Source organism: Mustela erminea, chromosome 2, assembly GCF_009829155.1.
Source record: "Mustela erminea isolate mMusErm1 chromosome 2, mMusErm1.Pri, whole genome shotgun sequence".
Classification (NCBI taxonomy): domain Eukaryota; kingdom Metazoa; phylum Chordata; class Mammalia; order Carnivora; family Mustelidae; genus Mustela; species Mustela erminea.
Genome location: NC_045615.1, coordinates 132,376,609 through 132,437,556, shown reverse-complemented (window position 1 = coordinate 132,437,556; position 60,948 = coordinate 132,376,609). Strand labels below are relative to the sequence as shown.

At 38.6% G+C, this 60,948-nt stretch overlaps 2 protein-coding genes across 3 annotated transcripts; both read right to left on the bottom strand.

Annotated features, from left to right (window-relative positions):
• Positions 1-9,713: 9,713 nt before the first annotated feature.
• TMEM33 (transmembrane protein 33) lies at positions 9,714-37,498 on the bottom strand. 2 transcript variants are annotated; one of them, XM_032334188.1, is made up of 9 exons: positions 37,290-37,498; positions 37,108-37,180; positions 32,674-32,768; positions 32,056-32,243; positions 26,903-26,970; positions 25,866-25,999; positions 20,071-20,154; positions 15,654-15,774; positions 9,714-14,790 (listed from the first exon to the last, which is right to left on the bottom strand). In XM_032334188.1, the coding sequence occupies exons 2-9, from the start codon at positions 37,150-37,152 to the stop codon at positions 14,785-14,787; spliced, it is 741 nt and encodes a 246-aa protein (XP_032190079.1). In that variant the 5' UTR covers positions 37,153-37,180; positions 37,290-37,498; the 3' UTR covers positions 9,714-14,784. The 2 variants fall into 2 exon arrangements, with proteins under 2 accessions (XP_032190079.1, XP_032190078.1); XM_032334187.1 differs by having other exon boundaries at positions 9,714-15,774.
• A 3,103-nt stretch (positions 37,499-40,601) lies between these two features.
• On the bottom strand, positions 40,602-41,003 carry LOC116585026 (RNA polymerase II subunit A C-terminal domain phosphatase SSU72-like). The gene has a single exon (XM_032334189.1). The coding sequence runs from the start codon at positions 40,947-40,949 to the stop codon at positions 40,614-40,616; it is 336 nt and encodes a 111-aa protein (XP_032190080.1). The 5' UTR covers positions 40,950-41,003; the 3' UTR covers positions 40,602-40,613.
• Positions 41,004-60,948: the final 19,945 nt, after the last annotated feature.

The window sequence follows — 60,948 nt, the reverse complement described above, 5'->3', positions numbered from 1 at the left end:
CTGGAACTTTTTTTTAAAAATGCTAGAGTAGTCTGGTGCTAATGAAGGACATTGATCATATCTTCTGTCTGCCCAGCATATTTTAATGTAACACCAGTTGTCTGGGGAATCTCCCACCTTGTGGGTGTACTTCCCCAAGGTAAAGGCTGGGACTTGCTTCCCTAGGCCCCCTTGCAGCTTAGGGCTCACAGATGTGACAGACACTTCCATTGGAAAGAAACTAATGGGAAAAGTAAGGTATCTCATGGAATAAATGTGCGGCAAGGGAGGAGGTATGAAGCCAAGATACGTGCAGTTTCCAGAAAGAACAGGGACAGAAGTTCCGGTGAGTGCCCCCACATTAGTGATGACTGTCTCCAGTAAAAGCTGCATCACTCCATTCTATAGCTTCCAAGCTTGACTCTCTACTTCAGATTTGTTAGCTACCCAGTATGCTTTGAAAAGGGATCCTTTTCTGTGGTGGATTTTGTTTCAAACATTCAGTGCATATTTACTGAATGCAATCTGTGTTCTAGGAACTGACTTTAAGCAATGAAAAAAAACAGAAATAGATTCTTGTCCTAATAAAGCTTACACTCTGGTAGGGAAGACAGATGATAAATACATGATAATGGTACATGCCGTGTGATAAGCACTATAAGACAGTAAGTATTGTAGAGAAAAGCAAAGCATCTGAAGAAAAGAAATGCCAGGTTTGGAGTGTGGCATATTTAAGTAGGGTGGTCAGGAAAGGTATGACCAAGAATGGCTAAAATTAACAATTCAGGAAATGACAGATGTTGGTGAGGATTTGAGAAAGGGGAACCCTCCTACACTGTTGGTGGGAATGCAAGCTGGTGCTTCCACTCTGGAAAACAGTATGGCGGTTCCTCAGAAAGTTGAAAATAGAGCTACCCTACCACCCAGCAATTGCACTAGTAGGTATTTATCCCAGAGATACAATTGTAATGATCCAAAGGGGCATCTGTACCCCAATGTTTATAGCAGTCATGTCCACAGTAGTCAAACTATGGAAGGAGACCAGATGTCCATCATAAGATTAAAAAAAAAAAATGACACACACACACTGGAATACTACTCAGTCATCAAAAGAAACTGAAATCTTCCCATTTGCAATAACGTGGATGGAACGAGAGGGTATTATGCTAAGTGAAATCAGTTAGAAAAAGACAATTACCATATGATCTCACTCTTACGTGGAATTTAAGAAACAAAACAGGATCATAAGGGAAAGGAGGGAAAAATAAGACAAGATGAATTCAGAGAGGGAGACAAACGGTAAGAGACTCAATCACAGGAAACAAACTTAGGGTTGCCGGAGGGGTGGAGGGGTGTGGGGTGGCAGGATGGGGTAACTGGGTGATGGACATTGAGGCCATGGGATGTGATGAGCACTGGCCATTATATAGACTGATAAATCACTGAACTTTACCTGTAAAACTAATGATACACTCTATGTTAATTGAATTTAAATTTTTAAAAAGTGGGGAGGGAGCCCAGATGGCTCAGTCAGTTGAGCTTCCAACTCTTGTCTTTGGTCCAGATCATGATCTCAGGGTTGTGAGATCGAGCCCCACAAAGGACTCTTCACTCAGGGGAGAGTCTGCTTGTCTGCTTCTCCCTCTCCCTCTGCCCTCCCCCAAATAATTTTTTTTAAAAATAAATTTTTTAAAAAGAGGAAAAGTCTGACCAAGATGACATTTAAACAAAGATCTGAAGGATATAAAGGAATGAAGTGAAAGGGTAGCTAGGTCAGCATTCTAAGTAGAGGGGAAACGAGGACTTGTGTGTGTAAGCAGAAGTGTACTCGGCACATTCAAGGAAGAGCAAGGAAACCAGTGTGGCTGGAACACGGTGAACAAGGGGGAAAGTAGTAGATGATGAGGACCAAGAGGAGAGTGACCCAGCAGGTGCTGGTAGGTAGGTGCAGTAGCAGGGGCTTTGAGAGTGGAAACACTGAAGGGCTTTGAGCAGAGGAGACGTGATTTAACGGTATCACTGATTGCTGCACTGAAAACTGACATAGGGAAAGGGAATGGGCAAAAGCAGAAGAAAGAGAAAAGTGAAGAATTACTAAAACAAACCAGATGAGAGATGAAGATGGTTTGGTCCATGGTGGTAATTGAGGTGGGTGAAGAGAAATAGGCTGATTCTGGATATATTTTGAAGGTGTAACTGACACCATTTATTGAGAGGTTGCTTTGGGTACATTCTGATGACTTCATGCTTCTGACATACAGGATTAGCACATATGATTTAATGTGTTTTCTAAGAATCAAAAGGCAGAAATACATGTATTCTTGACATTAGTAGTATAAACCCTCTTACGTTCATAGAGACTTTAGCATTAACACTACCTGATATATATAATGACATACATCAATTATCCTTACTCTGCTGACGTCATTTAAAAAATATTTTCAGTGGGGGCATCTGGCTGGCTCAGCCTGTAGAGTATGCGACTCTTGATCTTGGGGTTGTAAGTTCAAGGCCTGCTTTGGGTGGAGAGATTACTTAAAAAGATCTTTGAAAAAACAAACAAAAAAACAAACCAACTTGTGTTTACTGTGTGCAGGACATGGTAATTTGATAACATCACCAAAAACTTAAATAGCACTAGAGTTCACAAAAGCACTTTAACATCCATTATTAAACTCACAACTGGCAGGTTTGTAAGAATAGGAGAAAGAGATCTTTCTCCTTCTACATGTACATGCATCTGAACATACAGTGAGATGGTAGCTATTTACAGGCCAAGAGAAAAGGCCTCAAAATGAAATCTACCTTGCAGGCACCTTGACCTTGGACTTCCCAGCCTCCACAACTCTGAGAAAATAAATTTTGCTATGTAAGTCACTCAGTCTATGGTATTTTGCTGTGGCAGCCTGAGTAGACCAATACACCATTATTGTGGAAGAGAAAGGTGGTTTATAACAATCTTAATTTGGCCAATTTAACATATACACAAAACCCCAAAGAAACGTTCAATCCTGACTTCATTTTCAGGCCACATAATCCAAACCACACAAAATTCACAAGGCAGTGGAGATTGGAATCATCATTTTACTCCATTTAGCTGGCCCCTAAGCTCCATTCACAGCCATGGAATCTGACTCCTAGCCTTTGGGGAAGCAACATGTGCTAAGGCCAAGTTCACCAAAGAATCTCTTACAATCTCCTTCATAACTTCAGTATTTCTGTTGTCCAATTAATTAGCCTCTAGTTATATGTGGAGAGTAAGTATTTGATGTATGAATTGAGCTGTGCGGTAAGAATAAAGTATATACCGGATTTCTGAAACTTAATATGAAAAAATATATAAAATATATTAATAATTAATAATTTGAATATTTTGGATACAGTGTGTTAAATAAAACATTAAAAAATTAATTTCACCTGTTTTTTTACTGTTTTTAATGTGCTCCTAGAAAATTTAAAATTATGTATGTGGTCTGCATTTGTGCTTTGCATTGTATTTCTTCTGTTGCTCCTTCATACACACACACACACACACACACACACGCACACACAGTCTCTTAGTCCTTTTGATTTAATTACACTTTCCTCAGAACCTCAGCTCCAGCTCTTCTTGGGTCTTGCCTCCAAAGGATCTTGCCAGTCTTTCTCTGCTCCAACTAGTTCTATTGTTGTGGGCAGATTTCAGAATTTGAATATGCATGAGGCAGAAGGGGGCAGACCTTAAGGGAGTCTAAACCCCCTTCCAATAAAATGTTGACTACAATTAGCTCTTTCCTCATTGCACTGATACTTTTTCTCCTTCACCATTTTAGGTAACATTCTTTTAAAAAACACCCTCTAATAGTGTAACCCTTAGACTATAACATTCTAGAAAAGTGAAGGGAGTGGCAGGGAAGAAAACTTTATGCTATCAGTATATAACGTTAATGATTTTGATCCTATATTACTCCCTATTTTTCAAGAGAGAAGCTGTCAAGAGTGATTAAATGCATTATGCAAGGTCACAGATCTGTATGAAGTAGATTTCTACTGAAATCAGGGCTCTAGCCAGATTCTGTGCTCTTACTGTTATACGACAGTATGTAATTGCCAAAATTCAAACTTTGACAATTCAAAATTTTATAGAACCTGGGTAAGGGAGAAAATGAGAGGTGGTCGTTGATATAAATATCAATTATTACTAAACACTATTTGGAAAATAATTATAGTTATTTTCTCTTTGGGATATAGGTAAGTGGGAAATTATGTTTACTCAAATTATTCAATAAAACTCCACAGAATTGTTTTAAATTACGGATGATGATGATGATGATGACAGCCAACATGTATGCCCTTATGTGTGAAGCACTGTGCTAAACACTCTGTTCTTAAGCTCATTTTATTATCTCACAGAGTACGGGGTCCTCTCAACCCCATTTTATAGGAGAAACCAATCACAGGGCTAAAAATTGAAACCAAGCCTGTCAGATTTCAGAACCCTAGAGCTGGGTCATGCTCTAGTGCCTTCCAATGATAATGGTCTCATCTCCACTTCTAGGTGTCTCACTTGGGATAAAGGAATGAAGTCACTCCCAATTTCTGGCAAATTCTCTAAAGAAGAAAGAATTGTAATTCTGGGGCTCATGCTCTACATATTACAGATAAATTTAGTTTTGAGCATTTCTTAGGCTATTTTTGCATCCCCCTTATGCACTCATTTGGGGTAGTTTAGAAAGAGCATGTTTTAGAGAGGACTTTTAATCATTTACTGATTTTGAAGATGTACTTCTGGAGAGAGCTCTCACAATTCCAGAAGCTGATCGGATATCTGCGCCAAGTAATAGCATTTTTGCTTTCCATACCTTGCCTGAGCCTCCATATCCCTGGAAAAATCCAACTGCCAACATAAGGCTTTATATTTTAAGGCAGGGGCAGGGATTCTCTTAACAGGTCCAGTTTCTTTTTTGCCCAGAAAGGTGTTGACTTTAAACATGATAACACAAGTTTTAACTAAATATTGACTCATCAAACAGGATCTCCAAAGTTGTTCTTTAAATTCCAGGAGTCCTAGAATCCCCTAAGATAAAGTGAGAAACAGAGTATAAAACATAGCTATTTGAACAAACCATTACAGTATATGAATATGTACACTTCAAACAATCCTCAAAATAATTCTTTATTGGCCATTAATAATAATTCTTTATTGAGGAAACTGAGGTCCAAGGAAACTAAAAGAATATCTAAAGATTGTAACTACCATTTATGGACTTTCTGACATTATACCTGATGGATGTTACATGTATTTGCAACACCTTCATCATTCTTAAGGTACAGCTGGTATGTCCATTTGAATCCATGAACCAGAAAGAAAACAGACATTCTGAATAAAGAGCTCAGAGAATATGGCAAAAACATTTATTTAATTTTCCGATGGAGTTTCTTATCAGACTGAATCAGAGTCTACTTCAGATAGACAGCAGTCCCTTTTCTAAGGCTCCTTGCCTCTCCACCTTCACTTTCCCTTCCCCGTCTTTTCCTGCCCCTTGCATCCCATTAGGTTCCCATGTCTATCTTGGACAGGCAGTAAAGGATCATTTAAGTTCCATCCATCTTGGAGGGGGGAGGCTTTGGATCCTTCGGATTATTCAGAATAAAACCCTACCAAAAGACCTTTCTTTTGACCAGTTTTGAAGTCTCAAAGCCTAAGTTTGTTAGGATTGATTTGTTTCTAGTTGTATGGTCAACACCCCAAATAATCTTTTCCCTAAAATACCCTAAATCTACTCAAATTGGAAAATAAAACCACCCCCCCCTACACATACACAAACACACACCTTAAAAACAACCCCACGATAACAAAATACAAAGAATTTTCAGAGTAAGTGAATACACACAGGTAATCTATCTAGTACCTCTCCAACCTGGAGGAAGAGGTGGGAAGCCAGTACCAGACAAGAAAGCAGGGGATAAAGAAGGCCACCCAGGAAGGGGAACAAACAACTGCATGAGAAGTTTAAAGAGGCAGCTAGAAAAGTTGCCTTTTCCTACTCTTGGTCTGTGGGTCTGCAGCCAAGCACCAGGGGGCCGACCCCGGACAGCATTCCAAAGGAAGAGCAGGATGAAGTACAAAGAGCAACTACACACCTGACCCTGCAGGGCACTGCTGAGCTATCCATCACCCCCGTCTACCAAATAACGGCCACGCCTTCATTTCCGGCCAGTCATTTCTCACACAAATTGGTCTTTGGGCCCACTCGAACCCAGGAAAGGGAATTCTGGGATAATGTCATTCCCAGCTTGACCAAGCTGATCACAGAATAATCCAGAGCAGCTGTTCATAAAGACACCTAGGGGTGCCTGGGTGGCTCAATGGAAACATCCAACTCTTAATTTCAGCTCAGGTCACGATGTCAGGGTTGTGAGATGGAGCCCCACATTGGGCTCCTGCTAGGCAAGGAGCCTGCTTAAGATTCTCTCTTTCTCCCTCTCCCCACCTCCTCCCTCCCTCTAAAAAATGACATACCCGAAGCATAAAGAATGGTAAGACACGTCAGGCAAAAAAACTAAGCAAAAGAAACCTGGGTATACTTATATTAAAATCAACAATAAAATTTAAAGCAAAAATTATTTTCAAGAGTTAGAGGGTCATTATAGAAAGTGTTCAACTAAAAAATAAACTTCTAAAATTGCATACATCTAATAATAGAACCTTAAAATAATACGTAAGGGGACTGAGATTACAAGAGGAACTGACAAATCTGTTATCACAGTGACAGACTTTGACATACCTGAGACTTAACTGAAACAGCAAATAAGGAATAAAAAGAAAGAAGAGTATACCAGATGTGAGTTAACACTATTAAGTGCAGAGAAAAAATAATGCTATGAGAAAGAAGGCCTAGGGAGGTATTATTTTAGATTGGAGATTGACGTTTTGGAGGGCAAATACAACAGAACAGAACAATGGGGCAAGTGTTGAGGACGCGGCCAAGAGATGTCTGGAGGTAGAGAAAAGCGGAAATAAAGGCAGGGTTACGTTCAGGAAAAAAAAGTAAACAATCTAAGCATTTGCAGAACATGTGTCCTCAATAGGTCTTCCAAGTGCTCACTTTATTTAGCTCAGTTCTAGGCCTCAGGGAGAAGTTGTTTCTCCTGGGTTGATCTTTCTGTACTTCAGAGATGTGGGAAAAATTACTTAGCCTTAGGCCACAGGGACCTGAGATACTCCCCAACTTGAGCAATGCCCACTCTCCTTTCCCTTTTCTCCTACCTCTGGTCAAAACTGAAAATTGTTGACAAGGGAGTTATAAGATTGAAGCCTTGCAGGGCTCAAACTTCAGGATTTTCTCCACCAAAAGGGATGGGGGTCAGGGACAGGGTCAGTAACAAGGATGGAGTACAGGGCAAAGGTGGGGAAGGATCTCAGCAAAAGGAATGAGTTCTTGAGGGTAATATAATCCAGCCCAACTTCCCACAGCAGGAAATCAAAGATCTGGGACAGAGCTCTTCCCTATTAAAGGGTATACTGGCCCAGGAACACCAGAGCTGGTAACCTATTGCTGAATTGGGTCCACGGTGAGACTGGAGTGTCAAAATGTCTTCATTTGTATTTCAATCCCATGTACCCTCCTGCTCAGTTCCGTCTTCCCACTGCTCACGGCAGTCCTTCACTGACAACTATTCTATTGTTCTATTGTTGGAACTCCTGTGGATGTTGGCCTGTGTGGCATTATCCTTTCAGTTTATTTTCTTTGGGTAATAATAAATAGTTGAAAACTTGGGTTCCTGGATATATGTTTCTTTCTAAGAGCCTTGTTCAACATTCAGGCAAAAAAAAACCTCAAAAGATTCTGTGTGACTTAGGTACCATGATTTACAACCAGATTTACTAGTAGCTAATTACAACCCAAACTTTCTTTGTATTTTCAAAGGGCTTTTTGTATATTCCATGTATGGTGGTAACAAAATGTGAAAATACAGGCCTTATCAATAAGATTATACAAAACGACACTAAAATACTTAACCAGTGGTAAGTTCTACTGATGTCTGAGAGTGAAAACATTATCTCAAGGGAAAAATTTTTTTAAGTATTTGGTGTAAATGGTTATATAATATTTTTCTTGGCATGGTAATTAGGAGGTCCACATATAGGAGAATCATTATTAATAATAAAAAAATGTTCATTTACTAGAGAAGTTATCTCCTCTTATCCTTCCTTGCTCAAAACTTTGAAGACATATGAGGTATCTAAGATGACCTTCTGAGGTGGGGCAAAGAGCAAATGCTTAAAAGCATCTCCTAAATATTGAATGATTTATCCTACAAATTTTGAAAAAGAATTGTACAAATACCCAAATTATGATGGTATCACAGAGAACAGCCATGGTCCGCTGTTTCCGAAGACTATCATTTAGACTATAAATATGTGCATTCAGTGAGCATGGTCTGAGGGAGAGCTGTACTCGGATTTCCTTCACAAATTATCAGTCAGGAATTCCCATGTGCTTATCTGGAATTCTGGTTTCACAGTCTTAAAACACAGACAAAAAGTCTACTTGTCTCATAAATATAATGAAAAAATTCATCAGCTCAATTCAGGCATCTTGAAATAGTTATTATTAACCAATGATAATGGTCTAAAAGCTCTTCATAACATTAAGAGGTTGAAATCATAAATAAAAATCCCTTCATGACCCAAATTAGCATTTAATGTAAAAACCAACTGGAAATAATTAAATCAGGAGTCAAGCTATGATTTTTATTACGTGCAAACTAAGCCATTAGAATTTTTCAGAAAATTTGCCAATAGGGGGCAGTGTGCTTGTAATTAAAATAAGATTCTAATATTTTAAAATTTGACGATCTGGTAACTCCTAGTATATAAACAATAGACTTAAGAATGATTTTACAACCCTGCTTCAAATTTGGGCACTTTACTGTCAAAGGGTTAAAAAATACCTATGTTACTGAAAGCTATTAGTGCTATATAAATATCAAGTATAACTGCCACAAAACCATTTTAGAGAAACTATAATGAATATAAAAACCCAAACAGTAATAAGCTTTACAGATCCTTTGACTTTATAATATTAAAAGGCAAAAACAAACTAACCCTCTGGTAGGTTCTATTTAGGGTAAATGTTTACTCCCTTCCAAATATATTTTATTCCCAGTAATATGCCCACATAAAATTCTAAAATAGTTTTCTAAAAGGTGTTCCCATTTTTAAGACTTTTTTTTTTTAAGTAATCTCTACAGCCAATGTGGGACTTGAACTTACAACCCCGAGATCAAGAGTCGCATGCTCTACCCTCTGAGCCAGCCAGGTGCCCCCTTGAGATATTTTTAAAGAATGTACTTCTGCCTTTTTTTTTTTTTTTTAAATTGAGGACTGTCTTTGGGAAAGAGAATATTAAGTTCATATATAAAACATTAATTCAAAATAAGCCCAATAATACTATAAGCCCCAAAAGGGAAGTTAGCTTTTTAGATAAAGGAATAAAATCCTATTTTCAAAACACTTTATAAGATGAACTATATGCTTTGGATATTAACAAAATGAACTGTAAAACATGAATCTGAGAGTTCACTGCATCAAGGACCATTATTTCAGATCAGAGAAACCTGCACATACAACTGTATCTTTTTTATTTTTTTTTTAACAACTGTATCTTTTAGGAGTTAATGACAAAAAGAAAAAATACATTCATATTATTCTGGATCACTGCAAGTTTCAATTCTTTGTCTTGAGGGTATTTGGTGATTTAAATGAAATGACCTGTTACTTATGGAACTCTTGGTCATAACGGTTGCAGAGGTCCAAATTCAAAGAATTCAACCAAAAAACAAAACAAAACAAAACAAAAACCATAAACTACTTACTTATACAGCATTTTGCTTAGTACAAGTTGTTAAAATTGCCACAGAAACTATCTGCCAATTCTGAACACCTAAGGAAAATACATTCCTCTGTTATTCTGTGTTGATTTAGTTATTATATAAATAAATCAACTGCATATTGTATATTGTAAATAGTTTGAGGGTTATAAATAACTTATCCACTAGGCAATAAATCTCACTAAAAAAAAATGGTACAGAAGTAAAGCACTCAAACAGCTCAGAGATCCACTATAACTTTTTTTTTTTTTTCAGTTTCACCTTAGACCACAAATTTACACCATTTCTATTATCTGTGATGGGCTGAGGACAACAGAAGTGTTCATATTCACCTTATTCTAACAATAAGGCAATGGAAGCACAATGGAAAGCTGAATTCTAACTGTAAATGTTTTTTTGCAACATAACATTTTCAAATCTGCTTAAATCCAGAGAGATTTTTATTACACAATTCGATTTTTACATCAATAAAATCTTAGATATATAACAATACAGATGAAGGAACAAGAATTTAATTTGTATTGAAATAAATATTAGATATACAAAGCACACAGAGTGAAAAAGGGTCACAATAAATTAAAGTGGAGACATCATTTTGTTCAATCACCAAAGAAAGCCCTTGACACTTTCAATTTCACACCATCAAATTTATCATTCTTGCTGATTTAAGCAGAACACAAAACAAATATGGATCCCAGGGCTTACTTTCACAGGTACCAGCATAGATAATTTACTACAGTGATCCAATTTGGAAATCAGTAGGGACCAGTAAATCGCTGCATAAAAGAAAGAGCGAATGAGGTCCTTTTTCCTTAGTGTCAGCAGGCTATGATTATTATGTTTATTAGATTTTCTTGAAAGGACTTAACATTTTCTCAAATATTCAGGAGAAATATATTTCCCCTCTGAGCCCTGCATTAGCATTTATGTGTGTTGGTCTTGAATATAGGAGAATGATGAATTTTTCAATTTATTTTATAAATTTATACAGTCTGGATAGTATTGGCCTGAAGAGTGTAACTCCCCAACCTGTACAATATTAGATATTAAAAATGGATTCAAGAGAAGTTACTAAGAAATGCTGACATACTATATATACAAATTTTTTAGTTCAATATATCCCATTATATGGAGCACCAGAACTAATGCATTTATAAATCAAGCAGTTTTTTATGGCTCTTTCCAATCTTTGTGACCCTTTTACATTTGTTCCAATATAGACACGTCACAAATGTTTCCTGCCCAAGACTTTGCCCATTTGGTCTCAACTTACAAATATATATTTATGATATAAGCAAAAATTCATGTCAAAAAGCAATTGTTCTGCTTTAAAGTTACAAAAGAAAATCTGGAATTCAACTGTCATGAACCAAGAAAAAAAATTAGTTTAAGAGGATTGAGCATATCAAAAAGTTAGTTTTAAGAACGCTATGAAGGACAATGTGAAATGACTCTGGAGACTTTCCTTCTCCTTTAGTAGGAGTTAATTTTTAGATTCCAGCAAAGGTATCTACCAATTTTTTCCTTATCACTTTCCTAAGAAACAGAATCTGCTTTAGATTTTAAAAAATACTGAACTTTATCTCCTGTCACATCAACTCAAACTCAAAGCAGTTTTCCTATTTGCCCTGCACAAGAGTGTTCTAGAGAGTTCACACCACACACAGAGAAAACCAGGTTCCTTCTAAGAACCCACCTGAACACCACCTTAGAAGGTACAAATGTCCTAGAATAATTACTACCAGGAATCCTTCCAAACTTTTAGCAGTTCCTTTCTTACCCTTAATACCAGATCCAGTAATACTTTTCCATTCTGCACATTAGAAGAGGGCTGCTCATTAAAACAAACCCTGGAAAAGACTCCTGGATTTATAAACACACATCTTTGGCACACTATCTATTGAACTACATGATCATATAGCCTCTGCAGAATTCTCCTGATCGTAAAGAAATTCCAATGAGGTGTGAAAGAGAAACTAGCTGTCACTGCAACTCAAACTGAATTTACAAGTCTAGATATTATTCTTGATACAATAACCAAAAATCTCAATATGCTTTTACATTATTACCATGAGAAGTCTAAATTTTAAGAGGTTGAACTGGTTTTATCTTGTGTACCTACAAAAGGACCATGAAAAAATTTTAAGTACCATTTTTCTATACACCTGAAAATTAAGGACAAAGAACAATTTTGTAATTCATGTATTTTTAGGTGATTTAGATATTTTATAAAGAAAAAAACAACAACACAGAGTCCATGATCTGAATAATGCTGCCCTAAACTGTGGCCTGTATTACCATTTGACTAGAACATTAATAATTAAACATTAATAGGGTAAACATTAATAGGGTACTCTTCCAGGTTTTCAACATTTCAATATTTTACTATGATTTCAATATAATTCAATACATAGTAATGTAGTTTCAATTCATTACTATGTACTCACCATAAATGTTCACTAAATATTTATTGAATTTTGAGTAATTACATATTAAAAAGGGTGAAATCAGATCCTTAGTTTTATGGCTGACTCCGCACTTTTGGTGGCATTTAACCTTCCAACTGGGCCTATGACCTGAGGAAAGAGTGCCATCTACTGATCACATCCGTAACTGACTGGGATTACTTTCTCCCTTGAGGTTTGTTTCCTTAGAGTCAGAATCAAAACTGATCTAAGTTTGGGTGGTAGCTTTGAGGCTAGCAGATCTTAGGGGGATCTGGGCAGGCATGAGTGGGGTTAGAGTTTCAGAATAACTATATGAATCAAAATAAACTCCTTAGGATTAGATAAGAGTCTTTAACCACAATCCCTCAAAATTAATTTCATTCACTCTGATCTCAAACTTTAAAAAAAAAACACACACACAATCTCAGTTCCACTTATCTTACTACATATACACTCATCTTCCTTTCCACATCGAATGATATTCATGTCCTAAACTTACAAACCTAATCAGAATTTTTGATCTTGATTTTTAGAAAGAAAAGGTATTGTAACAGCTTTATAATTCATAGTTATTAAAGAGACCTCCTAAGTCTTTCATAAAAACTTCTGGTTTAATATCAGCATGCCTTGATTTTTCTGTAAGGGAAATTCCTAAATATCTAAATTACTTGCTTACTTCCAGGAGCAAAATTACTATTTAAGAAATTTCAGTTTGGGACTGATATTAAATAGAGTTTATATTCACAAGGCATCAGGTATACAAAAGGAATACAGAATTCTTGTTATAATAAAAGTAGGTTTTATTTTAGGCTTCCACCTGTCCCAGAGGGTTTAATATCTAAAAGTCCTAGAATAGCATTACAGCACTTGTTGGATGCTGACATTTTTAAACTTGGAAGTAAAATGAAGTTCAGCTACGCTATAATTTCTTCTACTTCATTCATTCCATATACTGCTACTGTATTTCCTTAATTTTAATTTGATAGATGTACATATTAAACTAATTCCAGATGTACAATCAGCTGGTTGTACATACACATATCATGGGATTCCTAGGTACAAGCTCATGCAAACTAAACATCCAGTAACACTCAAATTGTAAAATTTACTTTTTCATGAATTGAGGAGTTTTTTATTTAAAAATCAAACCTTCCATTAAAGAATAGTCCAACAGGAGCATATGAGAAATATAATCCTGTTATGTGATAAAAAGCCTCAACTTTTAAAGCACAGGGTATTCTACATTTTTAAGTTTTAATATTAAGATTCTTTTCATCAAAACCAACATGAAATTATTCCCCCTAGGGAAATCTTTTTGACCAACAATAATTCCCAAACTAAAGAGGAAAAACTCAGAACAGAGGCACACTCATAGGTCATTAAAAGACAATCAGTAAAAACAGCTCACAAGAAGAAAATTAACGGAAAAAATGGTGAAATCTGAGTAAGTTCTATACTTTAATTAATAGTATTGTTCCAAGGCTAATTTCTTAGTTCTGATAAATGCTATATAGTTATGTAAAGTGTTAATATAAGGGGAAGCTGAGTAAAAGGTATACAAGAACTCTATTTTTGCAACTGTTCTATAAATCTAAAATTATCTCGATTTTTAAAAATTGTAGAAAACAAAAAAACACGTAACTTAAAAATAAATATGACTTCAGCTGCCAAGATTTCCTGATATAATTCAAGACTTAATTTTTAAAGACATCATTAGAAATCAGGAATATGTTTACTTAACATTATAGTCACTTTATTGCTCTAGAAAATTAGTTCTTAAAACCATCATATTACATATATAGTGATAATGAGGCTAGCCACACACCCACCCACCCACCCCAATCAACTGTATTGCATGAGGCTGCTTTTCTAACTTAGTAGATAAATATTAAAAAAATACAAAAAGAGTTGGCTACAGTTGAGCTATCAAGTAGACATCACATTTCCAAAGATGGGAAAGTTGAACAAAAAGAAAACTGATGTTACTGACAACTTACTAATAAATGTATGAGAAATCCAATTACATGCAGACAGAAGAAAACTGGTTACAAAAACCATTACATCACTGTGTACTAAAACTTCTGCAGTGTTTTAAACATTCCCAACCATGCAACGGTAATAAAAGATCAGAATGAATTTTATAAAGAAGTTGAGGGCAGCTCAACAAACAGGATTTAACATATTATACAACTCAAATCACAGCTGCATAATACACCCAAGACTCCCAAATCTACCTATGCATTAAGAAATTAAAATACACACTAATCCCCCACAATTCATCTTCCAGCCCCATTCCCCACCAATTATCTTACCTATCAATCTTTCCATTTAACCTTTTAAGTCATATTTGATGGGCAAGTATGTAATCTACAGGATAATCTTCATTATTATTTCAGAACAGACCCAAGCACAGGCATATGCTCAATCTTCAGTTACATTCCTTTCAAAAGACATCTGAACTGCTGCAACTGTCTATGAAAATTCAAGCCTAAGAAACCAAGAAAATTGGCAGTCAAGAATCTAATTCTATAAACTCCAATAATGCTAGTCATCTATGTGTCCACATTTGTAAAAGGGTTTCCAATTTGAGAAAGGTTACTTGATGGGTATCTAAAAGGAAAGCCATATAACCACTAAGGCTTTCTGACGTGGAACAGCAGTGACCCCAGATAGTGACCCAGTTGGCTAACACGCTTACAGTTCAGCCTTTTAAAAAATATTCAAAGCCACATTCAGTAGTTACGGAAATAAAAATTTGGAAGATCATAGCATAAGATACAAGATGCATGCAGAATTCCTCTTAAAATGATATATCCAAAATAAATCCTAACAAAGCAGCAGAACATGAATTTAATAACAATCTCAAATTAAATATAGTGGTAAATGTTTCATTTAAAATCATCAACCAAAATTACTGAATGGCAAAAGAATACTGTCTCAAAATATGATGAATTCATGTATGTTAATATTACTATAATGGAATCATGCCAGATATAAATTTAGGGTACCAATTAGGTTGAAAGAAATTTTAAAGCTACTTTTACAAGAGAAATAAACGTACTTCATGATAAAGGCACAGCAGCATTTAAAAAAATTTCTGATACACTGATCACAGGAAAGAAACTTCCTTAACCATTAATAACACAGCACAATAAAATTTTCTTGGGAACTTTTTAAAAGGCTTGATTTAACATGCCAGGAAAATGATGAACTTTCCATTGAGATGCGTTTATGTAAATTGGATTGAGGTCAGTTTTACACCTGGAATTAACAACCCTTAGCAGAAGTACCAACTGCTAAAAATGCTTATTTCTACTACATATAACTTAGCTGGATGTTAAACTACGCAACTGTTGGTGCCAGTCTGCTTATAAAAGCAATACTCTGGAGACAAAGTCTTCTCACAAACAGTGGGCAAGCAGGTTTCATTATTACGTGTTCAACAACAATCCTCAGTTCATTAAACAAGGTCCTGCAAGATAAAACAGTTTTTGTTCAGACACAAAAGGAAAAAGAATACAAAACAAATGCCGAGGAAGGATTTCCCACAGTCAGTAAAGAATCTGAAGTAAAAGGAATAACTACAATGCACTGTAGGAAACACACAAAATAAAATTCTCAAAATCAACATTTATGTGGTTTTTTGAGGGGAGGTGGGGGGGGAGTTCATTTAACAAAAGCATCTAATAAATGGTTATCTCCAAGGGCTGAGATAAAGGATGATTTTATCTTTCCAGTAGAGGCACATCATTTTCACATTTAACTTGGGTTTATTCAACTAGTTCTAAAAAAGAGAGTAACAGGGTGAAAACTATATACTATGGGCACTCCCACCTACTATTTTCCTTAAATTATTGCCTTAGGGAGGCTGGAGTCTGCTTCTCCATCTGACCCTCTCCCTTCTCATGCTCTCTCACACCATCGCAAATAAATCAATCAATCTTAAACAAACAACAACATCAACAAAAAAAACACTATTGCCTTAAACATAATGTCTCTTAGGGGCGCCTGGGTGGCTCAGTGGTTAAATCCTCTGCCTTCGGCTCAGGTCGTGATCTCAGGGTCCTGGGATCGAGCCCCGCATCGGGCTCTCTGCTCAGCAGGGAACCTGCTTCTTCCTCTCTCTCTGCCTGCCTGACTACTTGTGATCTCTGCCTGTCATATAAATAAATAAAATATTAAAAAACAAAACAAAACACATAATGTCTCTTAGAGCTTTCCTCATCTACAAAACAGGCATACGGACTTCATGGGAGTCAGCTGTAGAGTAATTTGAGTGAGACAGCACAGAAGTTACTCAAGAAAGGCCACTTCCCAGTTGGATCATCCCACTGATCAAACCAGTTCTTGTCTACCTTCAGACTTTAAGTCCAACTCTTTAACATCTAATGCCCTCCAGAATCTGGTCTTAATTGAATTTTCTGCTTCATCTCCTCTCCCACTCTCTGCCACGACCCCTATATTCCAGTTGTGTTGCAAATTTGTGCCCGAAACACATTGTGAACTTTTACTGTGCTTGCTGCCTCCAAAGGACTCTTTATTATACTGTACACACCACACATACATTGTATAGGCTCTAACAGACACAAAATCATGTATGTTGGTTGAACTGTAATTTACAAGAGATTTTGATATACCACCAGAAGTAATTTTCATTATTCACTTTTGAGTTTTCACTTTATCTGCTGACTCATCCTGCACACAGACAATTCCTGTTCTACCCTTCTGTATCCTGTGTTGGGCTTCCTTATCTTAGTCTTCCCCAAATCCTAAGCTCCAACCTGCTAAATCTTTCAAATTTATCTCTTTTATTTTACACAGAATTAGTTCAGGCTCTGAACTACTCTCGCGGTCTCCAAAGTGGTCCATTCTTCCTCTTGCTGAGGATGTAATGCATTTTCTGGAATACTTCTAAATCAGATCTCATCTTATTCTCAACCCCTCCATCTTATGAACTCCAAATGCTCTTCCTATCTTGAAATAAATTCCAAACCCTTTCATGATCTTGTCCGTCTTCCCTTTGAAGCACTGATCTTCGTAACTCCCCTATATATGTCAGTAACTCCAGCAACATGCACTTTTTCAGGCACCCACGTGCCAGAACTCAGACTTCACCAACACACAATCACTGTCTTCTGAATAAATGACTAATGAATAAAACTAGATGGCACCGTAAAAATACTCTAAGCAAACCCCACAGGTTACAGATGAGGCCTCAAGAGGCCAATGGCTTGCCTAAAATCACAGGGCCAGTTCTTTCATTCAAGGCTGTCCTTGGCATGATCTAAACCAAGTCACAGTGCTGGAGCAGTGGACAATAAACGGTCAGTGATGATCAAAGTGTCTCCATATGCTGTCAAGTAGGGTGACCATCAGCCAGATATTGCTTCTGAGTGCGTGAAACTGGTTAATGTGACTCAGGAACTGGGTTTTAAAGTTTACAAATTCTATTTTTTTTTTTTAAGATTTTATTTATTCATTTGACACAGAGAGAGCACTAGTAGGGGGAGAAGCAGAGGAAGAGGGAGAAGCAGACTCCCCACCAAGCAGGAGACTGACACAGGGCTCGATCCCATGACCTGGGATCACGACCAAAGCCAAAGGCAGATTCTCAACCATCTTAGCCGCCCAGATGCCCCTAAAGTTTATGAATTTTAGTTTTTATTTCAATGGTCAAATGTGGGGCACATGGGTGGCTCAATCAGTTAAGCATCTGACTCTTGATCTCAGCTCAGGTCTTGATCTCAGTCGTGAGTTCAAGCCCCAAGTTGGGCTCCACAATGGGTATGGAGCCTACTTAAAAAAAAAAAAAAAAAAAAAAAATCAAATGTGGCTGCCCATTGCCATACTGGACAGCGCAGTTCTGAACAATCTACCCTTGACATCTAAAAAGGACTGATACCTTTAACATGGGAATGGATACTGTAAGTAAAAATGGTAGAAGCTGGCAAAATCCCTAACAAAAAAGTGTAGCACAGAAAATGTAGTTTTATAGGCTGTTTATCAATATTTATAAGCTCAAATATTTCCCATTTCCTTTCCACTGTTTTCATGTGTTTTGTGTGTTTATGGGAGATCCTTGAAAATGCTTATTAGCACATACTTGTATTACCTGGATCCTGCTATTTCCTTTTTTATCCCATTGGACACTTCTAAATTTTTCTGCGTGCTAATCTGACTTAAGGGCAAGTGGGAAAAATGGGATTAGAGATAAAAAGGGTATAAAGAAGCAGAGAAAAACAAAGCTGCTGATGAAAAATTGATTACTAGGGCAGAAGACCAGAAGATATTGTCTGAAATGAATACATGAACCAGATACAAAACAAGGGCAAAAACTCATGGAATCAAGTAAAACCGAAAGTTTATTTCTGACTAGGGACTCTTTAAGAACCTGTGTCTGAAGCTAGCTCTATTTTAGGAAGTACTGTAAGAAAGACATTGTCTAACAGAACATAAAAGCTCCTCCAGGATAATTAGAATCACAGAAAAAGGAAAATAAACTATGTATTAGAAACACAACAGAATCTAAGCACGTTATTACTTCATTTCATCCCCAGGAGATTTTTCTCCTCTACCAATGAAAAAATTAAAATTTAAGTAACTTGCCTTAAGTTAAAAACTTGCCTAAATCTATAAAACGAAAACTATAAAACCTGCCTAATCTAAAAAACATGGACCAGCATTCGATTTCAGTTCTTTTTACTTTGCTCATGAAAATAAAGATCATGCTAAAACACTCACTGGATTTCTGACTGAATTCTACTATACAATGAATTTATTTTAAATTTGCAAACAAAAACTGTGTTAACATTAGTATTCTCAGTAACATATCCAGGAAGCTATTAAAAACAGCTATTCTTTTCAGTTTTACTCTAACTTCTGAGATCCACATGCATAACTTAGCTATCACTGAAGCCTCCATTCCTGAACATTATTGTAACTTATTAAAATATTACTGCTTCCTCATTTTTCCACTCCAAACTATTCTGCACAAGACTACCAGAAGAATATGATCATGTCCAAACCATGTCCAAACCATCATTCTCATACATCTAAAAGATAAGTTCCAAACTTTTTATCCTGAAATTCAAGAAATTTTATGATATGGCTCCAATATACACTTTTAGTCTTAAGTGTAACCACTTACCATTCAGAATCCCTGGTAGAGTCAAACAGGTCTATTCTGTGTGTCATAAATACAGCTTGTTACCTCTTGGCTCTGAACTTGTGTTCCTACTATTTTCCTAAAATGCTTTCACCTATTCTGTCTTATTCAAAGGCTTTAATCTTTCTTGAGCAAATTAAAACCTCTGATTTGTGAAACTTTCATGGAATCTTTTTATTTCCTGATCTCTCCTTCCTGTGGACTACAGTATTGATACGATAAAGCAAAACATAACAATGCATCATACGTGCGTTTGTGAACACTGCATCCTTATTATTTGACATACAGTTTTGTTTCTTCAATCAGGAGAGTGCCTTGAGTTTGGAACTAATGTCTTAGACATCTTTAAATTCCTTAAACTTAAATACTGCTTTACTGGTGTACTATTTTAGTGCAGATCAAGGTAAATCTGGTCTCAGTTTGTAAAAAGAAATACAACCACCTCCTCACCAATCCTACTAAGGCCCGGAATTTAAATTTACAAAAATATCACTTGCTTCTAAATTCTAACATAAAAGAAGCTAGACAACTCTTACAAATTATAAATATTGTATCTCACAATACTCTCAACAAACAAGACATTTAAACTAATCACCAGCTTACCGACAATATGGATTTCTTCTAGAGGAATATCGAAGAGTAAGAAATCTATAGTATATAAAAGGCTGGAGCAAACTTCCTTGGCCACTGAAATAAACAAATCAAGGGCAAGAAATACACATTATCAATTCTTATGTATACTCTCAAAACTTAAAGCAATTTAACCAGTGCCTGTGTGTGTCTTCATTCATTAATGGTCATGGTAGGGGCGACTGGGATGCTCAGTTCATTAAGCGTCCAATTCTTGAATTCGGCTCAGGTCATGATCTCAGGATCATTGAGACTGAGCCCTGTATCCAGCTCAGTGCTGGACATAGAACCTGTTTAAGATTCTCTATCTCCCTCTCTCTCCGCCCCTCTCGGCTCGCTTGGTGCACATGTGTGTACACCCTAAGTAAAATAAAATAAAATAAAAAATGGTCATGGTAATACCTATCAAGTCTTAATCAAAGTTACTCTTTTTTCTTTAAGATTTATTTATTTACTTTAGAGAGAGAACAAGAGTGCGAGCAAGGGAAGGGGCAGAGAGAGACGAGAGAGAGCAGCAGACTCCCTACTGAGTGCAGACCCCAACATGGGGCTTTGACTTCACAGCTCTCAGATCATAAACTGAGCAGAAATCAAGAGCTGGACACATAAGCCAGCCAGGCACCCCTAAATCAAAGTTATTCTTAAAAGAAGTAAAAGAGTGGCACCTGGTTAGCTCAGTTGGTAGAGTATGCAACCCTTCATCTTGGAGTTTTTAAGTTCAAGCCCCATGTTGAACAGAGAGCTTACTTTAAAAAAAAAAAAAGAAAGAAAGAAAGAAAAAGAAAAAGAAATAAAAGAATATATGTGATTGCTAACAAGTAAAATGTCATTGCTTAAATTTTTATAAACATGTATTTATGTATATATTACTTTTAAAAACTTTAAATGCTATTAAATGAACCAGAAAATGTATACAGGTGCCCGGGTGGCTCAGAAGGTTAAGCCTCTGACTTCAGCTCGGGTCATGATCTCAGGGTCCTGGGACTGGTCCCAACTCGTTGCACTCCCCACTCAGCAGGGAGTCTGCTTGTCCCTCTCCCTCTCCTTCTCCCTCCCCCATCTCTCTCTCAAATAAATAAAATCTTTCAAAAGAAGAAAATGTATAATGCTTCCATAATTACCACTAATAACTGATTATCAAATTTTGAAACTTTACAACATAGCAAATGAAAAGTGGTTCATTTTACTTATTTTTTTTTAAAGATTTTATTTATTTATTTGACAGAAAGCAGGCTCCCCACAGAGCAGGGAGTCTGATGCGGAACCTGATCTCAGGACCCTGGGATCATGACCCGAGCTGAAGGCAGAGGCTTTAACCCACTGAGCTACCCAGGTGCCCCAGTTCATTTTATATAAACAAAAGCTAAAAAAATCACACAGGTTCCCTAGTAAATTCACATAGCTTATTCTACTATTTTGCTTGGTTAAACATAATTTTAATACCTAAGAGCCATATATATATTTATGAAATTCTAAGTCAAGAATTTCTTCCTAGAAAGACCATCTGGATTAAGACATTCACCAGCAATAATTACAAATTAAATGCATCACTATTTGGATAGTTAATAGCAAGGCTATATATATTACCTTTATTTGATAGAGTTAATATGCAACTATGTAAAGTCTTGATTATGAAAACCACACAGCAACCTTGAAGAATGCAGAGCATAAAACTATACATATTATAATTCTATATTAAAACTTTTTGAAGAAATACATTAAAGATGCTAACGTGGTTTTTAAACTTAATTTTTACCTTTTCTTCTGAACTGAGATATTACTTTCATAATAAAAATTTGTGGTTACAAACTAATCACTAAACTAAATGTCACATCCACTTTCCCCAAAAACTCCTGTGACAAATCTTTAACTCTTCAAATTGAAAAATACACATACTAAAGAAAATACAGGAATGCCTGGGTGACTCAGTGGGTTAAGCCTCTGCCTTTGGCTCAGGTCATGGTCTCAGGGTCTTGGGATCGAGCCCTGTATCAGGATCTCTGCTCGGCGGGGAGCCTGTTTCCCCTTCTCTCTCTGCCTGACTCTCTGCCTAATTGTAATCTCTCTCTCTGTGTCAAATAAATAAATGATTTTTTTAATTTAAAAATTAAAAAATTTTAATTTAAAAATTAAAAAAAAAAAGAAAATACAGAAAGGAATATTCAATGAAAAATTTTCCATCATCCAAGTTAGCTCCTTCCTCAGAATTACAGCTCAGTCTCTAATATTAATCCTTCCAGAAATTCACACGCACAAGGGCATATAATGACTGACACTGATACAGTGCTCACTATACAATGCACTGAATCCATTTAACAATTCCAAGAGGAAATGGCATTATCACTCCCATTTCAAAGATGAAGAAACTGAAGCAGAAAAAAACATTCATATGCCCTTAAATATACAAACACATCCCAAAATATAAGGGAACACCCTACAGAGTTCTTAATAAAAAAAAATTTTTTTTAAAGATTTTATTTATTTATTTGAGAGAGAGAGAGAAAGCACAAGAAGGCAGAGCGGCAGGCAGAGCAGCAGGCAGAGGGAGAGGGAAAAGCAGACTCCACTGAGCAGGGAGCCCGTTGCAGAACCTGGGATCGTGACCTGAGCCGAAGGCAGCCACTCAACCAACTGAGCCACCCAGGCGCCCTTTAACAAATTTCTAAATTTTCTTTATCTTGAGGATTATCCCCAGCACAACACATAAATTTCCCTCGTGCTTTTTTTAGCTTCAACCAGTTCACCTTAGCATTACTATTATGTAACAAGCTCTCTACTAACGAATAAAGCTACAAGATCTCATCCTCTTATCTTTTTTTACACTCATGTCCATGTATACATAAGATAAACTCACAGAATTTACCTCCATTTTTAAATACAAAGCTTGAAGCATTGCTCAGAAAACTATAACGTAATGAAAGCTTCTAATATTAGATTGTCTTTCTTTTTTTTTTTTTAAAGATTTTATTTATTTATTTGACAGAGAGAGATCACAAGCAGACCGAGAGGCAGGCAGAGAGAGAGAGAGGGAAGCAGGCTCCCTGCTGAGCAGAGAGCCCGATGTGGGACTCAATCCCAGGACCCTGAGATCATGACCTGAGCCGAAGGCAGCGGCTTAACCACTGAGCCACCCAGGCGCCCCTAGATTGTCTTTCTATCATGGAGGGACCATCTAAGGAATAATGACTTCAAGTTAATTTTATAGTTTGTGTTATATGCAAATGATATTAAATCATCAAGAGCTTTTCCTATGAGGGAAAGCTTATAATCTTATGTTAGTCTTTTAAAATAACAAGGTGATTTCTCTCTTTAAATATCTCTGGTAAATTCTCATCTCTTTTACAATAATCTTGAAAATTAAAATCAGTTTAAGGTTTAAGTTTTTTTTTTTTTTAAAGATTTTATTTATTTATTTGACAGATCACAAGTAGGCAGAGCAGCAGGCAGAGAGAGAGGGGGAAGCAGGCTCCCTGCTGAGCAGAGAGCCCGATGTGGGGCTCGATCCCAGGACCCTGGGATCATGACCTGAGCCGAAAGCAGAGGCTTAACCCACTGAGCCACCCAGGCGCCCCAAGGTTTAAGTTTTTTAAATGTGAAAAAAAAAAAAAAAAAAATCAATGCTCAAAAGGCTAAGTTAATGATCACATCAACTAGAATCCAGGTCTCTAACGCCCAATAAGTCTTTCCACTCTACCATTTCAGACTTTATTTAGATTATATTACCTAACTTATGATCCTACAGCCTGAGCAACAGGTGGTGATCCTGGAGTTTCCAGAGAAAAACATTACTTAAAAGAATGGAACGAATGCATTTATGAGGAAATCTATAAAACTGTTACTGGCTTACAGACTGCTAAAGAGTCAGACATGCAAAAATCTCACTCATTAAGGCAATGCACACCGAAATGAAATATTTCATAAAAAATAAGTTTTTTGCGTTAATGAGATCATGGAAAATGGCAAATACAGACATCTTAAAGTCTGGCATGGTCTATTAAGTATAAAATGCACTTAGCTTAGCCTCAGCAAAATCAGTTCTAGGTTAGAGAAAACACATGCACAAAAGTATAAGCAGAAAGGTAAAAAGAGGGCTCAGTCGAAGCAGCATACAACTCTTGATCTTGGGGTTTGAGATCCACATTGGGAGTAGAGACTATTTAAGATAAATCAAAAAAGAATTTTAAGAAGATAAAAAGATGTTCATCCATCAATATTTAGAAAAACAAAACTTTGGAAACACATGTTTCTCCATCAACATGGAACAAGTAATAAAATGCAGCATATGACCAAACACTACATGGCCATTAAATGGAACAAACAAGAATTATATCTATCAACATGAATAGGGCACGAAAACATACTGGAGGAGTGGAAAAAAGCAAGATGCAGAGAACAGATGGATTATGGCACCTTCTGACGCAAAATAAAAAACTAAAAACAAAACAAAAAAACAAAAAACCCAAAATCCTGCACCCATATGTATTTTCTTTTTTTTGTAGGAAGAGAGGCAGGCAGAGAGAGGTGGGAGCAGGCTCCCCGCTAAGCAGAGAGCCCAATGCGGGGCTCGATTCCAGGACCCTCCAGGATCATGACCTTAGCCGAAGGCAGAGGCTTTAACCCACTGAGCCACTCAGGCGCCCCCATAGTATGTATTTTCTATGTATCTGTATAAACATTTTTAAAGTACAACATGCACAAAGACGTAAGAGAAGAGGACAGAACTGCAACAACTCAAGAGTCAAATGGTATTTTAGCTTTTATCTGTAATGTCCTCTTACTGGAAAAACTAAAAAAGCAATAATCCAGGCAGAAATGTAGTTTTTTTTCCCTGCTGATCTGAATTTTTCTCCAATTTAGCTTTGAAGCTAGTCATTTTCTTCTTTCCACAACAAAGAAGATAAACACATTAACAGAGACAGAGAAGAACTTTTGACTTGGTAACCAAAGCTTATGCTCCTCCATTTTCTTCTTTTTTTCAAGTTTTCATTTTAATCACCCAGTGCTTATCATAAGCGCACTCCTTAATCCCCATCATCTTTTTTACCCATTCTCCCACCCATCTCCCCAGAAATGAGCTTTTAAAACTTAAATGCAAGAATCTTATTGGGGAGGGTCAATACTAGCCTGTTTTAATTTCTAACAGGACAGAAATTTATTCATGCCTTACTTCTATAATTAAGAACAATCAAGGGACGCCTCGGTGGCTCAGCTGGTTAAGCATCTACCTTCAGCTCCGGTCGGATTGAGTCTCAGGTCATGCTCCCTGCTGAGCAAGGAGCCAGCTTCTCCCTCTCCTCCCAGCTCGAGCTCCCCTCCCCTCTAGTGCTCTCTCTCTCACTATGTCTTTCTCTCGCAAATAAAATCTTAAAAAAAAAAAAAAAAAAAAAAGATACAAACAAAACACGGAGGTGATAATAGGCAGCTATCAGTATCAGACCGTAATTTTTCTGAAAGAAAAACCATCTAAATAATGGCAGATACATTAAATGAGGCTTCCTAAGATTCTTTCAAATGCAGCAATTCTAAAATAAATTTTCAAAACGGTAAACGGTAAATCACAAGCAATGATAAATAAGCAAGTTCCGAGGTTTACCATAACATCTCAGGTTCTCTACGATACAATAAAAAATGGCTGCAAATATCAATCTAGCTCTGCATATCAGTATCTAACAAGATTTAAGCAAGATGAAATGAGCAAGATGAAATAATACCTTTATTACATTAACTTAGTCATCTGCCTCCCAAAACAAATGTATTTTTATTCTTACCTAAAAAGCATAAAAACTGTAGCAGGCATCAAGAATATTTCATTACAAGCAATAAATTTCAGAATATTCTGTTGATTAGCACTTAATTTATCCAAGATAGATCTCAGCAGAGGTAAACTATTTGAACCCTTCGCCTAAAATATAAGAAAACAGTATCAGAAATAATGAAGCATTTTTGATTACTCAAATATCTTCTTTCTTTAAACAAACAGCATATCCAACAGGTAATACAACTAAAAGACATTTTGGAAATGGTAATATAAAAGTTTACAAAATAATGTAAAAGTTAGTGTATATTTTCCTGCTTTGCTAGATTTTGTGTATTTGAAAAGTAAGACAACTTTAGTAAGTAATTTCCATGCCTTTTTTTTTTTTAAAAAGACTAGATTATTTCACAAAAAAATAGTGGTTATTTCAACCTTACCATAACAAACTACCTAGTAATACAGTTAAGATATTTCTGAGTCCTTAGCTAAATAAATTACAGTATCCCATTATTACTGTGACCAAAGAACTGTATGAATAAAGAAACAGGCCAACACAAGTCAAACATTTGGATATTTTAATTCAGCTGTCAGTGCATATGCAGTCAATCCACCTGGCACACTTAATGACGCTTCCTGTTCGAACCTAGGAATAAGAAAATATTTTCGGAAAGCAGTTCTGAACACTAAAGTAAAAGAAATTCAGAATACTCTACTTACCTGGTATGTTAAAATTAAGCAACGACAGAACAAGAGATCTCTGACAACTTACCAAATCTAAATGATTTTAAAAAAAAAAAAATCTATTTCAAATTTCAGAAATTCTCTGGGGACTGGGAGTATTCTGCAATATAATCCTTTACCTATAAAGTGTACTTTGTGAAACTTAAAGAAAAAATTTCAAACTTAAGACTTTCAAATGACTAATAATTTACAACAAGTCTGCAGGGATTGAAGGAAACTTTCCTGACAAATACCAAAATGTCTTAGAACTCAAATTCATGTCAACAATCTGCAACGCAGGAGTCAAAAAAATGGCAGAGCTTTACTTACATCAAGGACCTTTTTCGTGTATGTGGCAGCATGAAGCAAAGAGAATAACAAGACTGGGAAAATACTCACTGGAGAAAACAATTAAGGAAAATGTTTAACATTTAACAAGTACTTTGTAAAACAGGCTATGTATCATGCCCAATATCGATCTGAACCAGTATCTGCTAAAAGGACTCCAGTGATGGCTTCTGTTTTACTTTGGAACCAAATGAAGTTTTGTTTTTTTACCTGTAAACAATTTCATATTCTAAAGCTCAGGTTTTTTATTACAGTGAAAAGTTTTTTTTTTTTCTTTTCTACTAGATAATAAAATATTATGAACATTTGCTAAATTCTATCAAAATTCAGGCCACCTCAAAATATTACCACTTTTAACCCCAAAATGGCCATCCTGGCCTGAATAATTTGGCCTTCAAATATAAAGCAGTGTTTGGTCCTGCTTTCCTCATCGAAACTGCTCAGTAAAGAGTCTGGGATAATGGTTTAGAAAGTACTTCCTCAGGGGTGCCTCGGCTGGCATAGTCAGTAGAGCACAGGACTCCATCTTGGGGTGGTACTGGATCTCAAGATGATAAGGTCAAGCCCACACTGGAAGTAGAGTTTATGTAAAAAAATAAAAATTAAAAAAAAAAACAAAAGCTTGTAAATAGTACTTCCCCAATTTTCCTCAACTGAAGATCTTTCATTATTTCTTTCCTACAAGATTCCCATTATTTCAAGATACTGTACCTACCTTGCTTGTACAGTTCATGTGTTCTCAATCTGTACAAATAAAAAGCATATACGTGTGTGTGTGTGTATATATATATATTTGGGCTTGTGTAGTACAGTTAATTGAGAGTCTCATCAGTTTAATTACAGACACGAGGGGCGCCTGGGTGGCTCAGTTGGTTAAGCCACTGCCTTCGGCTCAGGTCATGATCCTGGAGACCTGGGATCGAGTCCCATATTGGGCTTCTCCTGCTTTGCAGGGAGCCTGGTTCTTCCTCTCCCTCTGCCTCTCCCCCTGCTTGTGCGTTCTCTCTCTCTCTCTCTCTGTCAAATAAATAAATAAAATCTTAAAAAATAATAATAATAATAATTACATGCACGATTTGAGTTCAACTGTTTGGCTTTCTGTCATGGATAAATATGCAATTCTCATTCAGCTTTTTGAATAACGAAAATTGCTCAAAAGATCCTATTTACCCCAATTTCTGCCAGGCTGCTAATAAGAACAACAAAACTTGTCAAATATTTTCTTAAAATGATACAAACTATTAGTTCATTATGAATGGCAAAAATACATGTCCTAAAAGTATTTGCAGGGGCACCTGGGTGGCTCAGTGGGTTAAAAGCTCTGCCTTTGGCTCAGGTCGTGATCTCAGGGTCCTGGGACTAAGCCCCACACTGGGCTCTCCGCTCAGCCCTTCCCTCTCTCTCCTGCCCACTTGTGATCTCTGTCAAATATATAAATAAAATCTTAATAAAAAAAAAGTTTTTGGGGCGCCTGGGTGGCTCAGTGGGTTAAGCCGCTGCCTTCGGCTCAGGTCATGATCTCAGGGTCCTGGGATCGAGTGCCGCATCGGGCTCTCTGCTCAGCAGGGAGCCTGCTTCCTCCTCTCTCTCTCTGCCTGCCTCTCTGCCTACTTGTGATCTCTCTCTGTCAAATAATAAATAAAATCCTTTAAAAAAAAAAAAAAAGGTTTTTGCAGTTTCTGGGGTGCCTGCATGGCTCACTCAACAGAGTATGCGACCTGATCTCAAGGTTATAACTGCAAGCCTAATGTTGGGTGTAGAGTTTACTTATTTAAAAAAAAAAAAAAAAAAATCAAAAAATGTTTACATTTTAAAAAAAATGTTTACATTACCCTCATTTGGGGAAAAAAAAAAGTACATGCAGTTTCTAAGAAATGAACCATTGTATTTTTCTACACTAAATGAAAGCTTAAGTGTGATGGGAAATGGTGATTATTGTAACACAAGGAGTTCCAAATCCATTACCACCATAACTCATTAGGATCCAAAAATGCCTAATTCCAACTGGCAAGCAAGACAGTAACCTATTATACACAAGGATTAGGAAAATCCTACCTAATATAGTTCTCCAAGTTGATATCTTGACCAATTCTTCCCTGACACTAACAAGAATTAAGTAAAATGCCAATCTCCTCAGTGAAGACCATGTGGAGACCATGTATATATAGTTTCACACTTTTTAATCAATCAAGATCCCTCTGAAACTGATGAAAGCTACAAGCCTCTCCTCTCCAAGGCTACTGTAAAATTCTGTTGCTTCTTAAATAGTTAAATTTAAACCTTGACACATATCCTAACTTGAAGCCTTGATTCAGTAGAAGTGATGCAGGTAATGAAAACAGAACCCTGAAAGGACAGTCAAGATATCTGGGTTCCAATCATGGCTCTGACACAAACTTCATATCCTAGGCTAAGTTTCATCAAAGCTACAGATTTCTCTCCCTCTCAAAGAAATAAATTTTTTTAAAAGGGCGGGGTGGGCAATGCCTGGGTAGCTCAGTGAGATAAGCATCCAAGTCTTGATTTCAGCTCAAGTCATGAGTTTGGGTCATGGGATGGAGCCCCGACCCGGGTCTGTCTCTGTGCTCAGCAGGCCTCCAAGCTCAGCAGGGAGTCTGCTGGAGATTTCTCTCTCCCTCTTCTCACCCCCCCAATCCTGCTTGTGTGCTCTCTCTCAAATAAATATTACCAAAAAAAGCTACAGATTTCTAATGAGTTTTTTATCACTAACATTCTATAGTTCACAAATCGTTGATCAAAGATTCCTAATTTGGGGGCAGCTGGGTGGCTCACTGGGTTAAGCCTCTGCCTTCAGCTCAGGTCATGATCTCAGGGTCCCGGGATCGAGCCCCGCATCGAGCCCCGCATCGAGCCCCGCATCAGGCTCTCTGCTCAGCAGGGAGCCTGCTTCCCCCTCTCTCTCTGCCTACTTGTGATCTGTCAAATAAATAAATAAATAAAATTTTTTTAGAAGAGAGATTCATAATCTTAGCTTTCATTGTCACTTTTAAACTATCTAGAAAATGTAAAGAGTGAAAAATCTACAAAGTTAAACTCTAAGTACCTATCATCATTAGAGCAAGGACGGCATCACCTTTTTAAGACCAAAGATCAGAACACAACTTTATGATTTGGGGCTCACCTTTATTCACTAACCTAATACTCAAATACTTTAAGAATCAAATTAGTATTTCTTGCCAGCTACTAGTTTAGGCTCTTCCTATTGCTCACCACTCCCCAACCTCTAATGTAAAAATTAAAGGAACACGAACTCCTTACTCTTCAACACTCCCAAAGGGAGGGGCTAGTAAATAACCAACTGCAGAGAAGACAGAGAGGTTATCTTAACTGGTCATGAGCCCCACTGGACATCAACTCAGGATTCATTCAACAAAACTTGGTGACCACCTGCTGTGTAGACTGGCTTTGTCCAGGCAGACAGACAGATTTCAAAATTATATTAAAGTGTTACACAGGGATTCCTGGGTGGTTCAGTGGGTTAAAGCTTTCTCGCTTCGGCTTAGGTCATGGTCTCAGGGTCCTGGGATTGAGCCCGGCATCCAGCTCTCTGCTCAGCGGGGAGCCTGCTTCCCTCTCTCACTGCCTGCCTCTCTGCCTCTTTGTGATCTCTCCTTCTGTCAAAAAAATAAAATCTTAAAAAAAAAAAAAAAAGTTACACATACATTAACTGTAAATTAGGTAGATCTTTTAAGTCAGAAAGACCTTGTCAGCATTACTATGTACTTGCCAGTGTGATGTCAGGCAAGTTATTTGAAACCCCTTGAGCCTCAGTGTCCTTATCAATATGATGCTCAGGACTTCTGGGTCTGCTCAGTCAGTTAAGCCTTTGCCTTCTGCTCAGGTCATGATCTCTGGGATCAAGGAGCCCCACATCCGGCTCCCTGCTTAGCGGGAAGTCTGTTTCTCCCCCTCCCTCTCTACTTCCACCGGTGCTCTAAAATATAAAATATTAAAAAAAAAAAAAAAATATATATATATATATATATATGTATGATGCTCACTATGATTTTTTTCAGTGTTGCAAGGACTAAGTATGCAAAGTTCATATGCACTGACAAAACAGGTACTCAAAATATTTCAGTTACCTACTCTCTTTTCCTTAAGACTTTTAAAAAATCTATTTAAAATTTGGTACTTCACAATCATAGAAAGTATTATCTAAATAGGTAATATTTAGCCCTGGAGACAGATTTTATTGTGTTTTCCATTAGGTATAGTTATCTAGACACATGAATAGCTTATGAATTTATCAGAATATATCAAACATTTAAAAACTCTTAAGAGCAGCACTTAAAGCACAAAATACTTTCTGGAGGGACAGAGGAACCATACTGGGGACAGACTATTAAAAATGACTGAGAAACTCCAGTCACCCTTTGCCTCACAATGCACATTAGCAGATCAAAAGTCCTGTAGTAAAGAAATCTACTTAAAACTGTTTAATCTAGAGCTTCCCCTCCTTCCCAACCCTCCCCAGCCTTTTGAGTAAAGCTATTCTCACCCAACACACTTTCGAAATGTGTAAACATACCATTTCAAATGAGTTATTTCACTCTCATTAGCTCCAAAGATTATACGTGTATTTATTTTCTACTCTATCTGAAGTAAATACTAAATTTTTATTGTATTTATTATCTAGTTTTCTGCTTAAATAAGTTATTTCTTGAATTTCCATTTGTTTCTAGTTCACTAGGAGTTGAAAGAGCTGAGGATTTCTCTTTTTTTAAAGCAAGACATACGGACAATTTCCCAAAGATGTGAATTAAATGAAAAGAAAAAAAAAAGTGTAAATACTAAAATAAGCCCTCCATAGTCCTGTGCTTTGAATCTGAAGTTTGAAATACCCATTGCTAATACAGAAGCTTACAAGAGGCAAGAACAAAGATACAAAATTTAAAATTCCCAATCTGCTCTTCAAATTTAGATTTCACATGTCAGAATCAGAAACTCTTACACTAAATGTATCTTCATTCAAATGAAGTGTCAACAAACCAACTAACCTAGGTTCATGGAAGCCCTCATCGCTGAACCCCTCCTATTGCCAAAAATAATCAGAAGAGATCTCCTATACACTTGGTAGGTGACTTCTTGTCAAAAAGGCACAAAAAGGATACTTGTAACAGGGTAGGAATTGACAAAGATGAGTGAGTACAGCAGGTAGTGGCAGCTGTCTTCTAGTAAAGCCTGGGCGAGGAATGCTCTGCTTAACTGGAAATGTGGTAATCTTTGGTGCAGCCTCAGAGCACTGGTAAGAGCATTTGCCAGTAAAGCACGTTGATAAAAGCTTGCAGCTTCATGCAACCTGCAAATTACCAGAGGAGAGGTTATCCTGAGACATAACAACTAGCAGCTCTCTTCCTCCTTTGTGGATTGCATCATAATTGCACAACCCCTAAATCTCTTACTTGTCAATAGAAAAGAACTACTTGAATCTATTATACTTCCTAGAAGCATCCCTTCATAGATCTGCCCAACTGAATTTTATAAAGCAGTCATCTTCTTTAAGTGCAAAAATCAAAAATGAAAAAAATATGTGCTTTCACAAAGCACGGGACCTAAGACATCCCTCCAGTTGGTGCTATTACTGAGTTATTAGCACCTAAAGCATGAGACCTGTGTTTGATCTGCTCCAGAACCTCTTGCAATTTAACAAGCCCGGCACATAAAAGGCAGTCCGGGAAAACCCACCAAACAACTGAGTATCAAAGGCAGAAAATCTGTGTGATACATACCCAAGAACAGGCAGGACAAACAGAGCAGAGCAGTAAACTGTGAACAAGCGAGAAAGCCACATCGCCGTGTCCAATTTATTGGCCATCATGAATTGCTAAATTTAAAAAAGAAAAATACTGTGGTAACTAAGCCTGCAAATTATCTTTCCAAGGGTGAAGATCACGTAGTCTTATTCCTATTCAAAATGTTTTAACAACCCTGCAGAGATTACTTAAGATCATTAAATTGTGAAAACTCCTAAGGCAACTGTTTCACCTATCCGCTCAGCGACTCCTCTGAACACCCTATAGTTCTGATTCAGAAAAGCGTCAGAAATACTTCAATAGAAAAATACCAGCTGATATTTAAAAACATAAAGACTAAGAAGAAAGAAATCATTGGAACAGAAATTTAACTACAATTATCTGTATTCCTTCAACAGTTGTGATACTGGCTTCATCTATTTTAAAAGAACGTTAAATAAGGACTAACTGCTCTCAAGAGAACCATAATGCCTATTTTTAGAAATCTCAAATTCAAATAGACAGGTTTTAGAGCTGAGTAAAAAGGCATCACACAAAGCCAATCTGGATTAAATAAACCTTACAAAGGAGAAACGTAAAACCATGGGAACACTCATTCACTACCCAACTCATTATAATTTGCTTACATAAACACAAGGGCCCAACATATTCTCAGGGTTCAAAATATAGCTGTCAAATGTTAAAGAGTCCCTGCCTCTTCAAATTTATGACTTTCTTCATCCCCTTGGAAGCTGCCCCATACATCTTACCCTATTTCAGTGGCCCTAAATTAAACTCCCATAACCCACTTGATTCTCCATGTTTTCTCATTCTATCTTTGCCCTTGCTATGTTTGCCAAGGATGGAGCTATTAACACTAACAGAATCACTTAAAATCTGTTTTCTCTTCAAAATGTATCTTGTATTCAAATCCTAAAGTGGCTTTTATGTTTTCTGATAGAATCTACGTTAATAATTTTTACATCAAAGTCCAATACAAACACACATGGATATATAAACTTCTACAAAGAAGTTTCACAAAATAGTATCTTCCCAATGTGTAATGGATTTTGGTGCTTTGTACTCTATTTAATGTTTAGAAATAGTGTTTTCACTAAAGGGATTTCAAAACTCACCAATGAATCTTAACACGGAGTCTAAAACACTACTCTAAGCAATCTAACTTCATTATCTTTTGAAAGATACAAAAACCAGGTGGCTGGGTGGCTCAGTTGGTTAAGCGTCTGCTTTCAGTTTAGATCATGATCCCGGGGTGGGTCCCACACAGGGCTCCCTGCTCAGTGGGGAGTCTGCCTGTCCCTCTCCCTACCCACCCCACTCAGGCTCTGTCCCCGCCTAATAAATCTTTAATAATAAAAAAAGACAGAAAAACCTTTTGGAAAAATCCAAGTACATTTTAAAATCCAAAGATGTTTCACTGCATGTCTTTTTAACAATATGCAGGTAATTTTTGGAAATATGCCTAGTTTATTGTATCCAAACCTACTACACTGTGACTTCTCTAAATTTAAATGATCACCCACAGTCAAGTGGAAGAATGAATCTAGCTTACAGTACTCAGGTTCTCTAGAAAATTCAGAAATTTACACTACAGTCTGAAATTTTAGAACATGTTCTTTGAAATTTAAGCTTAAGGGCATCTGGCTGGCTCAGTCAATGGAGCATGCAACTCCTGATCTTGCAGTTGCATGTTCAAGTCCACACTGAGTATAAAGATTGCTTAAAAATAAAATGTTTGGGGCACCTGGGTAGCTCAGTCAGTTAAGCAGCTGCCTTTAGCTCACGTCATGGTCCCAAGGTCCTGGGACAGAGCCCCATGTCGACCTCCTTGCTCGCAGAGCCCACTTCTCCCCTACTTGCCATTCCCCCTGGTTCTGCTTGTTCTCTCTCAAATAAATAAAATCTTTTTAAAAATTTAAAAATAAATCTTTTGGGGGTGCCTGCGTGGCGCAGTGGGTTAAGCCTCCGATTCTCAGTTTCTGCTCAGGTCATGATCTCAGGCTCAAGCCTGAAGCTGGGCTCTGATTTCACACAGAGTCTGCTTAAGTTTCTCTCCCTCTCTAAAATATATCAATCTTTATAAAAATAAATATTTTTAAAAATAAAATAAAATGAAATCTATTTGGTTTGGGGTGGTTGTTTTTTTTTTTAAGATTTTATTCATTTCTTTGACAGAGAGAGAGATCACAAGTAGGCAGAGCAGCACAGAGAGAGCAAGGGGGAAGCAGGCTCCCTGCTGAGCAGAGAGCCCGATGTGGGGCTTGATCCCAGGACCCTGGGATCATGACCCGAGCTGAAGGCAGAGGCTTAACCCACCGAGCCACCCAGGCACCCCTTGGGTGGTTATTTTGTAATAAATCACTTATCTGTTCATTTTATTTTGTACATCTTTAAGTACCTGCATTTTAGTACACAGTAAAAAAGGTTTAAAAAAGTAGATTGGTTTATTCTTTATTTTTTAAACATTTTATTTATTTTTTTGACAGAGAGAGACACAGTGAGACAGGGAGCAGAAGCAGGGGGAGTGGGAGAGGGAGAAGCAGGCCTCCTGCTGAGCAAGGGAGCCCAATATAAGGATTTGATCCCAGGACCCTGGGATTATGACCTGAGCCTAAGGCAGACAATTAAAGAGTAAGCCACACAGGCACCCCGGTTAACACTTTAAGAGTCAACAATCCAGTCACGTTATAGTTTGGGAAAAAAAAAAAATAATAATAATAATAATCAATGAAACGTTGGGTGAAAACCTACTGAGGTGAAAAACTATTCACACAGTCTCAAAGCACCATGCCACAGAAAGGTATCTTTACAGTGGAGAGTTTGCTGGATACCACCTGAACCAAATAATCAAACTTACCTCCAATGATGACATAAATTAACACAAAATGTTTCCTGAAATATATATAATGCACGGAAAATGACCAAGTATCACTTATGGAATATTCCTACCAAAATATTCAACTTGAATCTAGTTATAAAGGGAAAGAAAACAAGCAACTTCAGTTTGAGAAGCAAAACAAGTCTGAACTCTTGAGAGTCAAAAATGGTACAGGGGCGCCTGGGTGGCTCAGTGGGTTAAGGCCTCTGCCTTCAGCTCAGGTCATGATCTCAGGGTCCTGGGATCGAGCCCCGCATCGGGCTCTCTGCTCAGCGGGGAGCCTGCTTCCTTCTCTCTCTCTGCCTGCCTCTCTGCCTGCTTGTGATCTCTCTCTGTCAAATAAATAAATAAAATAAAATAAAAAATGGTACAAAGAAGGCAAAAACTATTCTAGACTAGAGAGACTTAATGCCAGTAAAAGCAAAATGCCTGCTTGTACTAAATCCTGGATAAGGAGGAAGCAGCTTTAACAGGCAATGGAGGAAATCTGAATATGGATTATAAATCAGATAATAACATGTATCAGTGAAATTTAACTGTAAAAATTGCAGCGATAACCACACTGTGGGACTGAACAATACTTAAGTATTTATGAATTAGCCATCATTGTGTATGCAACTAATTCTCAAAGGGTTCAACAAAATGAAAAATAAAATTGTGTCTATAAATGGAAATGCTGTAAAATGTTTCAAGTGGAAAAAATGTTTAAAGGGGGGGGAAAACATATATTCATAGTGTTTAAAATTAGAGGGCAACAATGCTTTAGGGACAACTTACTAGTAAGCAGATCTGCACGTTAACAATAAAATATTTAGGGACGCCTGAGTGGCTCAGTCGGTTAAGCGGCTGCCTCTGGCTCAGGTTATGATCTCAGGGTACTGGGACGGAGCCCCACATCGGGCTCCCTGATCAGGAGCCTGCTTCCCCCTCTCCTCCCGCTAGTGCTCTCTGTCACTACCTCTGCCTCTCTCTCAAATAAATATTTAAAAAATAATAATAAAATATTAACAGAAACCTATTATCTCTCTTCGTAAAGAAGGACAAAATGACGAAAAGAGAAACAAACAAACAAAAAAACCCACAAAACAAAAAACAAAAGACCGCTCTTCCCCCACTGCGTAATTTCCATATAATCCCATAAAACGGGCAGAGACATTCTCCGCTAGCACGCGTGTGCGGAATGAGGCCTGTGTCGCGGCACCACCTCAGCTGGCATCTTCAACCTTGGAACCTAAGACAATTAGAAACTGGCGAGGGGGGGGGCGGGGGAGGTAAGAAGGCCCGACTTCCCTGGCATAGGGCTAAGAGCCACCTGCTCCAGCCCGGCCCACAGAGGCTTAAGAAACAGAAAACTTGTAGCTTCCTCTACATCTCTGCTCAAGATCCCTCCTCGCTACGCTACCCCCACCTCAATCACTAATCCCAGCCCCTGGCAGCACTGAGGTGGAACGTCTCCGAACAGTCTTGGCGACACCTCCTGCTCCCTCCTAACTCCAGTAAATCGAAAGAGAAGACCCTGCTCGCTCACTTACCACTGCTCCCGCCCCTTGGGGGCCGTTCGGGGCCGTATCCGCCATGGGAGAGCCCACACGCGCGTCTGGGACGCTGAAATCGGGAAGGGAAAAAAGGGGATGTCAGCACGGAGCCGCGATTCCGGTAACCGGTTTCCTTATCCCGTGCCACAAGCCCGCCGCGCCCTACGGGAACTCCGAACCTCAACAGGAAAGTCTCGCCCGCTCCGGAGAGCACTGCCTCGAGAGCAGCCGAAGTGGCGGGGAAATACCTGCACGACACCACCAAGAGCAAAGCCGGATTTCTAGAAAAACCGGGGAGAGGCGGAGCTTCTGAGCAAGACCCAACAGGGCCGAACGAACGCCGCCGCCGAGCGCAGGTTATTGCCAAACCCGGAAGTGCTCCTTTCACTTCCGTAGGGAAGAGGCGGTGACGAAGAGAAGCCGCCGACAGCGGGTTCTTGAGGTATGACGGGAACTGTAGTTTTTCTCGGTTCAGTTTCACCTGTCCGGCTCTCGGATTGGCTGGGTAAGCTGAGAAGAGAGGCTGGCAGAGCAATTTTTCTCTGTATTCCGGCTCCCAGGTGGTCCTCCCCGTCAAAGTCCAAGGCGCAAAACGTCTGCTTCTTAAGCCTCAGAAATGTTTTCTTTGTTGTTTTCCTCCAGGGGCTCACTAAGCCCTGTAGCTCTACTTACAAAATTAAGTCTCCTGGGACACCTGGGTGGCTCAGTTTCTTAAGCGGCTGCCTTGGGCTCGGGTTATGATCCCAGGGTCCTGGGATGGAGCTCCGCCTGGGGCTCCCTGCCCAGCAGGCAGCTTGCTTCTTCCTCTGCCTCTACTCCTCCCCTGCTCGTGCTCTTGCGTGCGCTTGCGCGCTCTCGCTCGCTGTCTAATAAATAAATCTTTTTTTAAAAAAAATAAATTCTTCCAACATGCACTTAATGAGACCTACTATGCGAAAGGCCCCATATTTGGTATGGAGGATAAAAAGAATGAATATGACACCGATTGTGGGGAAGACAGGCAAGTAAGTCAATAGCACAGAACAGAGTTTGTGTAATATGCACAATGTAATATGCAGAGGCCAAGTTCATCACAGACAGCACAGAGGAGGGGACCTAAATCAGAAAGGGTCTGGGAAGGTTTCTTTGAAAAAGTAATTCTGGCCCTAAATTTTGAAGAACAAGAAGTTGGCTAAACAGAGGAGAGATTTCCAGATACAGCAACAGAAACCTCGTGAAGCAACAGGACAGAGCAAAGGAACTAGCTGAGTATGACCAGAATGAAGAGATGTGCATGTTTGGGATAGAGGTGGGACTGGGAGAAGTGGATTGAAAAGATGTGACATAGAGAGGCAGGCAGGAGCGCCTGAGTGGCTCAGTGGGTTAAAGCCTCTGCCTTCCACTCGGGTCAGGATTCCAGGGTCCTGGGATCAAGCCCCTCATTGGGCTCTCTGCTCAGCAGGGTGACTGCTTCCCCCTCTCTCTCTGCCTGACTCTCTGCCTACTTGAAATCTCTGTCTGTCAAATAAATAAGTAAGATCTTTAAAGAGAGAGAGAGGCAAGCAGATGTGTTAAGAAGGAGATCTGAACTTGACCTTGATATCCAGGGAATCGTGATAAAATTGTAAGCAGAAATGTGACATCATGAGATTTAGAACATTTGCTCTGGCAGTAGGATAGAGGATGATCAGAGGAACAAATTAAAACTCGGGATTAAGTGGGATGTTTTACATACATACAGGAGAAATACCCAACATCCATGGGCCATCCAGGTGCTGGTCAGTTGTAGCTGACAAGTCAAATGGTGCCCTCTTGAAGCCATGTTCAGTTTTTCTAAGGTCACTGCCCAAGTTCAGGTCCTCATGATCTATGGCCTGGATTACCTAAAATGCCACCTCTAGCGCACTCCTCACATATCATTTACTCCATATTTTTATAGCACTTGGCATTCTTTAACATTTCTTCTTTTTTTTTCCTTAAGATTTTATTCATTCATCTGACAGACAGAGATCACAAGTACACAGAGAGGCAGGCAGAGAGGGGGGAAGCAGGCTCCCTACTGAGCAGAAAGCCAGATGCGGGACTCTATCCCAGGACCCTGGGATCATGACCTGAGCCGAAGGCGGAAGCTTTAACCCACTGAGCCACCCAGGCACCCCTGTTTAACATTTCTTAAGTATTTGCACACCTATCAACAGAGTGTGTGTGTGTGTGTGTGTGTGTGTGTGTGTGTGTGTCTAAGTCTGGGCTTCCATAGCAAAATACCATAGGCTAGGTGGCTTAACAGAAATTTACTTCTCACAGTTATGAGATGCTAGAAAGTCTAAGACCAAGGTGCTAGGTTTCATTCTGAGGTCTCTTCTCTTGACTTGTACATGGCTGTCATTTTGTTGTATGCTCACATGGCCTTTTCCTGCTAGGAAGCAGGAAGGGAGAGTGATCTCACTTCCCTTTTTTTAGGGCTGTCCAATTTTATTAGTAGAGTCACACCCTTTTACTTCATTTATACTTAATTGCCTCCTAAAGATGTTATCTCCAAAAACAGTCATATTGGGGGTTACGGCTTTACCATATGAATTTTAGGACACAGTTCAGTCCATAGCAACATATAGGCATATGCATTACTGTTTTGTTTTGTTTTTTTAAAGATTTTATTTATTTATTTGACAGAGAGAGATCACAAGTAGGCAGAGAGGCAGGCAGAGAGAGAGAGAGAGAGGAGGAAGCAGGCTCCCTGCTGAGCAGAGAGCCTGATGCAAGACTCGATCCCAGGACCCTGAGATCATGACCTGAGCTGAAGGCAGCGGCTTAACCCACTGAACCACCCGGGCGCCCTGTTGTTTTTTGTTTTTTTTTTTAATTTAAATTCAATTAGCCAACATATAATACAACATTAGTTTCAGATGTAGAGTTCAGTAATTCATCAGTCACATATAACACCAAGTGCTCATCCCATCACGGGCCCTCCTTAATGCCTGTCACCCAGTTATCCCAATCCCCCACCCACCTCCCCATGTATTACTGATTTGTAAGAATCCTATTATGGAGTGCCTGGCTGGCTCAGTCAGTAGAGCATGTGACTTTCAATCTCGGGGTTGTGAGTTCAAGGTTTTTGTTTCCCCAACCCCACCGCCCCCAGCAAGATAAAGCCCATTGCTTTATTCAGGTGATTTGTACATTCCTGCAAGTTTGGAGGGTGGAAGGGAGGAACCACAATGAAAGCCACAAATTCATGGGGGAAATGTACTATAAATGTTGTTTACTGTTTAGGGTAGAGAAAAAAAAACTTTATAATCAACATCCCACTTGTAAGTATACGTGGGAGAGAGAAAACGTGATTGTTTTGAATCACGCATTTGTGTCTTTGCGTTTCCTATGCACAGTTTATTGGTACCACTGCTATCGGCCAACAGAGTACCTGAAAGTAAAAACAAGCATCAGGAAGGAAAAAGTATTAACAAAAGGAAGCTCAAAAAGATGGCTTCAGGAGGGTGGGCAGCACACCTGGCGCCAGGCCAGCTGGGTCAGTAGAAGCAGACCGTGTGCAGGAAGGCTCTGCCGCTCTTCTCCTCAAACTCCTGAAGCAGCTCATCGATCTCGTTCTCCACGTCCTCCGTGTGCTGAATGCACTGACACAGCTCACAGATGAGGAATGCCCCCAAGGCGGCCTCTTCGTGGCTGTCCTGGATGTCCACGTTGATGACGTGCACCGGCTGGCAGGTCTCCTGCTCTTTGGAATTCAGATCTTCCAACACCTGATCATACGCTCTCTCTTCACACGTGAGGATCAGATCGAACAGGTCTCTGCAGTTCTGGAATCTTTCTGGCTGTGGCTCGATCCTCTTATTTCTATCCAACATATGTAAGATGCCATTCTGTGTGTAGAGTTCTTAGTCTCAAGCCTGAAAACTACTTTAAAAAAAATGTTCTTATCACAAAGATATTAACTTATAAATGTCCTCTCTTTAAATTCCGTATAACCAATTAATTCTCACAAAACACTTTTGTTGATTTTTACTGAGTTTTTATAACCAAAGCAACATATTGTTACTATTGATAAACCAGCGTAATTCCATGAATATTGCTTGATATTTTTGTTAAGCAGTAAAATGAAAGTTAAACAACTAAGAGAGAGCACATGCAGAGGGGAGAGAGAGAGTGAAACAACTAAGAGCACAAGCAGAGGGAAGGGAGAGAGAGAGGTGGGCAGAGGAAGAGGAAGAAGCAGACTCCCCACTGAGCAGGAAGCCCTATGCAGGGCTCAATCCCAGGACCCTGATATCATGGCCTGAGCCAAAAAGCAGATGCTTAACCAACTGAGCCCCCCAGGAGCTCCCACTCAATTTTTTTAATGCTATTTACAATGTTAACAGCTGCAGACATAACACACTTTTAAGTTTAATCTGCATCAACATTCTCTCCATAACTTTTAAGTCTACACAATCAACAAACTAATAAATTGAACCTTGATCTGTAATGCCTGCTGGTGTTGCCATGTTGTAAATACCCTCACCACCGCCTATTTCAAACTATCAACATAGTGTCCCTGGATGTGGAATTGGGAAGAGTTGTGCGTAACACATCATTATGTAATATTCCCATCATGCAGATAAAATAGACATAAATAACCTCAAGGGCATAGATAATGATAAAATGTAGTAAAAAAAAATTAAGAATGAATGAGTTTTAAATGTCTATTATCTTTTTTTTTTTTTAAGTAATCTCTGTGCCCAACATGGAGTTTGAACTCACAACCTTAAGATCAAGAGACTTATACTCTAAGGGTGCCTGGGTGGCTCAGTGGGTTAACCCTCTGCCTTTGGCTCAGGTCATGATCTCAGGGTCCTGGGATCGAGCCCTGCATAGAGCTCCCTGCTCAGTGGGGAGCCTGCTTCCTCCTCTCCTTCTGCCTGCCTCTCTGCCTACTTGTGATCTCTCTCTTTCTGTCAAATAAATAAATGAAATCTAAAAAAAAAAAGTTAAAAAAAAAAGTCTTACACTTTACTGAGTCAGCCATGTCCCTCTGTTATCTCTTTTTAATATAACTTATTGCAAATGTGTACACTTATCCTTTTAATAATGGTTGGGCATAACAACCAGCTCACAAAATTCTAAAAATTTAACAATCTGCTCTTGCAAGCCAATATGAGCTGGTTCCAGCATACCACTATGCCTCCTAAATCTCACTGCTCAGTGACCCTATCAGTAATCTCCCAATTTTCCCATCAGAAGAAAATCCCTCAACGAAACCCCTGCATATATTCTTATTCCTTTAGAGAATTCATTTAATCTTTTCTTATAATTCAATGACTTTACATTCTCAAAGGTCATACGTTTCAAGGAAGCAAACATGAGAAGCTTCACAATGGGGAATAGAAGGAGGTGGAAGACTTTCGGTTGATAGTCTTTTTTTTTTTTTAATTTTATTTAAAAAAATTTTTTTTTAAAGATTTTTATTTATATATTTGACAGACAGAGATCACAAGTAGGCAGAGAGGCAGGCAGAGAGAGAAAGGGAAGCAGGTTCCCTGCTGAGCAGAGAGCCCCATGCAGGGCTCCATCCCTGGACCCTGAGATCACAATCTGAGCTGAAGGCAGAGGCTTAACCCACTAAGCCACCCAGGCGCCCTAAGATTATATTTTTAAGTAATCTCTACACCCTGTATGGGTAAAAGGAAAAAAAGTTGCCCTGGGGCCTGCAAAGGGAGTCAGGACAAGGGGCCTCACGATTGTATCCAGAACTTCTTATTCAACATTTTACATTTTAAGCAGCAAGTGAGTGAATCTGAGGGATTAACATATATCCCAAAGCACGGTACAGTGCTCCCAGGAGATCCCCAGGCTCACAAACGTCTCTGTGGCTCTTAGTAACTGTCAGCTCTGATGATGTTGAGGCATGAAGGAAAACTATGGCAAGTTTGCTGGATTTCAAAAGGATTTGTTACCCAGTTAGAGTCATTCTTTCTCAACATCTTACTTCATGTTTCAGACTGTCCCTTTGTTTCGTGCGCTGGAAAATTTAACAGCTACTAAGATTTAGAAAATTGCAAGGGATGCCCTTTGGAATCTGGAAAGAACCAGTGTGACAAGTTCTCTAAAAGATAAGTTTTAGGAAAAAAATACATGGGAGTTTGGCTTTGGTTCATTCCATTGAAATATGGAACACCCGTACATCTTTTAGAGAATTTGTTTGTGCTGCCAGGGATACATGTATCACAGAAGTGAATTTTCTGCCATATTTGCTTCCGATTCTTTCTTTTTTTAATCAGTGTATAGAGTTCAAACCCATCCCCATTCCATTATTCTAACAATCCAGAGCTATCTTTTCACTGAAGATACTGTATTCTTTCTGTTCATGTTTTTATACTTTTATTACATATATTTGTATTATCTCTGTACTTGTACCATAAACAATTTATAGTGTGGATTAGTATCCTTGTACATTTTGAATAGATAGTCCTGAGATGCCTGGGTGACTCAGTTGGTTAAGTGACTTCCGCTCAGGTCACGATCTCAGAGACGTGGAATGGAGCCCAGCGTTGGGCTCTGCACTCAGGAGAGAATCTGCTTCTCCTTTTCTCTCTGGTTTTCTCCCAACTTGTGCTCTCTCCAATGGATAAAATCTTTTAAAAAAATGGATGGTGCCATACTTCATGCATGGTGCTAGAATCTACTTTATTCAGGGCGCCTGGGTGGCTCAGTCATTAAGCGCTGCCTTCGGCTCAGGTCATGATTCCAGAGTCCTGGGATCAAGTCCTGCACGGGGCTCCCTGCTCATCTGGAAGCCTGCTTCTCCCTCTCCCACTCCCCCTGCTGTGTTCCCTCTCTCATTGTGTCTCTCTCTTTCAAATACATTAATAAAATCTTAATTAAAAAAAGAATCCACTTAAAAAAAATTTATTTTTTTTTTTCAGTGTAACAGTATTTATTGTTTTTGCACAACACCCAGTGCTCCATGCAATTCGTGCCCTCTCTAATACCCACCATCTGGTCCCCCCAACCTCCCACCCCCCACCCCTTCAAAACCTTCAGATTGTTTTTCAGAGTCCATAGTCTCTCATGGTTCACCTCCCCTTCCAATTTCCCTCAACTCCCTTCTCCTCTCCATCTCCCCTTGTCCTCCATGCTATTTGTTATGCTCCACAAATAAGTGAAACCATATGATAATTGACTCTCTCTGCTTGACTTATTTCACTCAGCATAATCTCTTCCAGTCCTGTCCATGTTGCTACAAAAGTTGGGTATTCAACCTTTCTGATGGAGGTAGAAGAGAAGGAGAGTGTATATGGACCACATCTTCCTTATCCATTTGTCCGTTGAAGGGCATCTCGGTTCTTTCCATAGTTTGGTGACCGTGGCCATTGCTGCTATAAGCATTGGGGTACAGATGGCCCTTCTTTTCACTACATCTGTATCTTTGTGGTAAATACCCAGTAGTGCAATTGCAGGGTCATACGGAAGCTCTATTTTTAATTTCTTTTCTTTTTTTTTTTTTTTTTAGAGACAGTTGCTCTTTTTTTTTTTTTAAGATTTTATTTATTTATTTGACAGACAGATCACAAGTAGGCAGAGACACAGGCAGAGAGGAGGAAGCAGGCCCCCTGCCGAGCAGAGAGCCCGATGTGGGGCTCGATCCCAGGACCCTGAGATCATGACCCGAGCCGAAGGCAAAGGATTAACCCACTGAGCCACCCAGGCGCCCCTATTTTTAATTTCTTGAGGAATCTCCACACTGTTCTCCAAAGTGGCTGCACCAACTTGCATTCCCACCAACAGTGTAAGAGGGTTCCCCTTTCTTCACATCCTCTCCAACACATGTTGTTTCCTGCCTCACTAATTTTGGCCATTCTAACTGGTATAAGGTGATATCTCAATGTGGTTTTAATTTGAATCTCCCTGATGGTTAGTGATGATGAACATTTTTTCATGTGTCTGATAGCCATTTGTATGTCTTCATTGGAGAAGTGTCTGTTCATATCTTCTGGCCATTTTTTATATGATTGTCTGTTTTGTGTGTGTTGAGTTTGAGGAGTTCATTATAGATCCTAGATATCAACCTTTTGTCTATACTGTCATTTGCAAATATCTTCTCCCATTCCGTGGGTTGCCTCTTTGTTTTTTTGACTATTTACTTTGCTGTGCAGAAGCTTTTGATCTTAATGAAGTCCCAAAAGTTCATCTTCACTTTTGTTTCCTTTGCCTTTGGAGACATATCTTGAAAGAAGTTGCTGTGGCTGATATCAAATCCACTTCTTTTAATCAACATTGTGTTTAAGATGTAACAATGTTGGGACGCCTGGGTGGCTCAGTTGGTTGGACGACTGCCTTCGGCTCAGGTCATGATCCTGGAGTCCTGGGATCGAGTCCCTCATTGGGCTCCCAGCTCCATGGGGAGTCTGCTTCTCTCTCTGACCTTCTCCTCATTCATGCTCTCTCTCACTGTCTCTCTCTCAAGTAAATAAATAAAATCTTTAAAAAAAAAATAAGATGTAACAATGTTGCTACACCTAGGTTCAGTTCATGTATTCTAGCTATCCTCTGGAATCCTATTTATAAATTACAAAAATGAATTTACTTGGCATCTTAAAGGACATATTTTTACCTTTAAAATCAATTCTGAAATGGACAGCTTTGCATGACAGTTTATCTAGAATAAGTATTTAGAAGTGGAATATAGGGGTCCTGACTGGCTCAGTTGGTGGAGCATGAAACTTTATCTCGGGGGTAGTGGTGAATTGTGAGTTTGAATACCACATTGGGTATAGAGCTTACTAAAAAATAATAATAATAGGGACGCCTGGGTGTCTCAGTCAGTTAAGCTGCTGCCTTCGGCTCAGGTCATGATCCCAGGGTCCTGGGATCGAGTCCTGCATCAGGCTCCTTGCTCGGCAGGGAGCCTGCTTCTCTCTCCATCTCTGCCTGCCACTCTGCTTGTGTGCTTACTCTCTCCCTCTCTCTCTCTCTCTGACAAATAAATAAATAAATAAAATCCTTTAAAAAATAATAATAATAAAAAGTAAATAAAAATAGAATTGTAATTGGTAGGTCAGGATGTCTTCAACTTTGTATATTAAAGTAATTGCAAATTTATTCCTAGTGGTTGTACTTAGATTACAATAACATCTCTAATCCCAGGCAACATTTGTTATTCTTGAGTTACCACCAATCTTATTTGTCTGGAAATGCTGTTTCATTTTGTCCTAATGTGCATGTTCCTTAGTAGCCGTGAAGCTGAGCATCCTTTCATAACTTAATTGGCCATTCAGGTTTTCTTCTGTGGTCTCTTCTTCTATTGGATTGTTTGTCTCTTATGCTATCTATTATTATTGGTTTGCTGGGGTTTTTTAAAAGTCTATTTAATATTAAAGTTATGTTTTGATACAAGTCCTTTGAGTTCATTTTTTTTCCTTTGCCTTTGAAAGCTAAATAAAAACTGTAAGTGAATATATGGGGAAAGGATGTTGGAACAATCTGTCCCACAACATTAGACCCCATGCTTAACTAGACACTGCCAGGCCATGGCTCCATGCACCTGTTAAATTAAGGTAAATGAGAAGGGCACAAACCTGTCGCTTTCCAAGTGGTTCATGGTTTGCTTGCCCGATTTATGAAGAATGATACTCCCCATTAAAACGCTCTTCAGTAGGTTGACTTCGTTTTGTTGACTGACCCAACATAATCATATGATTCTAATAATGGTGTTCCTTTTATTTTATTCTTTTTGTGTCTTCTGCATTCTCAGATGTGCCGAGGACTAAAAGGACCACAGATGTAGCTCTACATTGGAGGTTCTAGAAATGCTACAAAAAATAAATCATTTATTTCAAGTGGATGAAAATAAGGAGATAACAACTTATCAGGTTTACTATAATTATTCTTACAAATCATGCTCACTTTTAGTAACTAACAGATTTTCTTCTGCTGCTGTTTCTCCCTAGAACAGAAACATCATAAAGACTATATTTTCTCCATTTCTGTGTCATTCCCTTGGGCTTCAAATATAACTATAGATTCTTTTTTTTTTTAAGATTTTAATTGATTTGTCAGAGAGAGAGAGAGAGCAAGGATTGCAAGGTGTGGGGGAGGGGAGAAACAGACAGAGGGAGAAGCAGGCTCCCCTCTGAGCAAGGATCCCAACTTGGGACTAGATCCCAGGACTCTGGGATCATGACCTGAGCTGAAGGCAGACAACTAACAGCTAAGCCACCCAGCATCCCATAGATCCTGATGTGGATTCCAGGACAGTGTTTCAGGCAACTTGGGGACAATATAAAATATACTAAAGTCATAGTGGAAGAAGCTGAAGCCACTTTGCCAAGATATTTGATTCTCTAAGAGCTTTCAGTGGTTGGTGCTAACTATTGAATGTGGGGACATCTATCATTCTTCTTGTATAAGAAGTATCATGAATCATTTTATTTATGGGTAGATGTTATTTAAATCCCTTGCTTTTTTTTATTTAACTATTGGAATATTTCCCCCAGGTATCTTCTTTTTTTTTTCAAAGATTTATTTATTAGAGAGAGAGAGCTCACATGTGCAGGGGGAGGGGGCACAGAAGAGGAGAAAGAGAGAGAATCTTAAGCATGCTCCCTGCTGCTGAACAATGATCCCAATGCAGGGCTCCTCTCCTGACCCTGAGATAATGACCTGAGATGAAATCAAGAGTTAGATGCCTAACCAACTGAACCACCCAGGAGCCCCTCCCCTGGTTTTTTGTTTGTTTGTTTTTAAGATTTTAGTTATTTGGGAGAGAGAGAGAGAGAGAGAGAACAAGGAAACACAGGGGCAGAGGGTGAGAAAGAAACAGGCTCACTTCCAAGCAGGGAGCTCTTTGTGGGGCTCAATCCCAGGACTCTTGAGATCATGACCTGAGCTGAAGGCAGATGCCTAACCAGCTGAGCCACCCAGGCGCTCCACCTCTGGTGTATTTTTTTTTTTTAAGATTTTATTTATTTATCTGACACACACAGAGAGATCACATGTAGGCAGAGAGGCAGACAGAGAGAGAGGAGGAAGCAGGCTCTCCGCTGAGCAGAGAGCCCGATGTGGGACTCGATCCCAGGACCCTGAGATCATGACCTGAGCTGAAGGCAGAGGCTTAACAGACTGAGCCATCCAGGTGCCCCTGGTGTATTTTTCTTTCAGTGTGTTTGGCAGTGTTAAATCAAGGAGGCCATTGGAATGAAGTGGTGCTGATACCTTATCAGTGTAAGTAAACAATCCAAAACCAAAGCCTGTAGATGCCTCAAGGTTAAGAAAACAAAATCTAAGGATAATCAATCACAAAGAGCTAACTAAACTTTCCAAACAGGGTTTATTTATTTATTTCCAAAGAAAAAAAGTTTAAGCTATGGCCAATCAAATAACTTCCTTGCTTTGCTTCTGCCTTTCCTCTACAATAGAAGGTTTTCTCCTAGCTCCTGTCAGTGGAACACTTCTTACACTTCTGGTTTGGCACTGCCTGATTCAAATCGATTTCTGCTCAAGTAAGCTCTTAAAATTTTTAATATGCCTTTGTTTTATCTTCAATAATAGTGAGATAACTTACCAAATATACATGATTGTCTTGGTAAGGGCTATCTTGACTGTAAGTAACCAGAAATTAATACCAAACAGACTCATGGGGGAAAAGGGGCAAAATAATTTACTACTTTGAAAAGACTGGAAGGACTGTAATGATCCAAGCTTGATTCTCAATGGGTTAAATCTGGCCCTATAATTTATTTATTTATTTAATTAAAAAATTTTTTTAAACATTTTATTTATTTAAGAAAGAGAGTACAAGCGGGATGGGGGAGCAGAGGGGAGGGGCAGAAGAAGATGGAGAAGCAGATGCAGAATTCAATCCCAGGACTCCAGGATTATGATCTGAGCCAAAGGCAGACACTTAACCAACTGAGGCATCAGGCACCTGATTTTTTTTTTTTTTTTTTTTTAAGTAAGCTCTATGCAACCCAGGAGATCAAGAGTCACAGGCTCTACTGACCGAGCCAGCCAGATACCCCCCTCCACGCGTGCGCGCGTGTGCACACACACACACACACACACACACACTTTTTTTTTCCTCTTTAAAGAGTGTGCTTGAATGTGAGGCGTTTTTTATTTTATTTTATTTTATTTTAAGATTCTATTTATTTATTCGACACAGAGAGAGAGAGAGAGAGAGAGAGAGAGAGAGATTACAAGTAGGCAGAGAGGCAGGCAGAGAGAGAAAGAGGGGAAGCAGGCTCCCCACTGAGCAAAGAGCCCAATGCAGGGCTTGATCCCAGAACCCTGAGATCATGACCTGAGTTGAAGGCAGAAACTTAACCCACTGAGCCACCCAGGCACCCTATTTTATTTTTAAAGTAAGTTCTACCCCCAACATGGGTCTTAAACTCTGGATCCAGAGATCAAGGGTCACATGCTCTACTAACTGAGCTGTCATGTGCCTCTGGTCTCAAAAATTCTTAATATATCATTAAGACAGATGGGCCAGGCTTGGGTAATTCACCCACTCTTGTCTGAATGAAGTAGTAAGAGGAATATGTGTGGGATCAGTCTCATCTGAAACTAAGTCTGTTGCTATGAAAAGAACAAAGTATAAATGCCAGGAAACAAAAACAATATAATTCCACTTGAATCATCAGATTTTTATCTGATGCTTTTTATATTTTTGCTTCCCCCCCCCCAAACCATGTCTATCAATTTTGACTTGATAAGAGTTTCCTTAGGATGAACATCAGTTCCTGTTATCCAGCTTATTTTAATTGAAGGCGGAAAAGTCTGCTGTAACACAACCCCAAAGCTGAAGCTGTTGGCCACTAAAAGGCCATTATTCCTTTTGGCTAGAAATTGGCTGATGGAGCAAGAATTGATTCCAGAGTTATTGATGATTTGGCTCTCCCCAGTTTCCAAGGGGGATTCTACTGAACCATCAAGTCATCAATTTGCTCATTTCTGCTTCCATCAGTGATTAATGATCCTGAGGTTGGATAGGGCATCTTTGCAATTGCTAAGTGCTGAGTCATTCATCTCATTAGGAATACATTCCTACTTTTATTTGCTGCCCCCAAAGGTAAGCCCCATAAGCTCTGCAGATACAGCATGAGTATGAGGTCTTACCTACGTATGTACATATATGTAAGTGTGTGTGCCTTTGTTTTTGACTGAGCTATTTTTAAATTCTCTAAGTTCTAGATAACTGATAGCAATACAACTAATTTCTTTCTAGTATGTTAGTTTTCTATAGCTGTTCTTAATTTAAAGATCACCACAAATTTGGCACACAACTTTACTCTCTTATAGTTCTATAAGCAGGAAGTCCCACACAGGTTGTGCTGGGCTACAATTAAGGTATCTGTAGGGATCCATTCCATTCTAGAGACTGTACGGGAAATTATATTTCCTTGCCCTTTCTAGTTTTTAGAAACCATCCCATTCCTGAGCTCTTGGACCCTTTTTCTGTCTTCAAAGCCAGCAACGTTGTATCTTTATGACCATCCTTCCATAGTTGCATCTCCTTCTGGCCCTCCTGCTTACTCTCTTCCACTTTTAAAGACCCTTGTGATTACACTGAGCCCACCTGAATGATCCAAAATAATCTCTATAATAAGGTCAACTGATTAGCAATCTTAATTCCATCTGCCTCTTCTTAATTCCTCTTCACCATCTAACAGATTCCCAGGTTTTGAGGATTAGGCTGGATTATTTTGGAGGTGAGGGAGGAGGCATTATTCTGCCTTCCGTCATCTATAGACATGCAAATAAATCCTGCCTGATGGAGGCTGAATCGAGGTCTCTACCACCCACTCCTAGAGCAAAATCTAGTTTTGCTTCCATTTTAACATTCCTTTACTCCATACAAAGTTGTAATTCTTTGACTCCTCCTTTGAACCAATTTTAACAAATTTGCCAGTTCTCTCATTATTTAATGAACTATGTAAAGTCTTTGATGTGTTTATTTTATAGTCCTATAAAGTAATTTCTTAGTTTATAAATATCATATATTTATATGTCATAATTTTACCTTATTTTGAAAATGTATCACAGGCTTAGGTACTAGAGGTTGAATATGATACACACACACACACACACACACACACGAGATACATCCTAGGGCTTCAGAAAATGAGGGTATCCCTCACTCTCTTCCATCTTCTTACAGATTTCAACATAAGCAGAAGACAGACCTGGCTGAGACTCTAACAGCTACTGGTTGAAAGTCAGAGATCAGGTTACTTCCTTCTGACATTAGAAACTCAAGTTTGAATCCCAAGCAATACAAGGGAATTGTCTAAGGTCATCTGTTTATTACCCTAACTGGATCCCAGAAGTTTTCAATCTCCTTCCTAAAAAGAAAGCTAAGAGTGAACTTCCACCAATGAACTCCAATCATTGACCCACAAATAGTGTTTTTGTGAGATAAAGTGAAAATTTGAAGCATTTCTGCTTGAAAGTGCAAAGTATCCAGTTAATCTTCACAAGGAAGTTGGAGTTTTCTGTTTCTTTTCTGATGCAGCAAGCAGCCTAGCTTTGTTTCTTTCACCTGAAGCTCTCAACCAGCCCCCCAGAGCAATAGCTTCCTATAAGCTTTACCCTCTCTATTGAATCCAGTAGATCAAAATGTCCAGTAATCTAGAAGAAGCAAAGAAACTGAAGATAATGGACTTGAAGCTTCCTTATTACCAATCCAAATCCTTTTCATTTGCTATTTTATCACAGAGTTGCTGGCCAATAGCTCTATAGATCAAGATTGTGCTATCCAGCTATGCTTAATTTATAACAAAATTTCAGTAAAATAAAAACGTGAACAGTAATAAATAAATAACATATGATAGAATTTGATAGGGATTGCATTAAATGTATAGATTACTTTGGGTAATATAGACATTCTAATAATATTTGTTCTTCCAATCCTTGAGCATGGAGTGTTTTTCCATTTCTTTGTGTCATCTTCAGTTTATTTTATCAGTGTTTTTTAAATTTTCAGAGTATAGATCTTTTACTTCTTCGGTTAAGTTTATTTCTAGGTATGGTTTTTGGTGCAATTGTAAATAGGATCAATTCCTTGATTTCTCTTTCTGCTGCTTCATTTTTGTTGTATAGAAATGCAACAGACTTCTGTATATTGATTTTGTATCCTGCAACTTTACTGAATTCATTGATCAGTTCTAGCACTTTTTTGTTGTAGATCTTTTGGGTTTTCTATATAGAGTATCATGTCATCTGTGAATTGTGGAAGTTTGACTTCTTCATTGCCAATTGGATGTCTTTTATTTCCTTTTGTTGTATGATTGCTGAGGCTAGGATTTCCAGTACTATGTTTAACAGTGGTGAGAGTGGACATCCCTGTCTTGTTCCTGACCTTACAGGAAAAGCTCTCAGTTTTTCCCCATTGAAGATGATATTAGCTGTGGGTTTTTTTCATATAATGGGATTTGTAAGCTTGTTGGAAGCCTGAAAGAGTCAATTTTGAGTGCAATATTTATCCTTTTTAAAAAATGTTAATTTTGTTTATTACTTAGAGAATGTGTTTATTACTTGAGAGAGAGAGTAGGGGGAGGAGCTGGGGAAGAAGAAGAGAGAGGAAGAGGAGAGAGAGAGAGAAGCAGACTCCTTCACAACTGCAGAACCCCTCCTGGGGCTTAATCCCACAATCCCAAAATCAAGACCTGAGCCAAAATCAAGAGTCAGACACTTAACCAACTGAGCCACCCAGGCACCCCTGTATATATCCTTTTGATCAAAGTCCAAAAGAATAATTTTATATTTATTTGTCTATGAGCTACATATTTTCTCTCCATTAGCAAAGAAAATTATTTGTATTCTATTTTATTTTTTAAAGTATTTTTTTAGTCTTTTATTATTTTTTTAAAATTCTGGTTAGTAGACATACAGTTCAATATTGGTTTCAGGAGTAGAGTTCAGTGGTTCATCATTTACATATAACACCTAGTGCTCATCATATAACAAGTGCCCTCCTTAATAACTATTGTTGGGCCCATGGTCAAAGGAAAGAGACTGATAGAAAGCGAAGGTCAAGCAAAGCTTTATTTCACGCCAAGCATCAAGAATCAAACCAACCATTCGGGGCCACTCTCGCAAAGAGGCGACCCCTCCCTGCCTTACAGACTAACTTTTATAGAGCAAAGGCCATGTGGTTGAGCCTGGCCACACACAGGTGGCCAATTGAATTACAATTCAGCCTATAGTAGCTGTTTGAACTAGCCTATCACTCTGGTCAGAATTGGCGCCCAAAAGGCACCCAAAAGGCAGGGCCCACATTCTTTGGTAGTTAGGGAGATGGTATGTATGCTTTACTGATTGAATGTCTCCACCTGACCTGACTCATCCTTGCCTTCTGGGCTCTGTTATCTCTCCCTGACCTGACACGTCCTGGTATATGGGCTCTGTTATCAGGGGCTGGTCGGCCATATAGAAACGGTTGTTTCCCAGACCCGTTTCTAAGTGAGTTCCTCTGGCGGACAGGGTCAATCTAAGTTCACTGCATAAACAACCAAATGGCTGTTGTGCCGAGGTGGGGCTGCTCCGGCTAAGTAGGCCCTTACACTATCACCCACCTATCTCATCCCCCACCCGCTTCCCTCCATCAACTCTGTTTGTTCCCCATAGTTAAGAGTTTTTCCTTTCTTTTTTTTTTTTTTTTTTTTTACTTATCAATATGCATTTTTTTTTTTTACCTAGCAATAGTTTTTTTATTATTTGTTTCCCTCTTTCTCATTCCCCCTTCCATATGTTTATCCATTTTGTTTCCTAAATTCCACATATGAGTGAAATCATATGGTATTTGTCTTTCTCTGACTGACTTACTTCACTTAGCATGATACACTCTAGCTCCATCCACATCGTTGCAAATGTAAAGATCTTTGGTTGTTTTTTTTTAAAACAGATTTTATTTATTTATTTATAAGAAAAGCTTAATTTTTTATTTTTTTTTAAGATTCCATTCATTTATTTGATTGACAGAGAGACACAGTGAGAAAGGGAACACAAGCAGGGGAAGTGGGAGAGAGAGAAGCAGGCTTCCCACCTAGGCCAAAGAGGGGCTCAATCCTGGGACCCTGGGGTTATGTCCTGAGCAGAAGGCAGATGCTCAGCAACTGAGCCACCCAGGCGACCCAAAAGATTTTACTTATTTGACAGAGAGAGCACAAGCAGGGGGAGCAGCAGAGGGAGAGGAAGAAGCAGACTCCTTACTGAACAGAGAACCTCTGAACCTAATGTAGATGCTTTACTGACTGAGCCACCCAGGCACCCCAGCAAATGTAAAGATTTTTTTAATATGTTTATCTTTACAACCAATGTGGAGCTTGAACTCACAACCTTGAGATCAAGAGTTACATGCTGTACCGTCTAAGCTAGCCCAGTGCCCCTACATTTATCTGCATATGATTTACATATTTCCTCTCTATTAGTGAAGAAAATTATTTATATTTTAAATTATAGGTTTCTGATGCTTTAACATTTTTCATTATGAAAATAATATATGTTTGGGGTAGATGGTTGGCTCAGTGGGTTCAGGTCATGATCTTAGGGTCCTGGGATGGAGCTTCCTGCTTAGCAGAGCGTCTGCTTCTCCCTCTGCCCCTCCCTCTGCTCATGAGGTCTCCCTCTCTCTCCCAGAGAAAGAAATAAAATCTTTTTTTTTTAAAGCAAATAATATATGCTTATATTAGAAACTTTGGAATAAAACATTTTAAGAATAAGAGAAAAAGTTATTCACAATATAAACATCCAGACAACCATTGGTTTTATTAATGCCTAAGTGTTTGTAGGGCTTTTTTCTTATACTGTAATAATCTTTCATTTATAAAGTTTTTATATTGTTCTTCTCAGTTAATATAATAAGCAATTCCTATGTCATTGTTACATGATTTTTTATTGGCTACATAATTTCTCACCAGGTAGGTGTTTCATAGCTTAAGTAATATTTGCATATTTCTTATCTTTATAGCTGTAATAGATATTTGCCTTTTATTGTAGCTTCAAAGATATTTATCCAAGTTTTTATTACTGCTTCTTGTTAAACAATTTATATAAGTTTATGAAAACCAAAATTCAGTAGTTACATTAACAATTTCAAAACATAAAATTCAGATTCCTTATTCTTAAATTTCTCCAGTAGAAGCTTTAAAAAAACCCCATAAAACTCAATACAGATCACTAAAAGATTTGTCCATGAGTCTACCTAGTTTTAAAGACAATTAGAAATTCTTCCCATTATAATCATTGTTATCCATATTGTATAATAATAAACATATACTGACCACAAGCCTAGTAAGAACAGCCTGTAAAAGTAAGCAACAAACATATTATACACAAATAAAACAAAATCCAGTTTTAATCACTATTCCCTTTGGTTCTGTCCAAAGCTGGTTTTCCAATATTCTTTCATTTATCCATTAAATACTGAAGGAGCCCTAACTAGATACCAGATATTGGGGAGGGAATAGGTAATAAGAAAGACTTTATTAGCTTTCATTCTAGCGCTAGCTGGATCATCTTCAAACTCTTTTCTTTTTTTTTTTCTGGAGTAAAACAAGATCTTCATTGTTGACAAGGTTTACTTGAGTTGCAGAAATTCTCCCGTGTTAGCCTGTACTCCCATCTTCGAACTCTTTAGCATGGTCTAGAGAATGTTCTCTGGGATCTGGCTGTTCATGGTGAAGAATCAGAACCCCATTCTGAGTTACTCTAAAGGCACAGTCCCACTCTTGATACTTGTGTCTTCAGTAGGAGCTGGTTAATGTGAATGTGGGAACTTCTAGAGGCTTGTTATAAAGTGAGGGCATGTTTGGGAAGGCTCAGAAAAAGGAAGTCCTGTGGAGAGGGCCGTCTTCACAGCAGCTTGTCCTAGACTGCAGTAACCCAATAAGAAGGAAGCTTGGGATTAAAAAAAAAAAAAAAAAAAAAAAAGAAACAACCAAACTCTCTTTTCCCAGCTTTCTCTGATTTTCTTCTTGATCTGATCTCCCAGGATCCCCATCCAACTAGAGAGCAAGGACATTGATTGATAGAGCCCATACAGGCCAGACTCCCAGGGCCAGGAATAGCGCAGAGAAAAGTAGTGGATCTGGAGGGACAAATGGAAGATGTTTAGCATAAAGACTCTAAAATGAGTGGTAGTATAGTGCCCATTTTTCAGGTGTGGAAACTGAGGTACAGAGAGGTTAATCAATGTGCCCATGGATAATAGGGGGGCAAAATTGGCATTTACATCGTGTTCATATTTAATTACTTTCCATATTGTCATTTCTTCTCAATGATATCTCCCAAATAATGCCATACACAGTAAAGGTCCTCAGTAAATGCTTTTTGAAAGGAAGGAAAAGGAAAAATGATGAGAAAACTATTTAAGAAGAATTAAACTTAGCTCCCTAGAAAAATGTCTTGGGTTAGCAAACCCAACAGATGTACTTTTGGCAAATTTTCATGAACCTGATAAATCCTTATTTTTAAGAATTGCTCAAATGTGGGGCACCAGGGTGACTCAGTCAGCTAAGTGTCTGCCTTCAGCTCTGGTCCTGATCCCAGAGTCCTGGGATCAAGTCCTGAATCCGTTTTCTTGTTCAGCTGGATGTCTGCTTGTCCCTCTCGCTCTGCCCCTCCCCCACTCATGTGCACATGTTTTCTCTCTCTCTCTCTCTCTCTCAAATAAATCAATAAAATTTTTAAAAGGGGGGGGCGCCTGGTGGTTCAGTGGGTTAAAGCCTCTGCCTTCAGCTTGGGTCATGATCCCGGGGTCCTGAGATCGAGCCCCACATCGGGCTCTCTGCTTGGCAGGGAGTCTGCTTCCTCCTCTCTCTCTGCCTGCCTCTCTTCTTACTTGTGATCTCTGTCAAATAAATAAACAAAATCTTAAAAAAAAATTGCTCAAATATACTTGGGCTAAGATGGTAACTAGACTTATCATTTCATTATGTAAAAAATATCAAATCACTATTATGTACACCTGAAACTAATAGACCATTGTATGTTAATAATATTTCAATTAAAAAATAAAAAGTACTTTGCCTGAAGGTGAGGGGTGTGATTCCAAGAGGCTAGATCCAAGGCCCTATGTCTCCACCATTCTGTCTAACCATACTTTAAAAAAAAATTTTTTTTTTAAGTAGTCTCCACACCCAACATGGGGCTTGATCCCAGGACCCTGAGATCATGACCTGAGCTGAAGGTAGACACTTAACCAACTGAACCACCCAGACACTGTGGATATTAATCTCTTCTTAGATGTATGACCTGCAAATATTTTCTCCATTATATGGATTGCCTTATTACTCCATTGATAGTGTCCTTTGATACATGAAGCTTTTAATTTTTTAATAAGGTACAGTTTATTTTTTTCTTTTGTTATATATGCTTTTTTGGGGAGGGATCTGATATCAAAGAAATTGTTTCTTAATCCAATGTGTGAAGCTTTTTCTAGCCTTTTCTAATCTTTTTCTAGAATCAATGTATGACCCTTTTTCTCTTACAAGTTTTACAATTTTAACTTTTACACTTAGGTCATTGATTCTCAAAGGGTATTTACTGAGCATATAATCAACTTAAAAATTAGGTACTGAGGGGGGCAACCACAAATGCTCAACCTTCTTTTTATTTATTTATTTTTAAAGATTTTATTTACTTATTTGACAGACAGAGATCACAAGTAGGCAAAGAGACAGGCAGAGAGAGAGAGGGGGAAGCAGGCTCCCTGCTGAGCAGAGAGCCTGATGTGGGGCTCAATCCCAGGATCCTGAGATCATGACCTGAGCCAAAGGCAGAGGCTTAACCCACTGAGGCACCCAGGTGCCCCCTCAACCTCCTTTTTAATAGCCCAAGTGTGACATAGAAACCAATGCAAGTAAGACAGGAACATGCACTATAAAAAAGTTATAAATCAAATGCATTTGGAAGGTTCAAAGAAATGACCGATCAGGGAGGATTTCATGGTTGGCATTTGAGCAAGCCCTTGGAGGGTGTTCAGATTTGGACTTACAGAGGTGAGGTAGGAGAACATTCCAGGCTAAGGGCATATTGTGGATAGCACAGGAACTAGTGGCAGTTCCTTGGCTAAGGGAATGAGAGTTAAAGCCTGAAAGAGAAGCCTGATGTATGCACAAGAGAGATGACAAACCAGGTATTAACTTAAATCCAAGATGTCCCTCGAACAAGAGTTCCAAGTTACCTTCTGGAGCATTAACGTTTCTGTTACTAGCCAGAAACCTGAGAAATTCATCCTCCTAGATAGTCTGTAGACTAGTAAGAACATCCTTTCCTCAAAATAAAGTTTATTAAAGGAAAAGTAAACCTGCAATCAGTAGGTATTGTGCCATGGATAAATTCCTGTGGTCCATTGTCTCACCTTACCACACAGTAGGTTCAGGAAGGGTCAATCCTATGGGCATCCCCTGGCCCCAAGTGGTTTAGTAACATGTCTTGAGTCTAATACCCCTATGTTCTGGTTGAGCTGCCCCCAGGACACTGAAACCTGACAATGTTGCTTTAACAAGGCCTAGATGACTTTCCATAGCAAGTGAGGTACAGATTTTAGGATCTTTCCACAGGGTCAACCCTGCTTTTTCTGAGTACATCTCCTGGTTCAGCTTTCCATAGAGCTCCACAGCTTTTCAGTCTTTCCTTTAGCATGATTGATTGAAAAGAAAATATGACCTGTAACTTAGAAAATTTCCTTTCAGCTTCACATGACATTATATGCAATTAAATTTTTAGAATTATTGTCAAATCTGATATCAATCAGATATTTAAACTCAATCAAATTTCACTCATGCATGAACTATAAGAATATATAGCGGCTACTCAAGTAAGAGTTCTTATGGGGTTAATATATAATCCTTGCACTGACAAGACTCGTTATAGTAGGATATTGTGGGTTTTATGTTATCTTCATTTATGGTAACATTGCATGTCCAAGAAACAAATATGAATTTAAATGTTTTTCCAAAATATTCCTATGATTTATTCCTCTTCATTAAGTAGTTTATGAAACAATCCTCAGTGGCACTTTTTTAAAAAAGATTTTATTTATTTATTTATTTGAGAGAGAGACACAGAGAGAGAGAGAGTGCACATGGGCATGTGGAAGGGGCAGAGGGAGAAGGCAAAGCAGACTCTGTGCTGAGCAGGTAGCCTGATGCAGGGCTTGCTCCTAGGACACTGTGATCATGACCTGAGGTGAAGTCAAATAGTTAACTGACTGAACCACACAGGCGCCCAATGGTGACACATTTTTAATTTCGTACACTGCATTATCGTGTGTATTGCTGACGGAGGAGAAATTCTATTTTGACAAGTCTTAATGAAACCCCAAGCTTTTACTACTAGCATTACATGTCAGATGGTTGGAAAATTTTTCACAGAGAAGCTTCTTGGTTCAGAGTCCCCTCTAAAAAGTTCCATCAGCTTCTGGCCTTCACCTGCCAAGCTGGAGGAACTTAACCCTTGGTTCTGGGGCAAGTTGGAAAACAGAGGCTATATTCTGCCTACCTTGTGCCCACCTTTGGGGGAAGATTTCCTTCTCACTCAGGTTATATGTCCCTCAAGGGTCAGCTGTGGCTCTGCTCCGTGTTGTTTACATTCGGGTAGCCAGGGTACAGGACCTGTCCCTATATGGAACATGAGGTCTTGTCACAGTGAAAAGAGCATTGGCAGATCATGGCAAATCTTTTTTTTTTTTTTTTAAAGATTTTATTTATTTATTTGACAGACAGAGATCACAAGTAGGCAGAGAGGCAGGCAGAGAGAGAGAGAGGGAAGCAGACTCCCTGCTGAGCAGAGAGCCCCATGTGGGGCTTGATCCCAGGACCCTGAGATCATGACCTGAGCCGAAGGCAGTGGCTTAACCCACTGAGCCACCCAGGAGCCCCTCATGGCAAATCTTTTAAGGCATCTGCTTAGAGTGGTATATGTCATTGCCACTCACATTTCATTGGCCAAGATAAGTCACATGACCAAGCCTAAAGCCAGTGGGGGAAGAGGGATGTGCAGTTCTCCAGTAGGGTTGGACTCCAAATATGGCTGCATATATTTGGGATAATAAAATGGTCTATCTCATTAGCCCTCTGGGATTGATTATAGGTAAAGATATTTGGAATATTTGCAAGATACATCTGCAGAATGTTGGCTTTCAAATGTCTGTTTCTGGGGGAAATTAGAACTAACAAACACATAATGTGGGGTGCCTGGCTGGCAGCAGGTAGAGCATGCAGCTCTTGATCTCAGGATTGTAAATTCGAGCACTAGCTTGGGTGTAGAGATTATCTAAAAATAACATCTTTTAAGAAGCAAATGAACAAACAAACAACTAACATAATTATATTGTCTTTAGTGAAATGCTTTAAAGTAGGCTATAGATCAGAGCTGTCCAACAAAAATGCAAGTTATATATTGAATTTAAAATTTTCTAGTAAATTTGGGGCACCTGGGTGGCTCAGTCATTTAAGTGTCTGCCTTTGGTTCAGGTCATGATCCCAGGGTCCTGGGATTGAGCCCAGAGTCGGGCTGCCTGCTCAGTGGGGAGTCTGCTTCTCCCTCTCTCTATGCCCTCCCCCCACTCCTTCTCTCTCTCAAATAAATAAATAAATAAATAAATAAATAAATTTAGATGTTTAAATAATAAATAAATAAAATTTTCTGCTAGATTAAAATGTAATACATGAATTTTGTTTTAATATATTTATCTAACCAATATATCCAAAATGCTGTCATTTCATTGTGTAATCAATATTATAAAACATTAATTGGGTATTTTCCATCTTTTTTTTCATATAAACTTTTAAAATCTGGTATATATTAGAGCACATCTTAGTTTGAAGTACTCACTTTTTATGTTTTTTTTTTTTTAAAAGCTTT

Bases quoted from the DNA above. Each gene is read 5' to 3' on its own strand.
- LOC116585026 (XM_032334189.1), bottom strand. From the start codon at position 40,949: ATGTTGGATAGAAATAAGAGGATCGAGCCACAGCCAGAAAGATTCCAG.
- TMEM33 (XM_032334187.1), bottom strand. From the start codon at position 37,152: ATGGCGGATACGGCCCCGAACGGCCCCCAAGGGGCGGGAGCAGTG. The intron at 32,769-37,107 runs GTAAGTGAGCGA...TTTTAAATTTAG, and splicing joins CCCAAGGGGCGGGAGCAGTG to CAATTCATGATGGCCAATAA. The intron at 15,775-20,070 runs GTAAGCTGGTGA...TTTATCTTGCAG, and splicing joins AGAAGAAATCCATATTGTCG to GACCTTGTTTAATGAACTGA.